Source organism: Mirounga angustirostris, unplaced genomic scaffold (genome assembly GCF_029215605.1).
Source record: "Mirounga angustirostris isolate CCGP_5_RB_7025 unplaced genomic scaffold, mMirAng1.0.hap1 SCAF_4, whole genome shotgun sequence".
NCBI lineage: Eukaryota > Metazoa > Chordata > Mammalia > Carnivora > Phocidae > Mirounga > Mirounga angustirostris.
This window is the reverse complement of record NW_026991712.1, coordinates 98,227,801-98,297,642: the sequence shown is the minus strand read 5'-3', so window position 1 is coordinate 98,297,642 and position 69,842 is coordinate 98,227,801. Positions and strand designations below refer to the sequence as shown.

At 53.1% G+C, this 69,842-nt stretch overlaps 2 protein-coding genes across 2 annotated transcripts; one reads left to right on the top strand and one right to left on the bottom strand.

The window, feature by feature from the left end:
• The first annotated feature begins 11,094 nt into the window (after positions 1 to 11,094).
• On the top strand, positions 11,095 to 23,104 carry LOC123858278 (chymosin-like). Its single transcript, XM_045895373.1, has 9 exons — positions 11,095 to 11,156; positions 13,851 to 14,001; positions 14,860 to 14,977; positions 16,326 to 16,444; positions 18,787 to 18,986; positions 20,480 to 20,593; positions 21,534 to 21,678; positions 22,200 to 22,298; positions 22,967 to 23,104. The coding sequence occupies exons 1-9, from the start codon at positions 11,095 to 11,097 to the stop codon at positions 23,102 to 23,104; spliced, it is 1,146 nt and encodes a 381-aa protein (XP_045751329.1).
• Positions 23,105 to 46,521: 23,417 nt separating this feature from the next.
• On the bottom strand, positions 46,522 to 48,057 carry KCNA10 (potassium voltage-gated channel subfamily A member 10). Its single transcript, XM_045895372.1, has one exon. It carries the CDS (start codon positions 48,055 to 48,057, stop codon positions 46,522 to 46,524), a length of 1,536 nt encoding a protein of 511 aa, XP_045751328.1.
• Positions 48,058 to 69,842: the final 21,785 nt, after the last annotated feature.

The following is a 69,842-nucleotide window of genomic DNA, read 5'->3' as shown; positions in this document are numbered from 1 at the left end:
GCTCTGAATTCTATCCTGGCTCTTCTCAAATTGGGTTCACATTAAACCAGCCAAAGCATGTATGTCCCCTGAGACAGGTGTCACTGTGGCTGGTGACCACCCCCCTCCCCCCCAGGAGCGGGCGATCCTAGGAAATGTCATTTGCCCCATAAACCTGCAGTCCCCAAGCTTCAATGTACATAGAAGCAGCAAAGGAAGATGCCAAAATGCTGAGTCCTGGAGACTCGATTTGAGGGGCCTCTAACAAGCTCTTCTCCAGTGAGGGGCTGCAAGTCCTCCCCGCACCTCCACCTCCAGGGAGCCACTGTCCTACCTGATCACCCGAACCTTTGGAGGAAATCAAATAGGCCTATAATGAAAATTCCAATTGTCTTTCCAAGGTGGGACAGAGAGGTTAGCTTCCATTAAGAAAAGTTCCATCCAGCTAGAGCTGATCTTCATGTTAAAACAAGGACTAGCAAGACAGGAGGTGGGGAGGGGAGTGGGTGTGTGTGTGGCTACGCCTGGGTCTGCATCCATCCACAATTAGGTTTCCAAGGGGGCATAATTGTCCCTGAGGAAACTTCCATCATCGGAGTGGCGAAGCAGGAAGAGGAATACGTAGAGGGGTGACAGCGGAACAGAGAGAGGAGGCTCCTCTAAGGGGCTGTAATTTCCAAGTGCTTGAAGGCCAGCAGCTGGGCCCACACCTGGATGCTGCAAAGCCTGCAGATGAGGAGGCATGCTGGATGGCCCGGGGCCCCAGCCAGGAGGCAAACACATGTCCTGCGTGCGTCCCGCAGGTGCTCTCCAGTCCCCAGCTGGGGGCCAGCTGCAAAAGGGAGCGAGGGGGATCTGACCGACCAAACGGGATGCTCGGTGTTTGGAGGGAGTGTTAGGGAGTCAGGCAACAGAAAAATGGGTCCCAGACCTCTGCTGGGGTCCCCCACTCTGGGGCCTGCTGGGGGCAGCTATCTCGGTAAGTAGCAGTCACACCTGCTCCCAGGTGACAGAAAGGGACCATACACCTCCTCTGCCAGGTGCGCCTACCTGGTCGCCTTAGTCTCCAAGGAGGGACACAGAGAGGAGGCCCCGGTGCATGTCCAGTGAGGTGGGGTTGGAGGGAAGACCTGGGAATGTTCTCAGGAGTACTAAGCACTGGGGACGATGGGATCCCAGCCTGGTGGCCAGGCCGCCTCTGGAGAAAGATGGGAGAGAATGTTCTTGCTCCCTGCTGGAGTTCTGTGTGGACAGGAGGATCTCCCAGGGCCCTAACTGGCAAGGGACAGCTGTGAAATGACTAAGAGGTGTACTATCAGTGGTCTGCTCTTGAGATATCTATTTCCTTCCTCCCCTTAAGCTCCATGGGTGCCTGGGATCATGGGGAAGCCCGCCGATGGCCACCACGCCCCCGGACAGCCTGCACCCTCCCAGAAGCCCTGGGCCGGTGGAGCCCTGTGGAGACCGCCTCATTGCAAAGCTTGTGTGCCAGGAGGGGCTTTGCTCGCTGGCCCCAGGGATGCCCTGAGCCACTGGGGAGCTGGAGACTATCAAAAATGGGGCCCCCAGCATCTCCTGCCCTCCTTCCTGGACACTGCCCTCCCCACTCCTACCTGCCTTCTCCCCTCCATGAGGTGCTCTGTCTCTCCCTGCCCTTCCATCTGGTTGTCCAATCCCACCTGGTGGCACTGGGACCAAAGCTTCAGATTCTCCGCTCAGCTGCCTGAGGGGTCAGGCAACTCCCAGCGTCCGTTAGCACATCTGATGCATGAGGACAGTCATTCCTGCTGCCTCCCAGGGTTGTCATGAGGAGTACCTTCCCTGGTGGTGGCCATCATCTGTTAGGTACCCCCAGAATCCCGTGCCCCATCCCAGAGCCTCTGGATGCGAATTGCTGGAGAGTGGGCCTGGGAAGCTGGAGTTTTTGCAGCTCGAGAAACCCTGGAAAGGGAGTAAGCAAGGAGACCTCTGCGACCTACAACTTGGTTTGAATCCTGACTCTGCCCACCACTTGCTAGCTGGATGACCTCAGGAAAGCAGCTCCTCTAAGCTCCATTCCCTCCTGGGCGAAGCAGCATTCCCACTAGGACTTACTTTACAGGGTTGCTGCAGGGACAGGATGAGGTGGTGCCAGCCTGGGCAAACGCACGGGAAGTGTGAACTCTGGTTACTGCATGAGCTTGTGGACCGAAAGTGCTCTGTTGGCTGCGATGAACTTCTTTTCTGTTTACATAAAGTAAGTGCTGCCCCCCTTTAATAGAAGATGGTGTCTGCACCGATCAATCCCCAGGGGCAAGTATGGAAACCGACCGAGAACTTAGGGTGGAAAAAACAGCTATGCCCAGGCCTGCCTCTGACAGATCATGAAATGGGCTGGTGGGGGGTGTGGGGGGGGAATGAGGCCGGCCCCCGCCAACAGCGAGGAAGCAGCCCAGAGCCCCTCCCTGCCCCTGCCCCTCCAGCGCCCCGCTTCCCACTCCAAGATCTCTGTCTTTAAAAAACAATTTTAGGGACGTCTGGGTGGCTCATTCGCTTAAGCATCTGCCTTCGGCTCAGGTCATGGTCCCAGGGTCCTGGGATCGAGCCCCGCATCAGGCTTCCTGCTCAGCGGGAAGCCTGCTTCTCCCTCTCCCACTCCCCCTGCTTGCGTTCCCTCTCTGTCAAATAAATAAATAAAATCTTAAAAAAAAAAAAGCAATAAACGCCACCACCCCAAACAGACCCACCCAGGACTTCACTGCGCACTGCAGCCATCTTCATTCTGTAAACCACCCCATGGAGCCCGTCTGTTTGGTTCAAGGTGAAGATTTGAACTCAGGCTATTTATAATTCCCGCGATGGAGTGGGTGTCAGTTTCAAAGCAGTCAGGCCAGATGTCGCGGTGGAAGTTGAGAGGGAGACAAGCATTATTATAAATTAATGTTGCCAGTGATTAATATTTGATATTTTTAACACACATTCACCTCAGAGGAAAAAAATCCTCTTTAATTAATGTGGCTGGATGGTGTGCATCTTCCCATCCAGGAGGAGGGGTTGCAGAAAATCTTTGGGTGTAGCTTCAGGCAAAGATCTGACGGAGGAAAATTAGTGAACCCTGAATATAAGTGAACCCTACAAAGATTTGCTTGTCGTCCTGACTCTGTAGGCTGAGACTGTCAGGTTTGGGCATCCTGCACTTCCTTCCCTCTGCCCATCCTCTCCACTGTGTCTCTTGCTCTTCGGCTGGGGAAGATCACTGGTGGGCTTCATTGGAGTCTGCGAAGCCAGAGCTTCTCTTTTGTCTGAGCTCTGCCGATAAACCACGCGACTTCCTACTGGAGCCTGACACTGAAGGGCTTGCCTGCACGCCTGCCTTATTTTGTCTGCATGGTATCAGAATAAGGGTCACCTTTATTTGGAAGTTGGTACATTTTCCCCAGAGGCCGCATTTTCTGCATCTCTTGGAAAATGGAAAGTTCTGGCATCCCTGCATTGGGTTCCCATGGTGGCATGAAGGAACTGGTGGTTGGGGTAGCCAGTCGTTGGCAGGAGTGTAGACATTCCCTGGACCCACCACTCGTGGGGGCCTCCACCACACCTGCCTCTGGGGTTTGCATCAGACCTGCAGATAATGTATTGGGTCTGCACAGCGCTGGCATGCATCATGCTGAAAATTTTTTTTTGGAAGGGAATTAAATGAATTGAAAATTTATATTTTTTGATATTTATTTTATAAATTAGAATCAGAAACACAATCATCAGTATCATGGAGGCTCCTCTTATGTTATATGCCTAACCCACGGTGGAGTGAAAACAAAGACTATTTTGGTAGAGTCTTGGCAGATGATTTTTCTCACACTGCCTACCAGACTCATCTGCGTTACCCGCCCGGCCCGTCGGCCTCTGAGTTGCTCCCCTTGCCAGTGTTGCCGAGCCATAGGTCTCTCCTCTGTTAAATGAGGCCCGAGAAGGGTGGAGTGGAAAGCTCACGGGTCCTGGATTAAAAGCCTGGCACCACCACATTCTGATCTGGGAGCGGGGTAAGTGACTTAACCTCTTTCCGCTTCATTTCCCTCATTTGTAGAATATGGGTAATAATACCTACTCTGAATACTTTTGGGGATGACTGGAGAAGAGCATAATAATAGGAGCTGGTGATGGCTGAGTGCCGGCTGTCTAACATGTACTTTACATGGCCTCACTGATCATCACAAAACCCCTATGAGGTGGAAGAGGTTTACGGATGAGGATCATGAGACTGGCAATCACCTAACGAAGGGCAAAGCTGGGGTGCCTGGCATACAGGGATGCAGGGACTGGGGCCATGTAGTAGATACATGGCCAAGTTCTCCAGTTCTGAAAACCCCATGACTCAGACCCCAGGTCCTTTCTTTTCTACAATGACAAATGTCCTTGGGGAAAGCATACCAGGAAGGGACAGGTTTTCCAGATGTTCAAAGAGAGGATGTGACATGTGAAGTCATCCATCTCTCAGATGGTGAGTTGTAAAGAGATGTGTATTACATTTTCTATTTGGTTCACAAGATGGTATTTCTTTTTGTTTACAAGTAAACTTCAATTTTTTTATGGTCAAATATATGCAACAGAAAAGTTACCCATTTAAGCCATTTTTTTTACTTTTTTTACTTTTATTTTTTTCTATTTTATTATGTTATGTTAATCACCATACATTACATCATTAGTTTTGATGTAGTGTTCCACGATTCATTGTTTGTGTATAACACCCAGTGCTCCATTCAATACATGCCCTTTTTAATACCCATCACCAGGCTAACCCATCCCCCCACCCTCTCCCCTCTAGAACCCTCAGTTTGTTTCTCAGAGTCCATAGTCTCTCATGGTTAGTGTCCCCCTCCAATTCCCCCCGCCTTTAAGCTATTTTTAAGTGTACAGTTCTACGGCATGAAGCCCGTTCACATTGTTATCCAATGGTGTTAACCATCACCACCATCCATCTCCAGAACTCTTTTCATCTTGTGAAACTGAAACTCTACACCCATTAAACAGGAAGTCTCCATTTCCCCCACCCCGCCAGCCCCTGGCAACCACCATTCCACGCTGTGTCTCTTTGAATGTGACTACTCTAAGTACTCCATATAAGGGGAATCATACAGTATTTGTGCTTTTGAGATTGGCTTCTTTCACTTGGTATACTGTTCTTTTTCGTTTTTTATATTTACTTATTTATTTTAGAGAGAGAGAGAGAGTGAGAGAGAGAGAGAGCATGAGCAGGGGGAGAGGCAGAGAGAAAGGGAGAATCTCCAGCACGGAGCTACGGGGATGGGGGGGGGAGGCATTCAGTCCCACGATCCTGAGATTATGACCTGAGCCAAAATCAAGAGTTGGACGCTCAACTGACTGAGGCACCCAGGCGCCCCTCACTTGGTATAATTCTTAAGGTTCATCCATATTGTAGCATGTGTCAGAATTTCTTTCCTTTTTAAGGCTGAATAATATTCTGTTGTATGTGTACATCACAGTTTGTTTATCCAGTCATCCAGCTGTGGATGGAGGCTTGGGTTGCTCCCACCTTTTGGCTAGTATATAATGCTGCCATCAACACGAGTGTACGAATATCTTTTTTGAGATTTTAATTTCAGTGCTTCTGGGTATACATCTAGAAGTAGAATTGCTGGATCATATGGTAATTCTGTTTAATTTTTTTGAGGAACTGCCACACTGTTTTCCATCGTGACTGCAAGGCTTTACATTCTCAGCCATAATATACAACAGTTGCAATTTCTCCACATTGTTGCCAACATTTGTTATTTTCTGTTTGTTTGTTTGTTTGTTTTAATAGCAGCCATCCTAATGAGTGTGAGCTGATACCTCACTGTGGTTTGATCTGCATTTCCCTAGTGATGAGCGATGTTGAGCATCTTTTCATGTGCTTGTTGGCCATTGGTACATCTTCTTGGAAGAAATGTCTATTTAAGTCCTTTGCCCCTTTTGTAATCGAGTTACTTGTTTTTTGTCTGTTGTTCAGTTGTAGGAACTCCTGATATATTCTGGCTATTAACCCCTTATCAGATATTTGATTTGCAAATATTTTCTTCCATCCCGTGAGTTGCATTATCCACTCTGCCGGGAGTGTCCTTTGATGCACAAGTCTTTAGTTTTGGTGTAGTCTAATATATCTATTTTCTTTCTTTTTTTGTCTATGCTTTTGGTGTCATATACAAACAATAATTGCCAAGTCCAATGTCGCAAAGTTTTTGAAGCTGAAATTTTGGACCAGGTCCTCTTCTCCAACTGTTTAATGATTCCTTAAAACTGTATTTATGAAGTAAAACTTTCATGATCTCAAGATGCGTGACACTGTGATTCTGTTTCATTGTCCTGCAATGGCCTCGAGTTCCCCAGGTCCACCTTCAGCGTCCCATTTGGGCACTGCCTTGCTCGGTCATGAGGCGTAGGCACCACGGAGAGGTGCAGGCACCATTGGGAGAGGCCTGATTTCTACCAGAGAACCTTTCTATCCCATCCTTCCTCTCCCTCATTCTATTTTCTTCCTCCTTTCACCTCCCCACCTGAAAAACTGTCCGGAATGGGATTTAGGGCCGGCTGTGCGCCCTCTTCCCCGCAGCCTCAGCTGAAGGGCTTTCCCTGGAGCAGGGCCCTGGGCTGCTCTGATGTGGTTTGGTTTCCATCCTCCTCCTTCTAGAAGTGCTGGACGCCATGTGTCAAACTAGTAAATATGGAGTTTCTTTGGAGAAGTGTTTGAGTTATTTCAATCTTTAAAATCTTTTTATTTATCAATAATTTCCAACGTACAGAAACAATACAAAGAATTCCTGTATACCTTCCCCAGACATCACAAATGCTGACGCCTTACCACGTTTGTTTTATTCTCTTTTCTCTCCCTGTAAATTTTCTGATCTGTGAGAAATTCTGTTAGAACTTACAGACACAATATTCCTTTACTTTGGTGTGTCTCCCAAATCAAGGACATTTTCTTATAGTTATTAAAATAAGAATCAGTACAAATATCAAATCTGGGAAATTGACATCAATACAACACTATTACTTAAAATTTTGACCAAGCCTCCCCCCCAACTATATAGTGATTCCTTAAAACTATATTTATAAAGCAAAACATGGTCTCAAGATGCATGACACAGTGATCTAGACACCGGATCTGGCTAAGTGCCCAGTTGGGACAGCCTTGACTCTTTCCTACTTCTTCCCATCCCGTTCAGGAAGCTGGATGGGCTTCCCCATTGCTGTTTCCCATAACTAATAACACCCTCTCCCGTGTGCAAGGTGGGACTCCCACCCTACCCTTCTCCCAAGAGGACCTGGCAATTCCATGATGCGTTGGACAGATTTTTCCAGGGCTTAGGGTGCTTACTGTAGAACAAATAGGCATTTTTGGAGGCTGGGAGCTATTCTCCTCCCAAAGTTCTGCTGACCATGGATGGTAGACAGGCCAGTGTATCACTCACAGAGATCACTAGTGGGCAGGAAGGGAGAAGGGTGGTGTGCAGGGCAGCCTTCTGATGCATTTTCCAGGTCTCTTCCCTCTCAAGGTCTCTCCCAGTTGAGTCTTTGCTCTTCCTGGGTCCTGCATTAAAGACCCTAGGACCCCTTCATCTTCAGCCTGAGACTCGTCAAGTGTGGACACAGTGTGGCCCTCTTTGCTGACGTGCAGAACTTTGGTGCTGTGAGAGTCACGTGGTCCAACTGAGAGCATGTGCCGTCAAGGACCAAACAGACCCAAGTTTGCATCCTAAATCCATTTGCTGTTAGCTGAGTGACTTGAAAGATCCGTCGAGCTTTCCAAGTTCCTGCTCACTCATCTGTAACATGGAGGTATTTTAAAGGGCTCACGCACAGGGTCTGGCACTAGGTAAGCACACGATACGTGTTATGGTAGTATGGCTGGGCAATATTTGGAGATAATGATTTATGATTTTTTAAAAATCCTCTCATTTTGTCCTTTCTCTTTTCCTCAGGAAAGGAAAAGCAATGCTGCGGGAAGATGTGGGCAGGGCAGAAACCAGAGGTGACTTGCAGGACCTCCAGCTTAAGATGTTGTGCCCTGAAGCCTAAGCCAGAGGGGAACTCAGGGTTCCTCGGAGGGTGTAGAAGGAAGAGGTGGGGGGCGAGGAGACAGGCAGGTCCTGAGTGACAGGGACCTGGAGTCTGCTTCCTGGTGGTGGTCCAGAGGGGTGGCAAGACCAGAGAGGAGGGAATGTGTGGCCCATCTTGGGGAGTGTGACCAAGGCAGCTTGCAGAAGGCTGGGTTGGCCCAGGCGAAGCATGGAGGCAACAGGGGCCCAGGCAGGGGCGAGGAAAGACTACCGAGCACTGCCCCCACCCCCAAACTCAGCATGCTGGAGAGTCATGGGTGCCAAAGCATATCTGTGGGGCACTATGTAAAAATGGCTAAGATTAATTTGCCCCCAGCCTGCAGGGACGATGCAGAAATTCAGTTGATTTCTAGAACAGGAAAAGAACCGATGGTCTGTACATACCTGAGCTTCAGACCAGCTCCAGGAGCTTGTGAATCCCACATTTCGAGGCTGGGCGGGGGGGTGACTTGGAACATTCAAGGTCACACAATGGCAGTCATTTATGACTCAGATTTGTAGAAGTCCTAACACACGGCAGCACTGGACTGTCCTGTCTTTGATCCTCCCATGAGCATCTCAGTGTCAGAAAGGGAAACTGAGGCACCAAGAAGTAAAGGGACTTGCTCAAGGCCACACCACCATGTGGCAGACAGACCCAGGATTGAAACCCAGGACAGTCACACATGCCCTTTCCAGAAACCACGCTCCCCTGTCAGCTGGCTCCTTGCCGTGGAAGATGTTTGTCCCTTTGGCTTTCCCCCTATACTGCTTGTCACAGCAGGGTCACGCATATGGGATCCTATCTGTCCCCACCCGACTGTGGGCTCCCCAGGCATGGAAATGACACCAGCTCCATATCTCTGTGGCCCTTGTGAGCACATTGAAGATCCTGCGTCGAACCGGCTTTGAGGTTGCTCATGTCTGAGTGGAGATCATGGTGGGAGTGGGTAACCCAGGACAGGTCATCCCCAGGCCCTGATTTAGTTTGGCCACTTTTGTGGGTCAGTCCCCAGGCACAAAGAATCTAGACCAAGGGGAGTCGTCCCCACCTGGTGCTGGGTAGCCAGTGATGAAATCTTATCACGGTTTTTCTAAAAGCTTTTGGCAGTTCTCGCCCTGCCCCCGTGGATAAGCAGTTCTGACGTTCTGTGAAGCCTGGGCAGCATTCCTGATAGCGCGCACTTGAATGCTGTTAGAATGATCCCAATCTCGTGAGTAAACCCAGAGCAACCAGTGCTAAGGGATCTTTAGTTTTTGGCTTCGAAGGTCACCTTCCAGCGGGAGGGATGGCTGAGCCTGACTTGCCAGGCTCATTGCTCAGGAGTGTTTGCTGCTGGGTCGGGCTGGGCCCCTGGGCGTGTGGAGCAGAGTGCTCGGTGCGCCGATGTGGTGGTGTTGACCCCGGAGGGGCCCGGCCCCACGTGCTGCACACAGGCCTGCCTGTCCCAAGCAGAACCGCCCCAGACTTGATATTGCAAACTCGTGAGATTCCCATAGCATGCCGGGCCCCGGGGGGCTGTGTGTAGTGGGTCAGACCAGGGCTCTTGTGACAGTTCAAGGTCTTCTTCCTCAGGGGCAAGTCCATCAACCTCTCTGAGTCTCTGTCTCATCATCTGTAGCTCCTCATAAAGACGGGGTCCTGCTGTGCTTTGAGTGCTGGCAAGACCGTTCATTCAACTCATTTGCTTAACCAAACGTTTAGTGAGCATCTACTATTCGGCGTGCTCCAGGCTGGTGTGGGGCAGGAAAGACCACTCAGATGCAGGGCCGCTGGGACGGGGATACGCAGGCCTTCTGAGGAGGGACGAGGATGGCTGGGTGGGGCATTGCCATGGGAGGGATCCCATCTGGCTGTCTTCCTAGCTCCTGCCATAAAACTCTCAGTTCCCCTGTTGGCGGGCCTCGTCAAATACAAGAAGCTTCTGGGTCTGTCCCTCCTGCGTGCCCCTGTGTCCGGGGCCCACCGCATGCCTGCCTCTTTGGCTACCCAGCCTGCCCTCTCTGTTCCACTCCCTTGCTACCCAGACATCTGTCCCGCAGGGCACACTCTCCCACACACCTGTGGCCCCCAAACCCCTGCTGAATCCTGATTTGATCCTGACTTTCCAGTTTATAGCCTCCCCTCACCCTGAGATGCGGTCTTCTCCTTCTGTGGCTGAGACTTCGTTTCCCTTTTTGCCCTAATTCTCTCTCGTGGGGCCGTCTACTCATCACAAAGCCCTGCATGTATCCTTCTGAGAAGCTCGACTTAGGCCTATGTGTGGGACTAGGGTGCCCGCTCTTGGCCTCACCTGTTGCCAAAATCTGACCATGGCGCCATATCCTCCTTCCTCTTTGTGTATGACACACATCTGCCTTCCCTGTTCACCCTCGACAGCCCCCCCAGGAGCTCATGGGATCTGGCATCTACCCCCCGTCTTCCCAACACCCTTCTAACATAGAACCAGGGGACACAGCCCAGACGGTGCAGAAGTCTTGGGCCTGCCATCTCTCTTAGACCGGGGTGACAGATTGAAGGAGCACTCTCTGCCTCAGGAGTAGACGGAGTGTCCCCGGGAACATGGGCCCGGGAGCATTGAGCTGGAGATTCCTGGATAGGGCAGGCTGCGGGCTCCCTGTGAAGTCAGGCCCAGGGAGGAGAGGCAGCTAGGGCAGAAGAGGGGTCTGCTGCTAAGAAACCTCTTTACAGACCACCAGGGGGAACATGAGAAGGGTTTCTGGCGGTGGCCCCGTCTGTGCTAGCTCAAGAAGTCCCATCTGGAAGGGGAAATCAGTCGGGGAGGCCTCTGTGATATTTCCAAGCCTAAAGATCAAGCACGTGTCCCCTTTGGCTTTGAAGTCCCGCGGTGGTGGAGTCTGGGGCCCTTATCGCGGTGGGTGTTGGGTACTCGGGGTACTATCTTAATGTGTTTGTGGAGCAGCCCGAAGTCAGGGGGTCATCTCTGCAGCCCGGGCTTGCAGCCAGAGGGGACCCGGTACTCTCTATAAAGGCTGTGGGAAGGGGGACTGGCTCCAGCAAGTGGCCAGCCTGCGGTCCAGGATGAGGTGTCTCGTGGTGTTACTTGCAGTCCTCGCCCTCTCCCAGGGCAGTGGGATCTCCAGGTGGGTGTCAGGCGCCTGGGGCTGGAGCGGGGAGGGCGTCACAGGCACCTGCTCTGGGTGGGTCTCTCCTGTGGTCTTCCACCCTGCCCCGTGGAATCTTCAGAGGCCCTGCTGCGGGTTCCCAGGATAGTCTTGCCTTTGCATTTGGAACCTTTCCCTCAGGGTATGCCCCACCACTGCAGGGGTGGTGAACAGCAATACAGGGTCAGATGGGCAGCCTGGGAAACCAAGGGCATGGCTGCTGGGGTCAAACTGCCTGTGATTTGATCCCCAGCTCCATCACCAACCTGACTTCCTGTGCCCTATTTCCTCTTCTGTTGTAAAATCAGGATAACAGACAGCATCCATCTTGCAGGGTTGTTATGAGGAATATATGAGTTGGTATTTGGAAAATGCTTTGAATGGTGCCTGGCACGGGATAAGAGCTATTGTATGCATTTCTTTTCTTTTCTTTTTTTTTTTTTTTAAGATTTTATTTATTTATTTGAGAGAGAGAGTGAGAGAGAGAAAGAGCACAAGAGGGGGAAGGGCCAGAGGGAGAAGCAGACTCCCTGCCGAGCAGGGAGCCCGATGCGGGACTCGATCCCGGGACTCCAGGATCATGACCTGAGCCGAAGGCAGTCGCTTAACCAACTGAGCCACCCAGGCGCCCTATTGTATGCATTTCTTAAACAAAATAAAGCTCCCTCTATGGGTGAGATTCCCAAGTTTTCCTCCAGAATTAATAACTGGTATTTCTTTTTTTGATACTTTTGTTTGAAATGATTTTTTTAAAAAGTCATCTCTATACCCAACATGGGGCTCGAACTCATGACCCCAAGATCAAGAGTCACATGCTCTACCGACTGAGCCAGCCAGGTGCCCCATAACTGATATTTCTTGAGCTGCTTGCTGCTAGGTGCCACTAAACCTCTTGGATTAGGTAGGTATTATTATTTGCATTTTACAGATGAGGAAGCTGTTGTTCGGGGAGGGTCCCTGAGCTACCCAAGGCCACATGGTTCATAATGGAAGAGCTAGGACTTGGTCCCAAGTGGACTTACGCTCTTGCCACAACATCACACTATCTCCAGTTCCCAGGCTCGAGCCCCATCAAGCCATGAGCCTGGGGTAACCTGAATCCATCCCTGGGAAACGGGATCCCTGAAAAGGACCCAGGGTACCTTTGACCAGTCAGAGCTCCTTGTGTCTTGAAAGTGAAGTTCTTTCTAACCAGGCATCGGGTGATCTCAGTGCAGGGGGGCAGCCCTGGGGGGATGGAGGTTTCCACGCAGTTGGAGTCTCCTGGTTCTCGGCGTGGGGCAGTGGGCTGTCGGCGCCCCTCTGAGGGAGGCTCTCTGGGGCCTCATACTGGACACAGCAGCTCAGCGGAGAAGAAGCTGCTGCTAGGGGGGTCACCAGGCATTCCACGAGTGGGTCCTGAGGTGAGTGGGAGCAGGAGGCCAGCAGGCAGAACGCTTTGGGGACCTGGAGATGAGGACACAGGAAAGGGCAGCTGAAGGATTGGGCCCGGGAGCCTCCTTCCTTTTCTATCATCAGAGACAAAGGCTGAGAAATGTCTCGAGGACCTTTTATTTCTGTTGGGTCCTGACTGAAGCCACACTTGAGGGCTGGGGAAGGGAGGCACCAGAGGAGAGACCATAATTCACATACAGGGCTGTTCCATATGGGATCTGTTTGGCATGTGAACAACACGAGAAAACCCATTTTCTCTGAGGATCTTAGAACTCCTGCCATTTTATTACTCTCAAAGCACTTTCATAGCTGTGGTCTCTGTGAAGTCAGGCCCAAGGAGGAGCCTGTCCTTAAATCAGCCCCGCAGAGGAGGACCGCATGGCCCTTAGAACTGGAAGGACACCAGGATCATCAGCCTACATTCTTTCAGCCTAGAGGAGGGGAAACTAGGAACCAGAGAGGTGAAGCTACTCTGTTGGTCAAAGGCAGGGCTGGAGAGAGGCTGGAAAGGAAGGAGGTCGCCCATTTTGCAGAGACAGAGCTGAAGCTCAGAGGGCCTTGGGGGGGTGCGGGGGAGGTTACCCCAAGGGCCACAGCCTGCAGAGCAGGGTCTAGAACCTTTCTGCTGTTCTCTCCCTCTCGATGCTCTTCTGTTGATTTGTTTCCATCATCCAACTCCTAAACTCTATCAGAAGCTCCCTGAGGACCACACTCTGTACTGAAACTCTCTGAAGAATTTCCACACACTTCAGGCTACCCAGAGAGCCAAGCACAGGGGTCGCAAGGGAGGGAGCATTTTTACAGGGTTTAGCAGAGTGTGGGGGACATCATTTCCTCTCCAGACAGCCTGCTCCCAGACGGCAGAGGCTGCAGTCCTGAGCCCCGTACAATGTCTGGCACATGGTAGGCAGGCAGCAAGAGTTTGGAGACTGAACGAATGATACTGTGTCTCTCAAACCTCGGAGTTGCGAAACGTATTAGCAGGCTATAAAATACATATAATGAGTCTCCACCAGCATTAAGAAAAAAGAAAGGAATAGAGAACATCAGAGCGCATCATGTTTAGTAAGGGTAAGCACTGAATTGTGAACTGATGTAAAATCTAATTTTTCCTTTGAGTTATGTTTAAAAAAATATGAGGGCAGAGCTTACATAGCCCAGAGTCTGGGCAATTCTCTGAGGTAGGGCAGCCCTGAGGAGATGCCCACCGGCATCACAAATTCTTCCCTGTCTCCTCAGGGTCCCTCTGCACAAAGGCAAGTCGCTGAGAAAGGCCCTGAAGGAGCGTGGGCTCCTGGAGGACTTTCTGAAGACACACCCGTATTCCTTCAGCAAGAAGTACTCCAACTTGGAGAAGGTGGCCAGCGAGCCCTTGACCAACTACCTGGACGTAAGTGGCTCTGCCCCCCTTCCAATAATGCTTCTCACACAGAGTGCGATGGATGCTCCCTCCCGGCCCCTGCCTCTTTCCTCCCTTCTAGGAATCACGGAGCCCCACGGGCTGTGGAGGCTGTCCCCCCACCCCTCAGCTCCGCATGGGGCCAGCAGACCCAGCAAAGGCGAGGCTCTGAAGGTCACTGCCAGGAGGGTCTGAGCTCAGGCCAGCAGACAACATCCCTCGGGGGCACGTAATTTGCTCCCAGGTGCACCCCCATGCCTGTGTCTCCCAGCCCAGAGGACCCATGTCTTAGTCTGGACTCAGCAGGGATGGGGCTCTGGTGCCCATCTATAGCCACCCCTGGTGTCCTCTTCCTTCCTGGAGCCTGTCTCTCCCTCATCTGTCACTCTTGGCAATAAACAGCCTGCCTTGTCTTTCCTGTGCTCTCGTTGCCTTATCTAGGTCATGCTCACCCCTTCCCCGACCTAAGTTCTGACACATGGGGAGGCTGGCCAGGAGGGGTGGCAGGGACAGCTTGGGTCGGGATCTGGGGTCCGTACCTCACTGGTGTCCTATCTCTATGTCCCTGCCCCTGGCAGGCAGGGCCCAGTCTTCCTACTGGGAAGGGCTGATGTTTTGATCTAATGTCTGCTTCTGGGGCTGATTCCAGCGGTGGTTGTAGGGCTTGTGGGAGGGGCAGGCCAGCACAGCTGGGTGAGCAGTGGGGGGGAGCCCAGTGTGGTCACTGGAGATGGAGAACCCTCCCCAGTGATCCTCATTTCCCCCTCTTCCCCTTTTCTCCATGCCAAGCATCGACCCTTATCCCTATGCTGTACTCCCCACCCCTGACCTTGTGCTATCTGTCCCCAGTGTCAGTACTTTGGGAAGATCTACATCGGGACCCCACCCCAGGAATTCACTGTGGTGTTTGACACTGGCTCCTCGGACCTCTGGGTGCCCTCTGTCTACTGCAAGAGTTCTGCTTGCCGTGAGTGATCTCCCTTTCCGGCCTGCCCCTCCAGGCTTAGACCCCAGGGCCACTGTCAGCCCTGCGTAGTGAAAGGAGAAGGCTGGACTCCTTTGGAGTCTACTCTGAAAGTCTGTGAATCTCAGTGACATCAACAGATGATTATGGAGGCCTGGCCACTTTGGAAAAAAAGACGTTAAATGCCGCTAGGCAGAGATGGGGTCAGGCTTCATGTTTTAAACGTCAGAAAGCAATGTCAGATGTTGGTCTCGTGGATTCGGGCTGCATCAGAAGCTATGCTGGAGGCTTTTGGACAAGAGGTTGGGTCAGCTCGGAAACAAGGAGAGGGTTTGCTAGATTCTGGCCACCACTCTTGAGTTGCAGCGTGCTGGGGAGAACGTGGGTACAGGAGAGCTTGCTTCGACATTCCCAGCCTCCTGGTTGTGCCCCATCTCCTTGCTCAGCCCTTCCAACTGCTCACAGATTGAGAAGGTGTGCAAATCACGGGTCTGATGTATAAAGCACCAGTTGGAAATTAGGGAAGCTTGGGCTATTTATTTATTTAAAAAATATTTTATTTATTTATTTGAGAGAGAGCACGAGAGAGAGCAGAGAGCACAAGCTGGGGGAGCGGCAGGCAGAGAGAGAAGCACACTCCCCGCTGAGCAGGGAGCCCGATGTGGGGCTTGATCCCAGGATTTGGGATCATGATCTAAGCCAAAGGCAGATGCTTAACCTACTGAGCCACCCAGCAGCCCTGATATTTACTTATTTATTTAGTCTTCATCAAGAAGCAAGACAAGCTGCTGACCCTCCTGGGTCTTCAGTTCTCCTTTCTATAAAATGGGGCTATGATATGCCAGTGGGGGCTGGGAGAATAAAGTGACAGGATCTATTACTAGTGATGAGTCAACGTTTAATACATGTTAATAATTTAATTTAATACATGTTCATAATTTATTTCTCCAACAATCCTGGGAGCTTGGTGCTTTTGTTATCCCTCTTTACCAGAGAGGGAAGTAAAGTTCAGAGAAGAAAAGAGTCTTGCCTAAGGTTACAAAGCTGGTAAAAGTGACAAGTCTATGGAAACCACAGGGATGGCTTTTTTCTTTCTTATTTCGTTTGGCAGCTACACAGGTAACACTGGGGTTCCGAGAGGTGGGTGGAGCAGCAAAAGATAATTTTTCTTTACCAGACTGTGGGGGATCAAGAGCGAGTGGGCTGCTTGTTTTCTGCAGAATTTCTGAGAACGGTTGGTTAGTATGTAGACCACATTCTTACCAGACCCCGTGAGGGTCTCAGCCCTGGCTGGCGCTGTCAGGGGCGAGAAGATTCTGCAGGCCTCACTAACCCAGGGTCTGTGTTCCAGAAAGCCATCACCGCTTCAACCCGGCCAAGTCCTCCACCTTCCAGAACCTGAACAAGCCTCTGTCCATCCAGTACGGCACGGGCAGCATGCAGGGCTTCCTGGGCCTTGACACCGTCACGGTGAGTGGGGCTTAGGGCCAGTGGGGCTGCCACGCAGACCCCCAGGCTCTGGCGGGCCGCACCTCCAGCCGGCACGGAGAGGCCCTCTGCGTCCTGCCCCTGGGGAGCCTGGTGGTGGGTAGGGGTTCTGGGAGGGATCTTAGGCAGCAGGGCCTGTGGCTGGTCCTTCCCTCCTCTCCTGCCCATGCCAGCCCCCAGAGTCCCCCCTCAGAGGCTTCTCCGTGCCCAGTTTCCACCTTCCCCAACCTTTTTCATCTGTCCTGGCCATAGTTGGTTCCGAATCCCCAGCCTGTGCCAGCACCGAGCTCCCCAGTGTCACCTGTGGGCTCTCACTGTAAACTGAGTTCTTAGGAAGGTACTTTACCCCATTGTGCAGATGAGGAAACTGAAGCGCCCAGGTTGGTCCCTTGCCAGAATCACACAGCTGGTGGCTGGGAGTGGAGTGTCAGACCCACGCCCCGATCCTCTGAGCGGTGCCCTTGGCTTGCGCTTACTCCTTCTCCTGGGAAGGCGAGTCCCCTGCCCAGGCGCCGTGGAGCAGCATCTCCTTTCAGTCAGGGAGCATCTGTGCCCTCTGGACAAGGGTACCCCTGCCTTTTGCCACTTTTTGGCTTCTAAAGTACTCAACACAGTGGTGGGCACATAAGAAGGGCTCAGTACACATTAGCCTCCTGCTTTCCTTCCTCACCCACTATCCAAGACTAAAAATCAAGCGGCATCCCCTGGGGCATCTTCCTGGAGTTCTTCCTGGGTCTGGCTGAAGGCTCGTTTGTTTTGAGCCCGAAGGGACACGGCTCCTCTCTGCTGTCGGCCCTCTCCTCAGCCTCATCCACTGGCAGGGCAGGTGCCCACCCAGCTCAGGCCTCCCTAGGGGTCGGCGCCAGACAGCGGAGACCCCAGAGCCACCGGCTGAGGTGGTCCCAGCAGACAGGGCCTGGGAAGGCGAATCCCCTGCCTGGGGGTCCTACTTCCTCTGAGGCCTGGAGTCATTTGCTTTCTTTTCTGTGGTTCTGAGTTCAGGGGGGGAAACCCCACATCTTCATGAAGGAGTTGGTCCGAGCCTGCTGGCCTCAGCCGTGGTGCGCTAGGCGGCCTTCACCTGCCCACCTTGGGCAGAAGGTGGGAGAGAGAGCTACGGGGGTCAGGCCCTCCTCAGCACGGTCACGTGCAAATGAGGACAAGTTGGGGCACTGGAGGAGGAGAAAGAAGATTGGCGTGGGGGAAGAAGTGTGGGTCAAGGGCTCAGAGGCAAGAGATGAGGTGTGAAAAACAGGGTCAGCACATGAGGGGACTCTAGGACAAAGGGTTCCTCCTGAGTGCCATTGGGGGCCTCTGGAGGGTCATTGCAAGGGGTGACATGACTGGACGTCCATTTTCTTCTTTTTTTTTTTTAAAGATTTTTTTTTTTTATTTATTTATTCGACAGAGAGCACAAGTAGGCAGAGAGGCAGGCAGAGGGAGAGGGAGAAGCAGACTCTCCACTGAGCAGGGAGGCCGACACGGGGCTCGATCCCAGGACCCTGGGATCATGACCTGAGCCGAGGGCAGGCGCTTAACCGACTGAGTCACCCAGGCTGCCCCATGGACGTCCATTTTCAAAGATCACTTTGGCTGTGTGTGTGGAGGATGGTTTGGCTATAAGGGGACTGAGTGGAAGCTGGAGGCCCCTGTGAGCTCAGAAAGGGCTGGTGGGCACAGCAGCCTTCCAGAAAGTGGGCAGATTAACAGGAGATTTGGAGGTAGCGCTTCCTTAGCATAGTGCCATTAATGTCCAACGGCCAAACATTTCCTAAGTGCTCGATACAGGTTCAGCATTCGTATTATATGGGCCTCAGCATTGCCTTGAGATGCAGGTGGTGGCTCAGAGAGGTGCTTGTTCAAGGTCACACCGTCAGCACTCAACAGAGCAAGGACGCACAGCTAGGTCTACTAGATGCAAAGTGGGTGCATGTTCTTTCTGTCCGTTGTGCTGCCCCCAGCTGTTCCCTGGCAGACGCCCCAGGTGCAGTTAATGATGAGGCTGCAGGCTGGCAGGGGGCCTTAGAGCCTCCCTCACCCCACCCCCTTCTTTGGGCTCACCCCCCAACTTCTGCACCGTGAGCACTGCTGTCTGCACCCTTCACCGGGTCCTCGATTCCTCCATCCCTGGCCTCTCCAGGATCATTCCCTCACAACACAGCGCAGAGCTGGGGAATGAGGGCTTTTCCTCTTAAGCTCACACAACTACATTGCCTGGAGGAGGGCGGGTGCGGGGTGGCCTCTAAGGCTGATCCCGATACCGGCCTGCCCTGGGATCTTCCTGCCTCTGGCCCCTGGTGGAGGACACTCGGCTTCTCTTGCAGGTCTCCAATATCGTGGACTCCCAGCAGACTGTGGGCCTGAGCACCCAGGAGCCTGGCAACGTCTTTACCTACTCTGAGTTCGATGGGATCCTGGGGCTGGCCTACCCCTCTCTGGCCTCCGAGTACTCAGTGCCAGTTTTCGACAACATCATGCAGAAGCACCTGGTGGCCCAAGATCTGTTCTCTGTGTATTTGTCCAGGTAGGAGCTGTCCCCAGCCAGAGCCAGACTTTCATGGCCTGGCAAGGTCTGTCGGCTGAGGAATGTCCGCCCCTCTGGGAGCCTGCAACTCCAGGGTGGTGGTCAGAATCCAAGCAAACCCTCTCCTTGTTTCCAGGCTGACTTAACCACTTTTCCAAAAGCCTCTAGTATATATAGCCTCTGCTGCAGCCCGAATCCACGGGACCAACATCTGACATTGCTTTCTGGCATTTAAAACATGAAGCCTGAGCCATCTCAGCCTGGGGGCATTTAACATCTTTTTTTCCCGAAGTGGCCAGGCCTCCATAATCATCTGTTGATGTCACTGAGATTCACAGCCTTTCCAGAGTAGGCTCCAAAGGAGTCCAGCCTTCTCCTGTCACTACGCAGGAAACTGAGGCCTGGGAGGACAGTCACCCTGGGAACTGGTGGCTAAGTCACACGTGGAACCCAGGGCTCCTGACTCCCAGCCCAGTGCTCCCTCCTCTGTCCTCCTGCCCCCATACTGGTGCAGCTCAGCTGGACAGAAGGGCGGGTGGCAGGATGGGGAGAAGGGCACCACACTCAGGAGAAGGAAGGTGCTGGGCCACTGAGGTCAAGGGCACCCAGGCAAGGGGTACACTGGTGCGTTCATGCATTCATTCACTCCATCAATATTTATGGGCTGTTACTATGTGCAGGTGCTCTGCCGGAAGAAGGGGATACATCAGCAAACAAGACAAACTGAGAGTTAACTTTCTAGCAGGTGGAGCAGACAACACGCAATCACACAATTACAGTTGTGAGAAGGGCACTCAGTGCAGGCAGATCTGGATGCAGGGAAACCTTAGCACTGAGGGAAGCCCAGTTGGATGGGGATGCATGTGCAGGGTGGGCAGGGGAAGCTTCTCTGAGGCACGAGGGGGAGCTCTCCAGGTGAGACAGAGGACAGCATGCTTCAGGCAGTGGGGACAGCATGTGCTAGAGCCCGGGGGGTGAGACAGAGCTTGCTGCGGTCTAGGAACTAAAAACCACAGAGTGGGAGCAGGTGACCCATGCTTCTTGGCCGCGAGGAAAGCCCCAGAAGGAACAGAGGGGTGGAAGGGGGCAGTTTTAATCCAAAGTCTGTGGGATCTGGTTGAAGACCTTCTCTCCTACTTAAAGGCAAAGGGCTGGGGACGGGCGGGTGGGCACAGGGCGACAGCTGCGATTGGCCCCAGCCGAGCCTGGTGCTCATGTGAACTGTGTGATGGTTACTTCCTGCCTCCGCCCAGGCTGCAGGTTCTGCCTCAGCCTGGGGGCCGCAGAGCTCAGAGAGAGGACGCTGTTATCAGGGAAAAGCCCCGAAGAGCAGGGAGGCCGGGAGAGCTCACTTGAAGCCTGTGGGGTGGAGGTGGGGGTTGAGGGCAGGGAGGGTGGTGGGGCCCGGTCTCAATGGCATCTGCCCCCCTCCGTGTGGGGCTGCACCCAGCCAGGGTGTCCGAGTGCCACCACTCGCCTTTCCGTGGTTTCAGGAATGGCCAGGGGAGCATGCTCACGCTGGGAGCCATTGACCCGTCCTACTACACAGGCTCCCTGCACTGGGTGCCCGTGACCGTGCAGGAATACTGGCAGTTCACCGTGGACAGGTGAGTGAGCGGGAGCCCTGGGCCCCAGCCACAGGCCCGCCTCCAGGTGTGGGGACGCCAGGGCCTGGGGATCAGCCCGCGAGGCTCCGAGAAGGGCCGCAACACAGGAGCTCCTAAGCCATCACATCAGATTCTGAACTGGACCCTTGCAAGGCCAGTGAGCTTTGTCAGCGAGAATGCTGATGTTCCCCGCTACTTTATTAGTAAGAGCCCTGCCCTTCCTGAGCCCTTACTACCCGCTAGGCATTGGGCTGAGGGATAACAGGACTGTCTCGTTCATTCCTCACTAAAACCCTAGGAGGTGGGTGCTACCCTACTATCCTCATTTTATAATTTACTAACATCAAGTCTGAACCTCACGACCATCCCTGGAGGAAGTCAAGGAAGGGGTTGTTAAGGTACCCGTTTTGTGGATGAGAAGCCCGAGGTCAGGAAGGTTGGTAATTTGCACAAGGCTTGCAGCAAGTGACTGGCAGGGAGGAAGCCTGAAACCAGACCTTTAGGCAACTAGTGTGGTACTCATTCCATCCCTTAATCACATGACTCCGCTGGTTTTTTAAAAGAAGATTTATTTATTTATTTGAGGGTTGGGGAGAGGCAGAGAGTCTTTTTTTTTTTTTTTAAGATTTTATTTATTTATTTGACAGAGAGAGACAAGGAGAGAGAAGGAACACAAGCAGGGGGAGTGGGAGAGGGAGAAGCAGGCTTCCCGCGGAGGAGGGAGCCCGATATGGGGCTCGATCCCAGGACCCTGGGACCATGACCTGAGCCGAAGGCAGACGCTTAATGACTGAGCCACCCCGGTGCCCCAAGAGGCAGAGAGTCTTAAGCTTGGGCTTCCTCCCTGCCTGAGGATCCTGGCAGGGGAGGATGGGAGGGGCCAAGGAGGGCGTGCCGGATGCTGGGCGCACCGCGAGGCTGTCCTTTTTCCACTCTGCAGGGTTACTGTCAATGGCGTGGTGGTGGCCTGTGATGGTGGCTGTCAGGCCATCCTGGACACAGGCACCTCCATGCTGGTCGGGCCCAGCAGTGACATCCTCAACATCCAGACAGCCATTGGAGCGACACAGGACCAATATGGCGAGGTGAGGCCAGGCCCATTTCCCTGGAGGGGCTGGGATGTCTCAGGAGGCCTCCACCGTGGTCTTCCAGCTTGGCCCACCATGGCTGTATGAGCTCTCCCATCTCATGCAGAGGCCGAGGTCTGGCTTCCTGTCCCCCAGGAGGATGGTGCATCCCTGACTCACTGAGCTCGGCTGTACCCCCTTGTTCCTCATCTACCCACGGGTCTCCTTGCTTCCTCCCTGACTCCTAAGGGCTCCCAGGGTCCTGGGGGAGCTCTGGCTGAGCCTGGAGGGGAAACATGGAGGCCAATCCCCCTTTGTCTCAAGCTGGGGTCTGTTCCTGTGTTGGCTGACAGCAGGTCCCACTCAATGTAACTCTTTTGAGGCCTGAGGGCCTCCCTAGAGTCCTCTGAGTGGGCAGACATCCACCCCCCCTCCCCCGCACTTGCTCCAGTGCAGAGGAGGGGGTCCTGCCCTTCTCTGCCTCATGGAGCTTGATCAGATCCATTGCCCATCTAAGATGACTTTCTTCTGGTCTTGAGTTTGACATCAACTGCGGGAGCCTGAGCAGCATGCCTGAGGTGGTCTTTGAGATCCACGGCCAAAAGTACCCACTGCCCTCCTCCGCCTATACCAGCACGGTAGGAGTTCTCAGGAGAGGAAGCCTGGGGTCACCTAGGCCCCCTCCTCTCTCCTGGCAGGTCAGCCAGTTGTAAAGTGGGAGAATGCAGGAGGTGCATTTAGACAAACTGGCCTTTCTGAGTGGGGCCCTGCTGTCCTCAGGCCTTGTCTGTGGCCAATACAGCCTCATCCTGGGAGAAATGGGTCAAACAGAAAGTACAGAGCCTGGCAACCTGAGGGAGGGTGGGGTAGGCAGGACCACAGCCTCTGTGGGAACCTCCATCTACTGCTCTAGCTTCTAAGCCCAGGAGCCTGGAGCATTCATTGTCTAGGACTTTCGTAGGTAGCCTGCCTCGGGCCTCCAGGCCTGGTCTGGCTGGTTAGCAGAGCAGTAGGTGATGAAGAGGATGGGGGGTGCTGGAGAGGACAAGTAAGGGGGAATGGGGTGAGGGGACCCCACCGAGTTCTCCTGCATTAAGTCACTTGATTTTCTGAGTATCAATTTCTTCATCTATTGAGTGGGATGAATCTGATACTTCTCTGCTTCCCTCGGAAGGTGATTTCAAGGATATGAAAAGAAATGCTAGCTGGGAGAGGGACTGTGGGGTTTGGTAGGGGCGGGGTAGGCCACCTACAGACACGGTGACCGGGCTTGGGCCCAGCTTCATCTTAGCCTTGCCTTTCCCAGGATATGGGCTTCTGCACCAGTGGCTTCCAGGGTGAAGGGGATTCCCAGCTGTGGATCCTGGGGGATGTCTTCATCCGCGAGTATTACAGCGTCTTTGACAGGGTCAACAACCGCTTGGGGCTGGCCAAGGCCATCTGATGGCACCGCGGAGCACGGACCACGCACGCATGCCCCAAACACGTGCGTGTGCACATGCACGCACATGTACACATACAGATCAGGTTTTCAGGCACATGGTTCAATAAATACCATATCTCTGCAAAGTGTGGCTTCTGTGGGGCCGGAGCCCTGCGCTGTTATGGGGGTGGGGACGTGGCATCACGTGGTGTCCGGCGGCATTGGAGCTACATGGGTGGGGGAGGGTTGGGGACACTGTTGGTGGGTGGAGACTTTCACAAGGGATTTGGCCACTTCAAGCTTAGGTCAGGTAAAACCAAGACCTGTCTTGCCTTTGTGTTCTCCCACTCGGTCTTTCTGGGGAAAGGGTACAATAGGAGAGACCTTTGCAGGGTGACGCTTCTACCTGGGGATCAAGGGCTTGAGTGTGGGGCTGCGTAGAGAACACTGGCCCAGGGAGAGGCAAGCTCTAGGTCTGTTAAGAAAAGGGCTTCAGGGCATTTTAGAGAACACAGTGGAATAGGCAGAAGGCACCTAGGAAGGTCTGAGGGTCCTGAGGTTGCCATTAATGAGGAAGAACCACAGCTGAAAGTCCCATCCTCAGTCTTGGACTCTGACCCTGACTCACCAGCACATGGAGAGTGGCTCCACAGCTGGGGCAGACCCACCTGCAAGGGCTCTGGGAGGCTGTGAATCAAAGTAAACACCAGTGCTCAGTGAGGACCCTAGTAGTCAGGGGAGACCCTCTAGTGCTCAGTGAAGACCCTCTAGTGCTCAGCAAGGACCCCTAGCTCTCAGAGGGGACCCTAGTGCTCAGGGGGGACCCCTAGCTCTCAGAGAGGACCCCTTGTGCTCAGTAAGGACCCCTAGCTCTCAAAGAGGACCCTAGTGCTCAGTCCAGACCCCCTAGTGCTCAGGAGGGACCCCTAGCTCTCAGAGAGGACCCCTAGTGCTCAGTAAGGACCCCTAGCTCTCAAAGAGGACCCTAGTGCTCAGTCCAGACCCCCTAGTGCTCAGGGGGGACCCCTAGCTCTCAGAGAGGACCCCTAGTGCTAAGTAAGGACCCCTAGCTCTCAAAGAGGACCCTAGTGCTCAGTCCAGACCCCTAGTGCTCAGGAGGGACCCCTAGCTCTCAGAGAGGACCCCTAGTGCTCAGTAAGGACCCCTAGCTCTCAAAGAGGACCCTAGTGCTCAGTCCAGACCCCCTAGTGCTCAGGGGGGACCCCTAGCTCTCAGAGAGGACCCCTAGCGCTCAGTAAGGACCCCTAGTACTTAGTGAGCACCTTTAGTTCTCAGCAAGGACCCCCTAGTCCATAGCTATCAGTGGACAGATCACTCCTGCTCTGAGGTTCCTGCAACTCCTTTCAGGAGGGGAGAGGCCACATGGGAAATGCAGACCAGAGGGTTAGAACAGAGGGATCCAGGTGGGTTTAAGGGGTTTTCCCAGTTACGTTACCCTGAGGCCCCATGGGGGTCAGGCAGACAAGCTTCTTGGGGGGGATTTCAGTGCTCAGAGCCCCCTTGGTGGGCTCCCTGGACAGTTTTCAGCTAAGCTGCACACATTTGCTCCCTTGACCCTCCTTCCTTTTTCTTTGTGCCCCTTCTCTTGGCAGTCTCCCGACAGGCTTCTGTTTTCTAAACCACAGCCAGTCTGGTCCCCAATTTTGTGATTGGGCTTCAAGTCACACCTTTATAGTGGCTGGACTCTCAGAAGGCTCGGAAAGGGGGCTGGGGCCAGGTTCATATCTAGTCTCCGCCCCATCTTATCCTGACCACACTTGCCCTGCAAACAGCAGGGGAGTCATGCATGCAGCAGTCTCAGAGAACCAGATGGAAGCTACAGATTTGGCCATGATACTTGACAAAGGAGACTGTTCTTTAGGAAGAGGAGTGGGGAGCGGGGGGCTTCCAGCGGGAGCTGCTGATGGGGTCCTGTTAAGAGGCTCCCCTGGGGGCATCTCTTGGGGTCTTTTTCAGCTGTATGCAAAGACAGACAAGATGAGAGATGCAGGGCAGTGCCTACCTGGGTCTGTGGCCATCCTCAGTGCCTACCTGGGTCTGTGGCTGAGCACCCAGTGGCCTCTAGCTGGGAAGGAGCAGGGTTGGGCTGTGGGGGGTGGGAGTACGTAGAGGAGGAAGAGCTCAGGCTGCAGTCCCAGGTGAACTGAGGAGCCTGGGGTGGGTTGGGGCAGAGACTACAGGAGAACGTTCCAGGACTTTAAGGATAGAGGGTAGGCCTTGGTGCTTGAGTCTTACAGGGTCAGGGAGGACAGCATGGTGCCAAGGAGTAAGTTCTGGCTTTGGGAGACTTCTCTAAGCCTCACTTTTCTTATCCAAGACGAATACTGCCTGTTTGCCAAGAATGAGACAGAAGTGGGCCACTCTCATTATTTTTAGGCTTCTTGTAGATTAAAAAAAATGCCGAACAAGCTCACAAAAAAAATTGTGTCATATTTCAATGGTTTACACTTAGCAAATTGCATTTTAAACATCCAAACTTCCAGAAGGTCTGTACATGATGACTTTCATAAACGGGAAGCTGGGACCGAATGGCCCTCCACTGCAGCCCCCGGCCCACCTGACCCCAGTGGCAGTCCCTGTCCTGAGCGGGTAGTGACCATACAGTGGAGGCAAGCCCTCCTGGGATGTCTCCTGGCTGCAGAGGATGCCCTGCCTGCAATGTTCTCCACACCCCCCACCCCTTTGACCAGCTTTTGTTTGTCGTTTGAACCTCAGCTGGGCGCAAATCTCTCCAGGATGCTGCCGATCAGGCTGGGTTTGGGGCACTCCCCCAGGCCCCCTCTGCCCAGTGCTCTCCTTAGCATAGTGCTCAGCGTTCTAACATCTGTTCCCTGTCTGTGTCCCTCACTGACTGTGGGCCCCCTGAGGACACACACTGCACCTCTCATTTTGATATCTTGGGCCCCTAATTCACGGAATGCCCTCATCAAGGATTACTGAATGAACGAGGGAATGAACCAATGATTCAATCAGTGAGGTCCTCAAGAGTGGCGCTGCGTGCTGCTGGTCTCCCCCTTGGATCCTTCCAGCCACGCACCCACGCCCCACATTCAGGCCTGCTCTGCATCTTCTCCCCCTGGTGCAAAGCCTAGAACACTCCCCATTCTTTGCTGTCCCTGGGGAATGGCTCAGCCAGTGTGGGAGGATAATGAGGGGGAGAGAAGGCAGCCCAGCAGGTTCCAGGGTTTTAAGGCTCTGGGGGGGGGGCACACTGGACTCTGCACCAGGCCTGGCTCTCTGGGGGGTCTGCCAGGTGAGGAAGGGGCCTTGGAAGGGCTGTCAGCACATCCGCTATTTGCTTGTGAAGAGGGGCAACCCGGAGGCCAGTGGGGAGCTGTGATGCTGGGCGCGGGTTCCTGCAGGACCGGGCTGCTCCTTCCCACTCTCCCACCTGCACTGTCTACCTGTGAGAGCCGGGGCAGGGACGCCGCGGCTGAGGAAGCCGCGGCTGAGGAAGCCTCAGTCGCTGCTCCTGTCCCTGCAGGACCCTGACCGGCTGTGCGCTGCCTCGGCAGCCACACCTAACCCCCTGCAGTGCCGGCCTCCGGGCCTTTGTGCCTGCCGCTCCCTTGTCCCGTTATTCTCTCCATTCTCCCTGACCTGTGAATTGCTCCTCATCCTTCAAGATCAGCTTACGCGTCCCCTGAGGTGACAGCCCGCTTGGCCAGACTTCTCTCCCGGCTTCCTAGTTGCTCCGCAGGGATCTTTACAACCGGCTCCTCCTGTTGTCGCTATTCACTTACACACGGGTCTCTGCCCGGGTCCCTGATGGGCCGCACAAGCATCTCACCTCTCTGGATTCTCAGCACCCCGGCGGAGGGGGCAGTCCTGGCATGCCCTGGAGGCTGAGCAGGCGCCCAAGGGTGGCTTGTGCTTTGTGACGTGAGCAGGCGAGTCTATGACCGGGTAGTGTGCACCGTGAGTGCTGAGAAACACAAGTTCACGAAGACATGAGCGTGCACATGTGCATGCACCCCCCAGATGCACGTGGCAGCCCAGCGCCCCTCCTTGCCCACCCCCCCACACGCAGGCAGAGAGAGGCCTCAGCCGAGCCGGGTTTCCTGTCCCTCTCTCCCCCGCCTCCCCCTTGTCACTCAACTGCCTGCCGGTTCCTCTCATGCTAATGAGAGGAAGCTTTGGCCAGAGAGAAGCTTGGAAAGGAAGTCTTTGAAATGGAAATGTTATGACAAAATGATGGATTGTTTTCTGAGCTGTGCAGTTGGTTTCTTGCTGGCGGCAGCAGAAGGGAGGATATAACTGAACCGGGAGTGGTAGAGGTTGCCCCTTGTCAGGAAGCCCGAGGCAGCAAGCCAGGCAAGCAAGACCCACTCCCAGAGCTGGAGGTGGGCCGTGGGGATGTGGGCTGAGGGACAGTGGCCCAGGGCACGCAGAAGGGCATGGCTGAGGCTGCTCCCCCTGTCCTCTGTCCCCCCCCCACCTCAGGGCATGCAGCAGCTTCCAGCTGAGAACAGCAGGGTCTGACCTTCTGCCAGGCCCTACCTAGCACCCTGCAGGCCTGGCCTCTGGGCCTTTGCATAGGCCATTCCCTTTGCTGGAAGCCCTATCCACTGCCTCCAACCTGGGAACTGCACCTTCTCCTTCAAGACCGGCTTAAATGTCACCACCTCTGAGAAGACCTCTACTGCATGTGATGCCCACCTTACCCAGACCCTCCAAATCTCAGCAAGACCTGCTGACTGACCCCTGGCTGCTCAGTTTACTGGGGGCTACTTAGAATTGTCCCTGTCTTATTTATTAAAAAATAGTTTTCGAATATGTACCGTGTATGAAATATTGTCCTCTGCACCGTGTCCCTCAATAAACACGACAGATAGAAGCCTCCACTCTCACGGTGCTCTGCGGGGACACGGATGATGGAGATAGTACATGTGTTCACTGCGTAGGGTGTGGGATGGTTTTGGCTACCATGGGAGAAAGTAGAGAGGGTTCATGAATGCCTGAGAAGAGCATAGGCTTTAAAATGAGGTGGGCAGGACAGGCTCCACGAGAAGGTGACATTTGAACAAAGACATGCAAGAGAGGGTAAGGCATGCGGGTATGAAAGAGGGATAAGCATTACAGATAGAAGGAACAGCGTGTGAAGACTGATCAACACCTAACAAACAGAAGTTACGGATAAATACGGATACATTATTATTTGCTTACACCTCTTACCTTTCTGAGATAACCCTTTGAGGGCAGGGGTCACATCTCGATCCTTCTGAATCCTTCATAGCACTTAGTGTTTGACACAGCGTAATTGTTCAGTGGATATGTGTTGAATGAATAAACAAACTCCATTCTAAACTACACAGGGTGAGGGCTGCCCAGAGTCAGCTCTTGTCCTGGAGCGCCCTCTAGTGAGCTAATTTCAAATGCCAGCTTTGTACATCTTCAGAGTTTTGCAACATTCTTTCCATCCTAGGCCAGGGTCGGGGTGAAGGTGGGGCCCCGCAATGGCCAACCAAATCACAGAATTTACTACTAAGTCCAGGGCACAATGTCAGCTTCTGCAGGAGGCACAGACACAGGGGGCATGGTCCCTGCCCTCAAACCCCTCGCTGGCTAGCCTTCCCCTTCTCTGTTTTCAGGTATCCTCCCGCTCCGATCTTTCTGGATCATCTGTAATCCCAGGATTACATTTTGAGCTAGAGCTGGCCAGGCGAGGATGTGGCTGCTGTGTGTGCAGAGGGGCTTGGGGACGGCATTGGCCCTTCCAGGGGGTTAGGACTGGCCTTCACCCAGAGGAGTTATGGCTCTGGGGAGCCTGGGCAGCAGGCAGGGTCCGCTGAGCTAGACACTCCCTTGATCCTCAGGGCTGGGGCTAGGGCTAGATGAGATGCAGCCCAAAGTTGTCTCCCCGCTCTGGCTGGTCCTTTTGGAGGACTGCTCATGGCCCTGGACACCTCCTCTGGGCTGGTGGCCTTGGTCTCCTCTGCACGACTCTGAAGTTCCATCTATAGGTGTTGAGCTCCCCACACCTTTTGTTCTTGCCCTGTCCTCTGGCCCCAGCCATGAAACCTGAGAGCCCCTTTCTTTCCCAGGGCTCTGTTTAGCATTGAGACCAGAATAACTGTGTCCTTAGAACTTTTATTTTTAGGACGTCTGAGAGGGAAAAAGGAGCCTCCAGAGAGGCTGCTCTTGTGTTGGGGAGGGTCCTGGGCAGGGACCAGCCATACCTTCCATACTTTCTGCAGCTTTGAACTGTTGCCTGGGAATTTCTGTAAGCCTGGCCCTCCCGGGGGAGTGCCAAATCTCAGCCACAGTTCCTGCGTCAGCTCCCCCCCGGGGTGGGGGGGACATTTCTCATCCAAGAGCATCATTCATTAACAATGAAGTGCCCCCGGGACTCCCTGAGTCGCCTTGGGGGCCAGTCTCTCGGCCTCAGCTCCTGAGACAGTGAGGCAGGCGGCCCCACGCTGAAGCGATGTGGGGGCCAGAGCTCTGGTACCTGGGCTATGGCCCTGCTGGGTTTGGATCATGTGCAAAGAGTAGAGAATCCCCAGGCACTTTTCTGAGTCTGCACATGCCCAGGGCGTGGCCACAGGCCACTCCGGGAGACATAAGCCAGTTGGAACCCGAGAAACCATTGCCTTTGGCCTGAGAGTCAGTCAGATGGATCAATGAGCAGGCTGGGGCAGGCACCCTGTAGATGTTCTACTCACTTGGTGGCAGTTGGACTAGAGGTTTGGACTGGATCCCAGGGACTGATGTAGGCCCATGCTGCCCATGGGGGGCTCCCTGGCAAAGATCACCAGGCACTTGAGCCTGTGTCTCCCCGACCCCTTGTGCTCTCTGACCACCTTGTGACCTGGTGTGGTGTCCTAAAACAGATCACCAGCAACGGGGCAGCTTAAACAATAGACATTTGTTTCTCAGGTTCTGGAGGCTGGAAGTCCAGAGATCAAGGTGCTGGTAGGGTTGGTTTCTCCTGAGGCCTCGATCTGTGGCTTCAGGGGGCTGCCTTCTGTACACACACCCCCCTCACGTCTCTTCCTCTTCTCATAAGGATACCAGTTGTCTTGGATCAGGGCCCCACCCTTATGACCTCACTTAACCTTAGCTATCTCTTTAAAGGCGCATCTCCAAATGTAGTCCCACTGGGGACTGGGCTTCAGCATATCGAGTTTGGAGGGACAGTTCCATCTCTTACAAGTGGCATCCTGGAAGGGTGTCCTCCCCTCCCCCACTGTGCCTGTCACCTCCATGCTGCCCTGCTGCTCATCAGTCCTGCTCCATTCGGCCCCCAAAGCAGCCCCTCCCCCAGGGCTGCAGCTGCCCTGACTTCTCCAAACCCCCCAGCTCGTTCTGAGGGGTACGGGTTCCAGGGGGGGTTCAGCATGACTCCCCAAGCTAGGGCAGAGGAACGCTGGAGAGTCACTTGTCTCACCGGAAGAACCTGAGCAGAGCGATGCAAGAGGGTGACATGGGGGACTCTGTTCTTTCCCATACAGCTGGGGGGCCAGGCCTGAGGTCTGGGACTGATCCCCTGGACATGGGCCTGGGCCTTGTCAAAGTGCCTTCTCCCTTTCTCTCCCATTGGAGATTTACAAAATGTCTAACACTAAGATCTTTGTGTCCCACTGGTGAGTGAAACATGACCTTTGTCCTCAGAGGGTTTTGCAGGGGTGAGAGCTAATTGGGAGCTTCATCGTGGTGAGATTCATGGAGAGGGACCATATTATACGTTTTAAATATTTTGTCCTGTTGTTCTCTCCATTGATTGCAGTGTCCTAAAAAAGGCTGGTAATTCTGAAATCAGACTCCATCTGCCAGATTGTTTCTTACGCCAATGAGTGTCCCAGTTTCTAGGCTAGAAGGTATGGCCCCCGTTCAGTCTGTGCTTCTGAGCCCCTGATGTGGGGCAGGGATCTGAGTGGAGGAAAGGGGGGCAGGCCTGGCACCTGGAAACTGTCCCCACTCGGGGGGGCCCCCAGGCGTGTGCTGTTGGCTCATGGAAGCCTGTCCCTTTCTCAGGCAGCCCTCGGACCTGCGCCCCCTGCTCTGCTGCTCCAGACCAGCCATCTGGACTTCGACATCTTTTGGACAACCTCCAGAGGGCCCCCAGATGCGATGTGACCTTTATAATCGCGACAGGGTCTGTTGGAGGGTCTGCGAGCTGAAGCCAGAGGGCGGCCGAGAGCTGTGACCTACGGGGAGAGTGAGGAAGGGGAGTTGCTACAGGCTGCGGGGTGGGCGACAGAGGCTCACCAGGCACTTGAGCCTGTGCCCAAAGCTGGGCCCGGCAGAGCGGAGAGGGGCAGCCTCCCCACGACTTTCCCTTGAGAATTTGGCAACTTTGGCTATCTCCTTAGGTCTGTGGGTGGGCAGCCCCCTGTGTGTAGGGTCCTGGAGCTGAAGACTCTTGCAGCAGGCTTCACTATAGGGGATGTCAGGGAGGGGGGACCCCAAAAGCTTTCCTTGATGAAATAAGACCTGATTCTCCAGGGTGGGCATTTCCAGAGACTCTCTCACTGGACAGCAGAGGCTGGACCTCCCAGGCGAGTCACCTCTTCTTCGGGAGGTTGGGGGGTGTCTCTGGTAATCACTGATGCCATCGCCACCTGACCCCCTGAAGGGGCTGCTCCCTTGAACTCTCTGGCCCCAGTGTGGGTGCACGACTGTAGCACACGGGCTCTAGGTGACTCAGAGGGGAGTAAACCAGAGCAACACGTCCCTAGACGGCTGGGGTTCAGAGCTGTGCCGTGAACCCACTCTGTCTCCTGACTGATTTCTTTTTAACGGATATGATTGCCGTGGCATTGAATTAGCACAAACTTAGTGGCTTGAAATAGCGCAAATGTAGTTCTGGAGGTTGGAAGTCAGTGAGCTAAAATTGAGGTGTCAATAGGACTGCCTTCTTTTGGGGAATTCTAGGAGGCAATGTTGTTGCCTCTTCCAGCGTCCATGGGCTGCCAGCATTCCTTGGCTGGCGGCCTCATCACTCTGACCTCTGCTTCCATTGGCACATCTCCTGACCCTCTGGAACCCCACATCTTCTGCCTCCCTCTTGTAAGGGCCCTTGTGATTACATTGGGCCCATCCACATAATCCAGGATAATCTCACCACCTTGAGATCCTTAGTCACATCTGCAAAGCCCTTTTTGCCATGTTAAGGTAACATATTCAAAGGTTTCAGGGATTAGGATGTGGGCTTTTTTGGGGGGCCATTATTCTGCCTCCCACGTCATCCTATTGCCCTCACTCTGAAGTGCATATCGAGTTCCGCTCGATGAGGTCCAGATCCAAGAGAGGGAGGTTCTAGTAGATGTGGGGGCTCCCCCTCTACCTGCCCAAGACCGTCCTCCTTGGATAACTGATCAAGAGTCCACTTCCTTCAGAGCACATCTTGCCCTTATCCTCTGGGGGTGACTTTTCTCTATGGTTTTTGTAGGACAAGCTCATTGGAATACCATCTAGTACTCCTGACATTGGCACCCCAAACCACAGGAGAATGATCTTCTTATGAAAACTCAGAGAGCCGAGGGCTAAGATGTCATAGCCAGATACTTGTCTGCCCAAATCCCAAATCCCGCCCAGCCTACCAAGCCTCGCTGTCTTCTTTACTGAGAATTGTTTCTATGAAGGGAGGGAGAATATTTTGGGGAAAGGGCACCAGTGTGGAGGAAGGGAAGGAAGGAGCCATCTCCAAAACTTGGAATTGCTGAGACCCAGAGGTCCCTTTGAGGTCCCAGGGTTGTTGCTTGGGCCCCTCTGGGGGCTGGACTTGATTTCAAGTGGCCAGGGAGCATGTGGTCACTGAAGTCAAGAGTCTAGGGAAGATGGTACTGCCTTGACACTAAGTTTTAGGGAAATAAATAGAAGGGCCTTGTACTCATGGTAGGCTAAAATTGTATAGAACTTCTTTCACTTAGAGGTGGGACTGTCTTGATATAGAAGCAAGTTTTTAAAAGTTGAGATAAATTGGAGGCTGTCAGACAGGGTTCAGCTCCGACCCTGCCATTCATTAGGCTCTGTGATCTTGACTTTTGCAGGCCTCAGTTTCTTCAGCTGTAAAATGGGAATATAAGAATTTATCTGCTGAGGACAGAAATAAGGAAAGTGAGGGAATGAATGTGAGAGTGTTTTGTACAAAGGGGTATGCTACGCGGGGATGCTACTGTTATTAGGGGAATGTGAGCAGGCTAGGGAGCATTCAACAGCAGGAGTCCAGGGACCAGGAATACAGTTGCCCCTTGAGACAGCCGTACCTGTGGCAGAAAACCCGGTGGTCACACTGGTCCAGGAATTGAACCATCGTGGGAGACCTTATATTTTCATGTGGTGAAAAGACTCACAGCCTTCCCCACCATGTGCTTTTCTCATTCTGACCATCCCCTCCTCTGGACCAGCTCCACTTTGGCAAATACTGTCTTATGAAATGCTTTTCCCTGTGTGGTTGACGGCCTCCCAAAATGGCTCCCAGTAACCCCTGCCTCCATGGATTCAATCGCTTGTGTAAGCCCTCCCCTGGAGTGTGGGCTGGAGTTCGTGTTGCAAACAGAAAACCCAAAGCGATGGACTATCCCTTCCAAGGTTGTTTTGCAAAGACAAGCAACACTCGCACTTGCTCACTCGGAGGAAGCAAGCTGACCTGCCTATGAAGAGATTCAGATGATAAGGAACTGATGGTGGCTTCCAGCCAACAGCCAGAGGGGAACTGCCCCCCTCAGTCCAATGGCTCCTGCTGATGGTCACTTGAGGGAGCTGAGAGTGGACCCACTCCCTTTTGAGCCTTAAGGTCACTGCAGCTCCAGCTGACACCTTGTTCAGCTGCATGACAAACTGGGAGCCAGTGGATCCGACCAAGCTGAGCCTGGACTCCTGACCCACAGAAACCCTGAGACAATACATGCATGTTTTGAATTGCTAAATGGGGGGGGGGGCAATTTGTTACACAGCCATAGATAGCTAATGCACACTATAAAGTGGTATTCAACACTAAGGACTTGCAGTATCATTATACTTTTTTTTTTAAAGATTTTATTTATTTATTTGACAGAGAGAGACAGAGAGAGAGGGAACACAAGCAGGGGGAGTGGGAGAGGGAGAAGCAGGCTTCCCACTGAGCAGGGAGCCCAATGTGGGGCTCGATCCCAGGACCCTGGGATCAGGACCCGAGCCGAAGGCAGACGCTTAACCAACTGAGCCATCCAGGCACCCCTATCATTACACTTTTAATTTAGTGAATACACCTGAACACTTACTCTGTGCCAGGCACATGGTATCAGGGTTCTGAGACTCTGGAGATGAGCCAGACAAGACCCCGCCCTCCAGGGGCTCCCAGTGGAAGGGGACAGGTACACATGGGATAGGCAAGGTGAGATCAGAGCAAGCTTCATGGAGGAATGAGCATTTGGAATGTCTTGAGGGATGGGTAGGATTTCAAACGGCAGAAATAAGGTGCCTGGGTGGCTCAGTCGACTGAACGTCTGACTCTGGTTTTTGCTCAGGTCATGATCCTAGGGTCATGAGATGGAGCCCCACATCGAGCGCCGCGCTCAGCATGGAATCTGTTTGGGATTCTCCCTCCCCTGCTCCCTCTGCCCCTCCCCCTGCTCTCTCTCTCTGTCTCTAAATTAAATGACCAAAATCTTAAAAACAAGAAATAAGGTAAAGAGTATCTCTCACGGGGGAAGGGACAGAGGTGGTTCAAAGTGTTTTCAAGCATGTGACACTGAGCTGACCACAGAGGAGAAAAAACTGGGCAGATTTAGCTCCTCTTTTTTGGATGGGGTTAGCACTAGGCAAAATTGGAGGGAGGATGCCTCTTCCCACAGCTTTCTAGCAATGACAAGAGCACAAAATGGTCAGGCTAGCAGGGGAGTTGTCCTGTATGGAGGGAGGTGTGGAGGAAGAAGGAGGGGACCCGATGGCTCTGGCTGCCTCCTGGGTTCAGTCATCCTGGCTCTCCTGAGACAGCCCTGTGTGAGGAGAGGTGGTTTGGGGGCACAGGAGAAGCATTGATACCTACTGCTGAGCCCCTGGCTTCCAGTCCTGCTTGGCCACTTGCTTGCTGGAGCATCTTGGACAAGTGATGACGGCACTGCCTCATATATAACGTGGGCTCATGACACGTCCTACCTCATAGCGGGTCATGAACCTTAAGCTGACTCATTTACACCAAACGCCTTGGAATAGGGCATGGCATGCACTGAATGTAATTTACACTGTTATTTTTCAAGGGACATGATCTGCTCTTTGCAACATCCCTCTTTCTTTCTCTTACTCTTTTCCTTCTTTCATCTGTGGAGCATCTGCTGTGCACCAGACGCCATGTGGGGATGGTAACGTTAAAAGGGCACAGCCGTGGCTCTGGAAGGGTTTGCAACTCACTGGTGAGTTTTCATTCTAGATCTTACCCACCTTTCACATGTCCGTTGAGCATGAACCTGTCACCATCCACCTGCACCCTACTTTGCACAGGACCTTTTACTGTTTGCTAAGCAATATCCTGTATTATCTATTGAATTCCTCCAATCCCTTGGCTGGTGGATGACTGCCCCGCTGGGTCTTGCAGCCAGTGCAGGGCGTGGGTCTCCCCACTCTCCAGGGCAAACAGAACACAACCCAGCCAAAGGAATCCAGTGATGCCTAAAAGGGAAGCATCTGCTCTTGCAGAGTGTGCTTGCAGAGTTTTGTTTCCTGGGGGAGTGGGGCAGACATGGAGGGGGCGGTCGGCAAGCTTGGGGCCCCTGTGCTCCCAGCAGAGGAAGGGCAGCAGGTGGGTGTCATCTTGCTGGAAACCGCCTTTGGTGCTGGGCTGCCTGTTCTGCCTCCCTGCTCTGTCCCACGGCCCTTCTTACGCCCCACAGGACCAAATGCTTCTCCGTGTCCCTGGGAAAGGACTTCAGGGACGGGTGTGTGTGAGCGAGGCCAGTGGTGTAGAGTGTGCGGAGTTAATTCTTGACTTCAGGGCTCCTTTACTGGGACTGCAAGGCAGGAACCAGTCTGTTAAGAAACTCCAAAACATGACTCAAGCATCTGAATAAAAACAGCTTCATTTTACAAGTCTTGAGTGGGAGCTGTTTCCAGAACCCACGCGGGCTCTCCGCTGAGATGGTGGCACACCAACCAGCCTGGCGAGCTGGGGAAGGGGGGTGGGGCCCGCCCTCTGGGGACTTGCCTTGTACCCCCAGCCTCCCCCCACATGCTGGCTGCCTCCCCTCCTCCCCTTCGCACCCACTCCTTGCCTGTCACGTCTTCCCCTCTCCTGTTCACACTCTCTGGCCTGAGGAGGCAGCAGCAGGGAGGGAGGGGACCCCTTCTCTTCCCTTCCCCTCTCTAATCCTTGACCCAGCCATGAGGGGCAACTCTGCAGCATGGCAGGCAGGGGGCTCCACGGAGGCCTAGCCACTGAGCCAGGGACATGGTGTTGTGGGTGACCACGTATCCTCTGGCATCCGTGCTGGTGGCTGTCTCTTTTCCTAGCTGTGTGACTTTGGCCATGAGACTTAACCTCTCTGACTGTTTTCTTCATTTGCAAAGGGGAGATGATAATTTTTATGGATTGAATTTCCCTCCCACCCCACCCCCAAAAAGATATGTTGGGGTCCTAACAATATCTCAGAATGCGATCTTATTTGGAGATAGGGTCCTTACAGAGGTAATCAAGTTAAAATGAAGTCATTAGGGGGCTCCTGGATGGCTCAGTCATTAAGCGGCCGCCTTCAACTCAGGTCATGATCCCCGGGTCCTGGGATCGAGTCCTGCATTGGGCTCCTTGTCAGTGGGGAGCCTGCTTCTCCTTCTCCCTCTGCTCCTCCCCCTGCTTGTGCACGCTCTCTCTCTCTCAAATAAATAAATAAATAAATAAATAAATAAATAAATAAAATCTTTAAAAATAAAATAAAATGAAGTCATTAGGGTGAGCCTAATCCAATATGACTGGTGTCCTTATAAAAAGGAGGGAATGTGGGCAAAGAAACAGACTTGAAAGGGAGATGATGTGAAGAAATTAGAGGGAAGAAAGGCATCTGTACACCAAGGAACCAACCTGCCGACACCATGACTTTGGAATCCTAGCCTCCAGAACTATGAAACAATCCATTTCTGTTGTTTGAGCCACACGGCCCGTGGTCCTTCGCTATGGCAGCCTAGCATAGTAATGCAATAAAACTCACCAGAAGATGCAGAGTAAACATCTGACCCCCAGGAAAGGCCAATTCCCCATGGTGTCTAAGGGAGAGGCCCCATTTTCTCTCAGAGCAGATGCTCAGTTACTGATAAGCTGTGTTGGCCAGAATTGCTCACGGGAGACAGCTGTGGTATCGGGGAGAGCCTGCAGGCTCGGGGTTCTGCTCCACCGATGCCTAGATGGTGAGACTCGGCAAGTCACTGACTTTGTCAGAATTTCTGTTTTATCACCTCCAGAATGGGACAAATGCCAAAACCCTCCTGAATACCTCACAGGGTTCTCGTGAAGTTCAAAGGAGATAAAAACACACCCGGAATGATTTATAAATAAACCCCACGGCATTGGTTACTGCTGTCGTTAATCCTGGGATTGGAGGGGATTCTGAGAACGCAGAGAAGTATCCAGGGAAGCATAGAGGTAGACATTCCTACTTTGCGGGAAAATGTGAGACTCTCTTAGGGGCCCACAGTGATTCCTGGTACTTACTGTCCCATCCTGAATTCAGGTATGCTGCAACCAAGTGGCAACAAGGGCCTTGCTTACATTTTGAACAATTATTGGAGATCCCACATGAGGGGAGACATCTATTTATTTAGTGCCTCTTCTATGAAAGGGAATTTATAGATGATGTCTTATTTGATTCTCTTGACATCTCTAATAGTCACAAAGAGCCCCAATTTACAGTTGAAAGGATTGGGTCTCAGAGAGTTTGAATACGTTGGTCACAGTCACACAGCAAAACTGGGATCTGAACCCAAGGCTGTAGAACCAGGGCTCCTTCCACATACGGACTCTCCAAATTCAACACGGTGATATCTGCTTTGTGCTTCCTTAGCAAGTAAAGTGATCCACACCTAATTTCCTTTAAAAAAAAAAACAAAACACCCACCTATTATTAAAACCGTTGAACTTGAGCATTTCACTTACAGATGAGGCTTCAGAGAAAATCCTAACAAGCCTCAAGACATCTGAATACCTCTTTCCTCTCCAAGTAACTATTTTTAATCTTTAGTCTTTCCCCTCTTTTTCCCTCCTTTATCCAGCTTCAAAGGGAAGGCTGCAGCCCATTGCTCTTCCTACTCACTTACTGAAGCTTTTTAAAAAAGCCGCTTCTGTTTCCAACATGCTGGACTTCAGCACCCCTCACCTCCCCCCCCTCCAGCCCCGTAGCTCCCAGGCCACAAACCTTCTCTTCCCGTCTGTGCCCCTCTGTTGTCCCAAAGAAGAGAGAGAGAGCCACAGGCCCTGCCTCCTTCTCTATCCCTTGCAGTGAGGTCCCCACTGTCTCCAAGATGAGGCAGATGATGCTGTCCTGGGAAATGTAAACCCTGTTTTCCCTTTCCCCACCCAAAGGGAAGCATCGTCTTATTTTGTTCTTCAGGACCAGAAGGGACCATCTTTCTCCCTCTGCTCCCTCTGCAAGAGCTCCCTCCCAGACCAGAATTTGTGTCCAGCACTGGTAGGACCCCCGCTCCCTGCCCCAGGGCTTTAGATTCTTTCCCAGTTGAATGTGGTAACACGCTTCCCAATGGGGCTGAACATGGTGGTGAAACTGAGCTTTAATTACTCCCTCAGTTCTGTGGGCTTTGTCCCAGGACTGGCTAGAACATGGGGCTGCTTTCCCTCCAGTGTGAATGAGCCAGGGAGCAGGAGGGGCGGCTTGCTCCCCATTCATAGGGAGAGCTCTAATTCACAGAGAGGCCATTTCTCTTCCCCAAGGGCAGACACTGATCTTGGCCAGTTCTGTAACCCCAGAGCCATTTTGGGCATCTGGCCCACAGCTGGAACTTGGAGAATGTTTGAGGAAAGAATGAGCATGCTGTCTATACCCCCAAGAACGTGAATCGGGGACAAGGTGACTACTCCTTACCTTCTGCTGCTTGGGATCTCGGAAAAAATTGAGAATTCAGGCCTGCATGGAAAATTCTGTGCCAGGAAGTTACTTCAACCCAAAGTCTCCAGGTAACTGGGTCATAAGTATTATCATTTTGGGGCATGTGGGGGAAGTCGGGAGCCTCTAACTCGGCCCTCCTATGGCCTCGGCTCTGCCTTGGATTGTTCCCTTGTTTCTCTACCTCCTTCCTTTCCTTCACTTGTTGAGCATCTATTATGCACCAGACGCTGGGCTGGGCTTATCACATGGAAAAGGTACAGCCATGGCCCTTGCACGGTTTCCAAGCTCTGAGGGACTTTTTATCCTTGGTTCCATCTACCTCTATCTGACCTTCAACATGTTTTACCTTTGCTAAGGAACTTAATGTATTATCTTACGTGAGTCTCACAATAACCTTGGGAGCTTGGTGTTATTTATTATTTGTGTTGTTTTTTTTCCTGCTCTATTTATATTTATTATTTCTGTTAGCAGTAGAACAAGAGGGTGGTGGTGGGAAGGAGGGGGCTCAGCCACGGCCCCTCAGGCTCAGAAGAGCAGGAGATCCAGCCCAAATTCCTAACGAGGGTCGCTGCCATTCCCTTGGCGTGCATCTGACTGGCACCTCAGCCGTGGGAGTAAAATAGCATTCATTATCCGGTGACATTTCACGGGCAGCTTTTTGCCTCTGCTCCCCCTGAGAGGCACTAACAAAAGCTTGTCTGATCTTCCCTTTACCCATCCCCCCAGGTCCCTGCCACCCCCCCGCCCCACCCCGCCCCATGCCTTTTCATCCGCACCTTTGAGGGCAAACGTTCTCCTGTCTCTAGGATTTGGCTGGGTAGACACTGTGGTCTCTGGGGGGAGACCAGGGTGGCTTTATTCCTCTCACTTCAAAGAGCCTTTGGAGGCTCCACTCCACAGGGGGAATGCATTTTATTTTTTAGGAGGCTGGAATCAGCTGTTGAGAGGGGCAAGGGGCATCTTGGATGTCCCCTTCCCTCCTGTCCTCCCCCCAGTCCCCCCAGTCCCCTCAGTCCCCCGGGACCTAAGAGAAAGGGAGGAGGGGGAAGGTGGGCCTTGTCACTGGTGGGCGGGCTGCTGCTGTGAGATGATCTGAGCAGGACTTCCAGGGAGAGGGGCCTGCTGAGGGCCTGGGCAGGGGGAGCATGAGGAGAGCAGTTCAAACTGCCCCAGGAGGCTGGACTGCCAGGATGCTTGAGAAGGGTGGCCTTCTGGAGGTCAGGTGTTGCCCTGGAAAGCTGCAAAGCGGTCTACAACCTTCACAGCCAGGTCTTCAGAGAGAGGGACATCCTGAGTCCCCTTGGCCTCCTTTAATCCCATCCACCAGACAGAGCAGCCCCCCCGGGGTGGGGGGAGGAAGGGAGCTTTCTCGCTACTGGCTGGGAGCATGCTCCAGGCCAGGCTTCCCCTGTGCCCCTTTCCAGCTGCCCCCCAGGCCCCAGAGCCGCCCCCAAATGCTTCAAGGGTCACCTGCAGTCACTCCTCATTAAGGAGTAAGGGGAGGGTAGGGGTGAGGAGAGGGAGAGGGTAGGGGTGAAGGAGAACAAAATCTTACCAGGCCGAGAGAGTGGCTTAGTTTGATCTCTTTAGGGTAATTGGGAGGGAGAGATTGAAGGGATCATTTGTTTGTTTGTTTGTTTGTTTTTAAAGATTTTATTTATTTATTTGACAGAGAGAGACACAGCGAGAGAGGGAACACAAGCAGGGGGAGTGGGAGAGGGAGAAGCAGGCTCCCCGCAGAGCAGGGAGCCCGATGCGTGACTCGATCCCAGGACCCTGGGATCATGACCTGAGCTGAAGGCAGTCGCTTAACCAACTGAGCCACCCAGGCGCCCTGAAGGGATCATTTGTTAATTCAACAAATATTTACTGAACACCTGCTATGTGCTATGATAGGCCCTGGGAATATAGTAGTGGGACCAGACAGACCCAAATCTCTACCTTTTGGATCTGACATTTTTGTGAGGAATTATCAATAATAATTAGATGCAAAGGTGATTATATGTATATATGTATATTTGTTTATTTTTGGTTGGACGATGATAAGGCCGTGACCTGGGGGCTGCCACGCTCCCTGTCCCACAGAGAGCATCTGCCTCGAGAGCCGTGACAGCCATCCAGCAGAGGGAAGCAGAGAAAGGCAATGGACAGGAGGGACTCGAGCTCCGAAGGGGGCAGTTTTTGAGACCCCAGATTCAGCTACAGTCTGTTCTCATCCTGAATTTCTCCATCACGGGAGCTGATAAAGTTTTCTCTCTTGTTTCGTTTGAGTTAGATTTCTGGCACCTGCCACGGAAAGTAGCCGGCTGGAACGCATTCCTGCACGAGCGTGTGCACCCTCGGGAGTGCGGAGCAGGTGGTGGGGGAGGGACTGCATCCCCAGCAGAGTGGGGGCTGGGCAGGGCCACCAGGGCTGAGAGAGCGGGCAGGGAGCCTCATGGGTGAGCAGCGTCTGGGGTGGCCGCCGCTCTGGGCCGCATTGCACGGGCAGGTTCACGCCCAGGGTCTGTCCCAGGGGTCCTCCTTAGAGAGTGGCTGAGCTCCTCTGTGTGGCCTCTGCTTGGGTGGCACGGCCCAGGTGAGACCAGTGCAGCGAGTGGTGGCTCCAGCCTCAGCCTCTCTGATGTCCCAGAGCTGCAGGGAATGCTGCCGGCCCGGGTGATGGAGTTACCGCCTCTGGTTTGCATGGGGGTGAAGCGAATTGGGTCTTTGGTCGAGAAAGTGAGGGATGGGACAACTGGAGTGCCATCCATGTCTGGTCACCCTGATTTTGTGCTCCTTGCACTGATACCTATGAAATGATACCGACCTCATAGTGGCTGTTTCAGATGAAATGACATGAGTGCAAAGCCGCCTGAACAGGTAGTTGGTTATTGAACATGATCTTATCCGGTTCATACCCCTTTTCCTTTCCCACATCAGTTAATTCTATTTTTATACTGTCTTTGAAATCTGTGGCCTTCCGCTTAGGGTCACAATCTGATGCAGATTGCCAAGGTGAGTTCTGTCCTTATTCCAGGCAGTGTTAATTGATTGGTCCAAAATGACAGCTTTTATTTATTATTTTTTTAAAGATTTTATTTATTTATTTGACAGAGAGATAGAGAACACAAGTAGGCAGAGTGGCAGGCAGAGGGAGAGGGAGAAGCAAGTTCCCTGCCGAGCAGGGAGCCCGATGCAGGGCTCGATCCCAGGACCCTGGGATCATGACCTGAGCCAAAGGCAGACGCTTAACCCATTGAACTACCCAGGCGCCCCGAAAATGACAGCTTTTAAAGAGCAATCATTCCTTTACTAGTGTGATGCTTTCCCCCATAATCACCTATAGTCACACCCCATCCCCGCTTCCTCCCCACAGCCTGGGGAAGTGGGTGCCATTCTGCCTATTTTTCAGATTTGGAAGTAAGCTCAAAGAGGGTGAGTACGCGTATGACAGGCAAAGAAGCAGGGAGTCACAGGGGCCGTCTCTAACAGAGGGCAGGTCCTGAGCAGCCACTTTGGTGGCCTGCAGAGGTCCTGAGGCATCCCGTTGGCCAGGTTGGGTGAAGGTGGGTGGCTAGGAGGACTCAGGGCCTGCTCCCTGCCGTCGGGCGGGGAGAATCCTGCCACCTTTGCTGTGAGGTCAGAGGTTGTTTTTATTTTATTTATTTTATTTTATTTTATTTTATTTTATTTTATTTTATTTTATTTTAATCTTCATCTTCCACATAAGGAAACTGAGACCCCCATCGAGGCCCACTGAGGCCCGAGTCCTACCATTAGTACAAATTGAGCCAGGTCCTTTGATTCCAAGTCTAGAGAGCTTTCCACTCAAAACAATGAAGTTTATGAGAGCCTTTCTGGTTTATAAAGCATTTTTTAAAGAGAATGAATGAATGCAACAATGACTCCTGACTTGCACTGCTCTTTGCAAAGACAGCCGGCATGATGTGGAAAAGAAAATGGAAGATTTGGAAGCCTTCCACAAGCTGTAGCCCCTCTGAAGATGTTTTTTGTTTGTTTGTTTGTTTCTCTTACATTATTTGCATATTTTTACTGTGAACATTAAAAGAGACCTTTCCCTTCTTTCTATGTCTTTACTCAGCGGCTATAAAATGTGGGCCACACAGTCGGCACTCAGTAAATAGGAACTCACTGAAGGAAGCCTCAGACCTTGCTCTCTTCCTCCCCAGACCTGTCTGGGTCTGGCTGCTGACAAGTCCTTCCCTCCTTGATGGTAGTGAGAGCGCCTTTCACACTTGACCCCCTGGGCAGTGCTGTCCTGTCTGCCCTGACTCTCTTCTTTCCCTTTGTCAGTGAGTCACCTTGGGTGCTCTTCTATAGAAGCAGATCTCATTGCTCCTAACCCTCCAGGGGTAACCACACTGGCTAAAGAAACGGAGTGGCTCCCTTCTGTCCTGCTAGTCTACACCCTTTCTGGCTGGGCCCCAGGAAAAGAAAGGCTGGGGCTGCAGACTCTGGGACTCTATCTTGGCCTCTGGGGTCACTGGCCCAATCTGCCCTGGGGTTTTTCATCCCACCGTTGGCAGCATGGGAAGGTGTGAGGCCAGCACGTGGCTCTGAATATAGAGTCAGAGAGAAAAAGAAAGCAGGGCCTCGGGAGAAACAGCCTCCCTGCTCCCAGAAATGTGCCAAGACCGTCTGTATGACCACAGCCCCAAATATCTCTGCTCACAGGAAGCTGTTCTGGTTAACAGGCAGCATGGTAGGAGACATTTTGGCATCAAAGAGACCTAAATTTAAATCCCTCCCTACTGCTTCCTGGCCGTGTGCCCATGAACCTCTCTGAACCGGTTTCCACATGTGACAAAATGGGGGGAATAATGTTTACCTCGGGTGGCTGATGTGAAGGGCAAATGGTCTCACCCATCTGTGGGGAGAGGTTTTGGTGTAAAAAATTGTGATCATGTGGCTTCCAGAAGGCAGAATGTGGGCATGTGGACTCTTGTCAAAACCACCCCAAGGATGCTTGGGATCCTGGAGAAGAAATTTTTTTTTTTTAAAGATTTTATTTATTTATTTGACAGAGAGAGAGATAGCGAGAGCAGGAACACAAGCAGAGGGAGTGGGAGAGGGAGAAGCAGGCTTCCTGCAGAGCAGGGAGCCCGATGTGGGGCTCGATCCCAGGACCCTGGGATCATGACCTGAGCTGAAGGCAGACGCTTAACAACTGAGCCACCCAGGTGCCCCTGGAGAAGAAATTTTTGCAAGGACTCAGTGTCTATGAGAATTTGTATCACCCCAAATCAGAGTGCCATCACCTTTCTGGCACCTAAGCTTGTGTGATCCTGTAAAAGAAATGCCACACCAGCCAGTGGGAGCAATCTGCTCACCAGGCCACCATCCTGCAACTGGAACCCAGCATAGGGCTTCAGCATGATCCCACATGTGTGCATCTAGGAGTGCCTTGGGACATCTGGTCAACCCCATGTGCTTGGGTGTGAGGGATGGGTAGGGAATTGGAAAGTGGCCTGAAGGAGAGCAACTAGAAAGGAACTTAGAAAATTGTGAGGAAGGCACTCCAAGGCCTAGAACCCTGAGGCTCAGGCCTGGAACAGGAGTCCTGCTTGCCCAGGTCTTAAGGCAGTGATGTCTTATGTAAAGCCCCGGCTCTATGTGACTCTGTGCTAAGTGAGAGCTTGAGGCTAAAGTACAAGAAGGAGATTGGGGTTTTTAGAGCAGGAAGGGACCTTAAGGATAACTAAGTCCAGCTTCTTAGGGCATGCACTCAGGACAACAAGAAGGAAGAGAAGCAGCTTTCTCTCACACGGGGGCATTCGTTAGGCTGTCATGGAGTGGAAGATGTGTGGCGGGGTCTGTGGCTGTAGCTCTGTGTCTTGCAGGGTTGTGTGGAGCTGGGTGTGTTCCAGGATTAGGTGTTGTGGATTGTGTGGTTTGGGCTGTGTGAAGTGGAGCTGGGCAGTGACCTGCGGCCCAGAGGCCCAGAGTTCTTACACTGACTCACCTTTGAGGTATGGCCAGACTTGGGTACCGGGTCAGAGGAAGGCGCAGGCCTCCTTCCTTGAGGGGATGAATGGGGGTGGGCTGGGGGGAACAGAGTAAAAACTTCTTTCTCTGCCTTTTGGGGAATTCCAACTCCACTCCCTCATCCTGGGAGTGTAGTGGGCTGCGCAGGACCCACTCCCAAGAGGGCAGTTTCTCAGGTGAGCCTGCCACAACCACCCTCCTTGGGTGGGCCTAGAATCTGGGCACATGTCTTAGGGCCCTGCTGCTCCCTGCCAAGCTGCCCGTACAGGCTACTAGTCAATTCCTCATGACTCAGTGGGAGCTGAACCTCGAGGCAGGTGGATAGGTCTATTTTCCTGAGGCAGTGCTCTGAGGCCGTGGTGCACACACTTCCCACACTCAGGATCACCAGCCTGTGCATAAACTCAGAGATGGGCCTGGTAAAAAGCACCTGAGAGTGTTTCTGCTTGCCCACTGCCCAAGGAAAGGACTGAGGAGCAAGGGGCCAGGCAGGCTCTGTCTTCCCAGGATGCATGGAGATGCTGGAGTCCCCAGGAAAGAGTGTTCCTGCCCAGAGGTTTGCTGCCTGGATCCTCTGAAAGACAGAGCCCTTGCATCCTTCTCCCTCTAATTCCAGAGCATCCACAAGCAGAAAGAGCACTAGACCAGTAGGTAGGTGTGGGTTCCAGCATCGACTGTGTCACTGTTTCTGGGTAAGTCGCTGTCCTTGGGTTTGTTCATCTACAATGTAAGAATAATAACCAAATCTGTTCTACTGGTTATTTTGAGATGTGGTGAGATACTGTTGGTGAAAGTGCTTTGGAAAATTTATGCAACGTGACACAAGTGTAAGATATTATTATTAAACAACCTGCAGCTCCTACTCATTGCTCACAGCATTCCCCAGCCTTTTAATATGCCTCCTCTTGGGAAGACCAAAGCCAGTGCTTCTTCATCTTTAATGTGGAAATGAATCACTTAGGATCTTGTTAAAATGAGAATTCTGGTTCAGTAGGTCTGTGGTGGGCTCAGATTCTGCATTTCCTTGCTCCCAGGTAATGCCAGTACTGCTGATCTTGGGGACCACAGGCAAGGACCAGAAGGACTCCTCACAGGAAAGGAGAATGAACTCTTGATCTGATCATTGGTTGAGAAAAAACAGCTTAGAAAAAGCAGCAGAAGTATGGGTTTATTCAAACAGCTTGCAGTCCAAGATGGCCTGCTATTCACAAAGGATAAACTCCACTCTGGAAAAACAGAGAGCAAGAGCCAGGGAGCGGAGGGCGAGAGAGAAGCTGTGGGCGTGGGGACAGAGACAGAGAGAGAGAAGGGGAGAGACAGAGAGACACATAGAGAAAAACGGAGAGAGACAAAGAAACACAGACAGGGAGACTCAGGGAGCAAGTAGCCCTGGACAGGTCACTTCCTGGACCTCTCTGTGGAGCAGGCACCGTTGGTCTTACTAAGAGAGTCTGTGCTGCCCATTTTTGAGCCAACACTGTTAAGGATTTTGTGAATTTCACCTGGGAGGTTTTGCTTCTCCTCATTCTCGGTTTCCCGATGGTAGAAGTAGTTAAAGTTGGAGACGATGACAGGCACAGGGAGGGCAATGGTAAGGACCCCTGCAATGGCGCACAGAGTGCCCACAATCTTCCCCCCGGGGGTGGTTGGGCACATGTCACCATAGCCCACAGTTGTCATGGTGACTACTGCCCACCAGAAGCCATCAGGAATGCTAGAGAAATGGGACTCTGGCTCATCCACCTCGGCAAAGTAGATGGCACTAGAAAAGAGGATTACCCCAATGAAGAGGAAGAAGATAAGCAGCCCCAGCTCCCGCATGGAAGCCTTCAGCGTCTGGCCCAGGATCTGCAGCCCCTTGGAGTGCCGGGAGAGCTTGAAGATGCGGAAGACCCGCACCAGCCGGATGACCCTCAGGATGGCTAGGGACATGTTCTGTTGGGTGCTGGGCTCTGTCTCCTGGACCAGCTCCGTGATGAGGGTTGCAAAGTAGGGGATGATGGAGATGATATCGATGATGTTCATGACGTTCCTGAAGAAGTCGGTCTTGCTGGGACAGACCACAAACCGGAGCACCAGTTCGAAGGTGAACCACATGATGCAGGTGGACTCGGCCATGAAGAAAGGGTCAGTGAACATGGTGTGGGAGAGGACTGACTTACTTGTGTTGAGGCTGGGGTCTCTCACCACCTTTAGCTCCCTCTCCTCCCGGAACTCCGGTAGTGTTTCCAGGCAGAAGATGGTGATGGAGATGACCACAACCAGCACAGAGACCACGGCCACGCCCCGGGCAGCACTGGAGCTCTCTGGGTACTCGAAGAGCAGCCAGAACTGCCGGTGGAAGTCATTGGTGGGGAGCAGCGTTTCAGGGTCTTTGATGAAGCCTTCATCCTCCCAGAACTGGTCCATGGCCTCGATCCCCAGTTCATAGAAGGAGATTTCATCAGCAAAGACATCGATGGGGACACTGGCAGGGCGCCGGATTTTCCCACCTGATTGGTAATAATACAGGATTCCATCAAAACTGGGCCGGTTCCTGTCAAAAAAATACTCATTTCTCATGGAATCGAAGAACTGCATCCTTTTCTCCCGGTCTCCCAGGAGGGTCTCAGGGAACTGATTGAGGGTTCTGAGCTGGGTCTCAAATCTCAGCCCAGCAATGTTGATGATCACCCGCTGGTTTCCTTCATTCAGGACCACTGGTTCAGACCCAGGGGAATCGACATAGTCTCCTGGGAGCTTGGAGAAGGCCGTCTCATGGTTGGTGCTGTCACCGATGAGGATCTTCCAGTTGGAGAAGGGGCTGCTCCCAGGCCGGCCTTTTGGGTTGGTTGGGTCAAAGTCTGTGGCATAGCCTGGCTCTTCCTGGGTTTCATCTGAGTTATCGAAATTGACCAGAGCAACCTCCATTTCTTTCCAGCCACACACATCCATCCTAAGGGAGTCAGGAAAGCAGCATGAAGACCCTCAGTCTTCCTGGCCTGCAGCGAACTGTGGAGAGGAGGAAGGTCATCATGCAGGAGCCAGGATGGGCTACAGTGGGCTCTGGATCATTGAGGTGAGATATACCAACGGGTTAAAAAATGACTTACTTTTAGCTGGGGAAGGAACCTCGTGGCTGCTTGGGCACCATTCTTCCCTCGAAAGCCACCTGCACCCCCTTAGCTTGCCTCCACTAATCACTAGGGGAGATCGCAAAGAAGGAGCCTGGCTGAGAGGACAACTCTTCCTCCAGCAAAACAGGGTCTCCCTGCACAACAGCAGAGAGAGGCCATAATGAAAGAGGAAGTTAATATTTCTTAATAACAAAGTAGGTAGTTTGGGATGCCTGGGCGGCCCAGTGGGTTAGGCGTCTGCTTTTGGCTTGGGTCATGATCCCAGGGTCCTGGGATTGAGTCCTACATCAGGCTCCTTGCTCAGAGGGGAGCCTGCTTCTCCTTCTGCCTGCAGCTCCCCCTGCTTGTGCTTGCTCTCTCTCTCTGACAAATAAATAAATAAATCTTAAAAAAAAAAAGCAGGTAATTTTTTATTTGAATGAAGTCCCTCTGTTCTCCCCACACTTTCCCATGTCCCCTCAGCCAGCTTCTTTCTCTTAGGGTGCAAACACTTCTCATCACCTCCGCCATTGCTCTTGGGCCAAGTGGTGAGGCAGGGTGTAGGCAAGAACCCAGCTGATTCTGCTGGGAGGGAGAGCAAGAGGACGGAGGTGGGCGGCCAACCGACAGACCCTCTGTGGTAGTGCGCGCCAGCCATCTGGTCCTGGGCCCTCCTCTGCAAGTAACTGCCAGGGTTGTTTGGAGGCGACATCAAATGGGATAGCGTATGTAAAATGCTGTATCTGTTGGAAAGATCATTAAATCATAGCTATTGTTTTTGCCAAATTCTTCATGTAATAGGGATTTTAGAAGACAACAGCCATTGGTATTTTTTTTTGGCATATGTCTAAGATGTTTGTGGGGAATGACTTCTTATTTATTTATTTATAAATTTTTAAAAAAGATTTACTTATTTGAGAGAAAGAGAGAGAGAGAGGTGGGGGAGGGGCAGAGGGAGAGAGAGAATCTCAAGCAGACTCCCTGCTAAGGGTGGAGCCCAATGTGGGGCTCAATCCCATGACCCCGAGATCATGACCTGAGCCAAAATCAAGAGTCAGACACTTGGGGTGCCTGGGTGGCTCAGTTGGTTAAGCGACTGCCTTCAGCTCAGGTCATGATCCTGGAGTCCCAGGATCGAGTCCCACATCGGGCTCCCTGCTCGGCAGGGAGTCTGCTTCTCCCTCTGACCCTCCTCCTTCTCATGCTCTCTCTCATTCTCTCTCTCTCAAATAAATAAATAAAATCTTTAAAAAAAAAAAAAGAGTCAGACACTTAACCAAATGAGCCACTCAGGTGCCCCAAGAATGATTCCATTTTTAAAAGTCATTTTAGGCAGGTAAGAAGTAGGTAAAGTGTGTGTGAATTAGGGGCGGGGTTAAGGAGAGTGCACCCAGTGGACTTGGATATCCACAAACACAGATTGATTTTCCTTCCCCAGGGCCACTCAAGCTTCAGTTTCTTTTTTCTTTTTTTTTTTTTTATAATTTTTTTTTAAGATTTTTTTAAATTTATTTGAGAGAGAGGATGAGAGAGCGAGCGAGCATAAGAGGGGGGAGCGGGAGAGGGAGAAGCAGACTCCCCGCTGAGCAGGGAGCCCAACGCGGGACTCGATCCGGGGACTCCAGGATCATGACCTGAGCCTAAGGCAGTCGCTTAACCAACTGAGCCACCCAGGCGCCCCAAGCTTCAGTTTCAACCTAAGAACACTGAGGCCAGGAAGGCTGGGGGTGTGGGTGGGACAGAGGTAAAATCTGGTGATCATGACCTTGGAGTCTCACATATAAGGATACCTTGCGGTGTACGGTGTTGTAGTCTTTTTGAAGTGATTCCACATTTGTGTGTCTCATTGAATGATAATCATCCTGTGAGGTTGGAAAATGTTATTTCCGTTTTACAGAGAGGGAAGCCAAGTCACAGGGGCCAAGTGGCCTTCCCAAGGTCCCACTAGTGGTACAGAGGTTGAGCTGAGCCTGCTTCCCGGACCAGGGCCTTTCCTGCTAGACCGTGGGACCCCTGAGTGGAAGCTGAGGCCTTGTGGGGAGCTGTGGGCCGAGCCACGGAAGTGGGGGTGCTTGGTCAGTCCCATGTGCTCTTTCCTCAGTTCAGGAGCGGAGTTCAGGTCTGGGTGGTCGGGGCTGGTTGAGCCCTTGCCCTACCTCTTAGGAGTGTGTGGTCTTTGCAAGCCACCTGATTGCACTAAGCTGCCACTTCCTTGGCTGTGGAGCGGGGGAGGATGTGCCCCCCATGGGCCATGTCAGATGCTGGCCCTCAGTGACAGGTGCTGGCCCCTGGTGAGCAGTAGGCTAGTTGAAGGCAGGATGGAGAAGTGGTTAGGACCTCTGAGATGGGAACCAGTAGATGTGAGTTGGAGTCCTGGCTCGGCAAACGATAAGCCCTGGAGAAACGTTAGCTCTTCCTTCACAGTGACCCATGTGATGAATTAGGGGGCTTGTCCTGGGGCACTTGGCTGCCACATAGATATGGGACCTGGACTCCCGCTCTGTACCCATCTTGTGACATCAGAGCTGTATTTTCCCCTTTGAGGTCCTGGCCCTGGGTGTGCTCCTGCTTATCTCCTTCTTGGGGTGAACTGCATCCCATTTTCTCCAGGCTGAGAAAAAGGGGTGCCATCCAGGACCTCTGGGGCAAGGGCTTGGGAACCACTTCTGAGACTAGAGTGGGCCCTTATTAGGAGGCTTCTCTGGATCCAGAAGCAGAAGGCATGTGGGGACTGGGGAGAGCTTCCTTGGCCAAATAACCAACTTCCTCTCCTGGAAGCCAGGCCATTTCCCTTCTCCCTCCTCCTGATCTCCTCTTTGTCACGTCCATCCCCAGCTCATAGTGGCAGACAGGAAGGTGGCAGAAAAGGGTCACGTGGTGTGGGAAGTGGTGGGACAATGACAAGTTCAAATAACGTGTTCTGTGGTCTATAGAAGCATGCTCCATGGGCCCCATTTAAATGTTGATAATTATAGACATAGGGAAAGGAGGACTGGTCTTGGGGACAAGAGTCCTTGTTTGAAGCTCTGCCCCAACACTTAGGAGCTGTTTATTTTTGAGCAAATCGTTGGGTTTTTATGAGCCTCCATTTTCTGATCTGTAAAATGGGAAAAATAATGGTGATTCCTACCTCAAAGATTATACTGAGTAAATAAGATAATAACAGTGAGAGCACTTTGTAAATTGTAAATTACTACAGAAATGTCAGTGATTACCCTCCCTGCTACCCCTCCCCTCCGCTCCGCACAGAAAGGCAATGTAACGTACTTGTGGGCAGAATGCATGTTTTTGTGGCCTCCCACTTCCCCAGGAGGAATTCTCAGCTCACTGTCCTCCTGATCAGCTCTTCCCCGGCCCTGCCACTACATCTTTGTCACTGTTTTGCTCCTGCCTGATACACCTCCCCTTCTCTCTGTCTCTTCTACTTCTCCCTGTTCATCAGGGGACTACTCAGGTCCCGTCCTGTCTGAGGAGCCTGCTCTGGCCAGTCCAGCTTGGAGAGCCCCCCACCTCCCCTGAGCCCCTGGCCTCCCTGCCTGGATCACTCACATTTGCACTCAGTTTGGAATGCCACCTTCTGCAGGATCAGCCTTACCTCTTAAGCAATCTCGTAAGCTTTCACAGTACAGGATAGTATCTTATAGCTTTTCCTTCTGCTCTAGATGGTCCTGGAGGACAGAACTCACCTCTAATGATCTCTGCCTGCATCACCCCCCTGTCCAGCTCAAAGTGGCAGATAGGAGGATGGTTAATGAGCATCAGGGTGGTGTAGGAGGTGGTGGGGCAGTGCCAAGTTCAAACAGAGTTTTCTATGGATGTGCAGTGAATATTTGTTAAGCAGGTGAATGAATGAATGAATGAATGAACGAATGAATGAAGTGCAATCTCATGAGGGTAGGGACTGTGCCTGCTTTGTGCACCATTATGATTCTAACTCCTGGCTCCAGGGCTTAGCCCACCCAGGCGCCCAATTACTCTCTGGTGAATGAATGAGTGAGTGATGAGTGAACGAAGTGTTGCAGAGAGCATATTAGGCTCAGAGCCACGACACCTGCAATGCTTCTGCTGTTCTATGATTGCTGACTACTTGTGTTTCCTCATCAAGGCTCCATTTTTTCCATCAGTAATAGGAAAATGTGCTGAGTCAAAGAAGCCCGATAAAAAAGGGTACATATAGAATAATTCCATTTATACAAAATTCTAGAAGCTGCTAGCTAACCTAGAGTGTCAGAAAGCAGATCAGCATTTGCCTGGGGCTGGGGGCAGGGAGGGGAAAGGAGGGATGGCCAAAGGGGCAAGGAAACTCTTTTAGGGGTGATGGTGATGTTTATCTTGGTTGTGGTGTTGGTTTCACAGGTGTATACGTATGTCTAAACCCATCAAGCTGCACAGTTTTAATCTAGTGTGCATCCATTCATCTCAATATGTATGTTAAAAAAAGGCAAATAAGCAAAAACAAAAACAAAAAATTTCAAACCGAAAACCCCACGAAATAAAAACGCACGGTCTGCCAGGGATTGTTCTAGGTTTTGATAAGGACCAAAGGAGGTAGAGCGATGCTTTGTAAAAGTGCATGGATCGTGCGGAAGGGGGGGATTCCTCTTCCGTAGCGCTGACCACAGTGCCGGACCATGCCCGCTCATGCTGCAACAGCCCCCGCCCCCAAATTGTTTAGAAAGAGTGAATGTACCCGAGAGCCAGGGCAGAGTGTGGCCCCCAGGGGCCAGCTGGGAGGCTGCACCCTGCAGAGCCGACAGTGGGGAGGCCGCCCTCTCTCAGAAGTGTGGGCAACTTCCAGGCAGCCCCTGGCCACAGCAGGCCGGCTCCCTTCAGCTCTGGGCTGGCCATTCTGCCCATTTGGTGCTAGGAGAGAAGCGGAGGGTTGTGCTGGGAAATATCCGCTTCTTGGCTGAGGTGTCTCTCTGCTTTCAGTAGGCCGTGTGATGACCATTTCATGGGACCCAATATGGGAGCTGGTTCTGCCCCCGGGGCCTCCCTCCTCCACCCCACACAGGGCCCCTGGGAGGAGACGGACCTTCTGAGTGGGTGAGGGGGAGCTGCGGGGCAGGGGGCTCTGTGGGCCCGCTCTCATCATGCCAGGCAGGGTCCTGGGGCCTGCTCTGTCTGCAGACTGCGGGGTTCTTGGCGGCTTTCCCCGAGTCTCACATGTTTTCATCTGCCCGGCATTCGAAGGCTTCGATAGAATGACCAGAACTCAGGGGTGAGCTCTCACCCATAGCTGAAGTGATTGTTGCACTCAAGAGTCTTCTACGATGTCTACTTCTGCTCATCATCTCTGTGCTTGCCTGGCATGGTGCCAAGACGGCGCGTCAGGTTAGAGCAGCCCCTCCCGCCCCCGCCCCTCCCTGCGGGCCACTCTGCACAGCTCCTGCCATCTGCATGCCTCACTCCTGTCTTCACCTGATGGGGAAGCTCTCCTTAAGGAGGCCAGGTGATGGTACTCTGGCCCTCCGGAGAAGTCCCTAGACAAGGTTTTGGCACACCATTATTTGATCCACGAGCTTTGTCATCTTTGGGTCCCTCGGCACCTTTGTACGTGGGGGCAGCCTGGCCCAGTGCATCTTACACCTTCCTTCCGACTTTTGCTCAGTCCCCTTCCCCCAGAGCCAGGCAGGCCTGGGTCTGAATCTCAGCTCTGCACTCACCAGGCAGGTGGCCTTGGGCAAATCACCGTCTCTGTGAACTCTGCTTTCTTCCCCTCTAAATGGGTCTGAACTTACCCTGCCGCACACTCCTGTCCCCCACCCACCCCGAAGCCTTCCCTGGTCCCCTGGTATAGACCACAGTGACCCCAGCGGCTTCCCTGTGCTCCTCGCACCTGCTTGTACCCGGTCTGCGGCTGGGGTTTGTGGTGCTGATGGGCTCCTCCCTGACCAGGCTGGACGCCTTCTGCAGGCGGGGCCTCCTGGGAGCTCAATCCTGTGCCTCTCCCAGAGCAGATGTCTGTGGGGGAGCCGGGCTGTGCCTGGGCTCCTCAAGGTCACAGAAAGATGAGAGCAGTCCGTGTCCTGAGCTGCCCCCATGGCCTTTCCCCATCAGTCCCCCGGGTCGCTTAGCAACCCCAACACGCCCTACACATTCAGGTGAGGCTGCCGTCTCTCTGAGTCAGAGAATGGCTGAAAGAAGTCGTCACATAAAGAGAACTGTGCATGCTGCGAGGCAGGGTCCAGAGAGCCCCAGGGACAGGGAAGGCAGGGCTGCGCAGAGTGGGGCTCAGATGTCACGGGGGGGGGGCAGCAGGTGGGGAACGCGGAGGCAGGCAGGCGGGCCTGGCACAAGGGCTCCCACTGTCTGCTGCCGAGTGCATGAGGGGACAGGGAGGAAGGGGGGGTGGGGGAGGCCAACCTCAGTTCTACTCTTGGCTGGTCAGAAGAGGGCGGTGTCGCCCTGCTGGAAGCAGTGCCTGGTCCCTCTGTGTAAATCTCCACAGCACCCCCTCCTTCCATCTCTGGTGCTGCCTCCCTTCCCCTCTTCACCAACCAGACCTGGGTCTTGCTGATTCTCCCTCCAGGCTGGCTCTCTCCCCACCCTCTTCCTGGTCTCTGCCCTGCCCCCAGTCTGTGCCCCATGACATCCACTTATCCTGAACCATGGGCCTAGCCTCAGTCCGGTTCCCCCCACCACCCGTGAGAAGTTTGATTGTGTTCCTCCCCCGGCTCCCCCACAGACATCTGCTCTGGGAGAGGCACAGGACTGAGCCCCCAGGAGGCCCCGCCTGCAGAAGGCGTCCAGCCTGGTCAGGGAGGAGCCCATCAGTGGTAAGGATGTTGTTGCCCTACCCTTCAAAAGCCTCAGTTTCTCCAACTGGAAATAGTAAGATGGAGTCTCAGGCAGGACATGCTGGCTCAGCTGCCACCTGAGGCCTCCTATTCCTGTGGGGAGGTATCCCAGTACCCAGCCCTCCCAGCCTTCCTGAGTAGAAGGTAGGGGGTAGACATGGCAGCCTTGGAGGCATCAGACGGGTAGAGCTTGAAGCCAGGAGCAGTGTCCTGCCAGGACACCTGAACTGGGGAAAGGGAAGGCAGTCAGCAGGCTAGGGGTTGGAGTCCATAGGGAGTCAGCCCCCCAGTGAGCTGGAGGCAGGCTCTCCATCCTAGTGAAGAGCCCGGGCCCTGAGACAGACGGGAGAGCTCTCAATCCTGGCTCGGTCACTTCCTTTCTGTGTGACTGGGACAAGTGGCCTTACGTGTACCTGCCTCATAAGTTCGTGGTGAGGAAGTGCCGCCATATTGGAAGCATGCAGCATGTATTAGGTGCTTGGCGGGTGCTGGTGGCTAGTATCACCGGGGTCAGGGATGGGGGTTGGTGGCCGTTTTTCCTTTCCCTCTTCTGGCACTGGTACAATCTGTATGTCATACTTCTACTGGGGCAGTGACCCAGCCTGTTGGGGCAAGCGTGCTGGTCAGGAAGGGGGAGGCTGCACATGACTCATATGGCCCGAACTCTCAGCCTCCTTGCTTGGGGTGGAGCTTCTTCCTCCTGTCCACTCCAGTCACCTCTCCTAGCCAAGTGTTTCCACACGGGATTTCAGCCTCACAGTGGCCCCGAGGCAGGGAGGGCTTTTTTAACAAATGGGGGACCCGAGGTCTAGAAAGTGTGTGACTGGCCAAAGGTCCTCTGGCCACAAACTTATGAAGCTGTGACTCAAACTCAAGTTTTCTAGGTCCAAAACCAACATGCATCCCTCTCTCCGATAGCCCCACATTAGCACACCTGCTGCCATGTGTGGCCTATGCTCATTCAGCCAGGAACACACACACACACACACACACACTCGGATACACACAGGGCCACACCTGCATAGCTACTCACAGCCGGTCACAGACACATACTTGCTACCCATAAAATTACCCAGGCACCCAAACACATGGATAGACATGGGCTCATGCGCAAATATGCAGACACACATGAGCGGGCCTCCGTGCACAAACTTGCAGCCCTAGAAACCACCTACATCCACAGATGTTTCTGTTCCACGTGTGCCCTGACACTCCCTCTCCCATATAGTCTGTCTGTCTCTGGGAACAGGAGGAGGTTCTGTTACTTGGAGCAATTGAAGGAAGACAAGGAGGGCTGGAGGGGGCTCTGGAAGCCGGTCACATGGCGCTCTTCCTTGTGAGAGTGGGGTGAGCACAGCGTGGGCAGTCTGTCTCTCTCCCTGCGGGGACTGCTCATACACAGAGCTGTCTTCCTAACGAGGCAGAATGATATGGGCAGGAGCTCTTTCATTGAAAACCTGAGCAGCAACAATGCTGAAAGGAATGATGACAGGAAAATTCATTCCAGCAGGAATATAAGGGCTTACAATTTAACTGTTATTAACCGTGGAGACTGGAACAGCCCCCCGCCCCGACATGGGGGGACATACTTTTACTCTGGAGCTCAGCTGGGAGGCAAGACTCCTGGACCTCTTGATTTTCTGCCCCATCGAGGCCCCAGGTTGCCTTCCTGTTTGCCCTGGAGTGAAGGATGCATCTGTCTCTGATGGTAACAAGTGCAGTTCCCAGGAACCAGGAAGAGATGGCACAGAAGTCTTGGGCCTGGGAGCCTTTCTGAATGTTCTGCCTATGCATGGTGCTGCTGGGGGCTGCTTTTGCCGATTCCCGCACTTTCTGTGATGTTGCTTCTGTTGGAGTCTGCCACTGAAATACCCTTTGGGCTTGGGAAGTGGAAAGCGCATTGTGGCTTTGGGCTGGCTCTGTCCAGAGCTCCGGGGGTAGGCAGGTCCTGGGGGAGGTGAGCAGCCTGGAAGTAAGACTGTAGAGAGCCGAGACTGAGGCCAGACACTCTCCACGCACTCACACCCTGCCCTGTCCTCAGATAGGTCCCTGTTCCTCCCCTCACTCTATTGTTTGTCGAGGGGCTTGGAAGGAGGCGCCACAGAGCATCCCTCTGGGCCAGTTCAACTGCGGGGTGTGAGTGGGGAGGGCCCGGTAAGTGTAACATGCTGGTACAACTTCTTCTGCTCTCCCCCCAGAAGGCGGGCTTTGTTTTTAGGCATTCCCAGGAGTATAGGAATGGATGGTTTTAGATAGAATTGCAAATAGGGAGCATTTCTATTTATCTCTCTACCTCCAGCATCCTTGCCCTCAGCCACCAATTGCCATTTGTTCAGCTGGAAGGAGCAGGATATGTGGGGTCAGTAGACCTGGTTCAAGTTTGCCTTTATCTCTCACCAGCTATGTACCTTTAAGAGAGTCATGTTAGCTTCCTAAGTTTTAGTTCCATTATCCATTAAAGTGGACAATAGACCCTCTGCCCCGCCTGCCCACCCCTATGCCCTTTGTGGCAGGGACTTGTGTCGAATGAATGTGCGTGTAGCACGTGGGAGATAACTAGGCATCAGAGTGCTCGTGAGAACCCAAGCGATGGAGACTCCCAGGCCTGGGCCAGAGCTATGCAACTGATGGAGAGCCTTTAGGATGACCTCGCCCCCCAGATCTTGTGCGGCTCCTCACCGTCGTACAGCTCCACCACTCCTGAAGTATGTTTTCATTTGACCCTCACAACAGACCTAGGAGATGGGCAGAACTCTATTAGTGTCTCCTTTTTACAGATGGGGAAACTGAGGCCTAGAGAGGTAAGGGTAGTGAGTGGCAGTGCAGGAATTCAAGCCTCCTTTGTCTGGCTCGAGGCCTATGCCACTAGGCAGCCTCACTCATGGCGAGGGCCGCACTCCCTAAGCTTCCCGGATTGTCTCAATAGCATGCCACAACTCATCATTGATGAGTGCACCCGAACCTACCTGGTCCCCTCCCCGCACCCTCACCTCATCTTCCCGAGAGGCCGTGTACCATGTAACCATGAACAGCTGTGGTTACAAGCACAGCAGGCCTGGATCTGTAACTGACCAACTAGCCATTAAACTAGTCATTTGCTCTCTGGGCCTCAGTTTCTTCATCTGTAAAATGGGGAGGCTACCTAGATCATAGGGCTGTCAAGATGATTACTGGAGTGAGTGGCTGTCAAACACTTAGAACAGCACCGAACACCTGGTGGGTGCCACATAGAGGCTGGTTTTGTGGTGTTTAGGAGCCTGGGCCTGGCTGGCCTGGGATTAGCTGCCTTGCTGTGGCCTGGTTTTGAGGGCATAACCGGGGCCTTCCTTTGATTGTCTGAGCTCACACTGCCTTCTCCTTCCCTGGGTGTGTGCCCTGGTCTGGTTCCCTGTTCAAGTAGAGGTCCCCTTCTCCCCAGTCTTCACACCCCAATAGTTTCCAAATCCTGGGGATCTGCAGCCACGGGGCCCCACCTTCCTCCTCCCATGCTTCCCTCCTCCCGTGATGCCAGCCCGCTCAGGTGACACCTCTTGCCTGGATGGCGGCTTCCCCTGCTCTTCCTGTCCACCCCTACCCCATGTGGTTACCTGGGTGCTCCTCTTCACAGCCAGGTGGGTCCAGTCACCTCTGTATCAGGGCGCCAGGGGATCCCCATCTCTAAAGCTCCCCACTCCGCCCTGCCGGGCATGCATCCCACCCGTGCCTCTTTCTCTCCCATGCAATGGTGGGACCCTGGGTTCATCTAGGCTCCACAGCCAATTCAGGGGTCTGGGGATACATGTGGAACCCTTCGGGGAACAGGAGGGGAGGAGCAGTGTAGCCCCATTCCATCTGACTGCCAGCCGCCTCACCTTCTCCCTTGCCTTCCTTTCCCTGCCCAGAGCGCCCGGAGCAGGTCTTGTGGCTGAGTGTTGACACTGAACAGCAAAATGCCAAATGTCGGCCTCTTCCTTTTGCAAATATCCCCACCCTTGTGTTAATTTCTTGGGATCACCCCCCCCCCCCAAGTACCACTCCCTAGCCACGTTCTAGGATGTATTAAGCTGTATGTCTTTGGGCAAGTTGTTTAGCCTCTCTGTGCCTCAATTCCCTGATTTGTAAAGCAGGGATAATAATAGTGCTTACAGAGAGATTTGGGGGAAGAAGTCATGTCCTTGTATCATTCCAGTACCTAGTATGTTGCCTTGCACATAGAATAAACTCTGTAAATATTTGTTGAATAATTCATTGATTGGTACACAAGGCATTTTCCTTTCCCTCACATCCTAAAGCTGTGAGTGTTGTAAATATCTTAGCACAAGTGACTACACAAAGCACTTATGGTGGAATGGCAGGCATCTGCCTCTGTGGGCTGGGGTGGGCCAGGCAAGCTGCCTATGTGCCTGACAAAATACCACAGAGGCCATTGTCTATTCTCCTGGCCAAATTGGGGGCATTGAGCAGTGGGGCTCTGGGGCTTCCTTAAGCCTCAGGAAGGCTCTGGAATTTCTGGAGCAGAAATGGACATAGTGGGTGGAAATCTGGGGACAGCTAGGCCTTCTTCTGGTACAGAGAGAAGGCCTAAGCTTAAGTGAGGGATTGAAATTGGTGTTCTTGGAAGGCTCCAAGCAAATTGAGCTAGGAATGCAGACCATAAGAATAATGTGTCTCCCTAAGAGCATGCTGGGAAACAAGCCAACTTGGGGAGCTCATGCTGGTTGCCATGAATGCAATTGAATTTCCCCAGAATGCTTCTGGAACTCTAGGAGAAAGATGTTTGGGGCCCTTTGATAATGGATGGTAGTTAAGATCCAGTTGCAGAGACCGAAGTGTGGGCAAGAGGGGGAAATATGGCCAAGAACTCACCAGCAGGAGCAACGGAGAAGATGCTTCTTGGTCGGGCTGTGGGAGACTTATGCACTCAGGCTAGGTCAGCTCTCCATGGCTGAGGGCATCTGCTGGTCTCAGGGCAGACAGGAGGACTGGCAGGAAGGAGCCTGCCTGATTGATGCCCGGGAGGCAGAAATCCTATCCTTCTGTGAAACAGGATCGCCCTTGCAGTGTCTGTGTCTGGAGGAAGCTTGAGTGAAAGGATCTGGCCAGGGTCAGTGGGCAGGGGGAAGGTGCAGGGCACCAGCAGCATCCTGGGCAAAGTGAACTTGGAAGTGGTGACCCTCCGCCCCCATGGCTGACAGTGCACAGATCAGATACTGACCCGGAGGCTGAATTAGTTGCTGGCGGGGGACATTTCTGAAAAGCCCCTGATGACATGTAGGCACAGAGGGTGACAGCGGTGGGCTTGTATCTCCCCATTGCTACCCCCAGCTTGTAGGATACCTTGCCCATAAATGGCTGATCAAGGCAGGCATGGTTTTGCTGGGCTCCTCAGTGACCCCTGGCATCGAGGTTCTTAGGACAGGTTCTTACGTGAGGTTTCCCCCCCATAGACCTGTGAGAAGGGCCAGGGTAGGGGAATAGCTGGGGATCTGGGGACTGCAAGAGCCTTGACCCTACTAACTGGGGAAGGGTGCTCTCTCTGACTCCACCAAATCCTTTCACTGGGAGAGCTCTAGCCTGGAGAAGAGAGGACCCCTCACCCCAATAGGGCCATGGCAGGGGAGAGGGAACCAGTCAGCTCCATGCCCTCGCCATCCCAGGGGGCTTCATTTGGGTAGCAGCAAGAAGGCGAGGCACAGAGGTGGAATGAGGCTGAGTTGGTGTTAAAAGACTTGGTGTTGGGTTTTACATTTACTAGCCGCTCACCTGGAGCACATCCCTTCATCCCTCTGGGGGAACACCACACAATGGCTTTGCACACGGGTCCAAACCCAGGCTCAGCCATGAGCTGTGTGACCTTGGGCAAATGACCTAACCTCCTGAGCCTCCATTTCCTCATCTATAGACAGGGATGAGAATAATAGTACATCCTTCACAGTGTTGCTGTAAGATTTAACTGTATTAATACATGCGAAGCACATAGATCAACCAATGCCTGGCATGGTGAAATTGCCTACGGAAACAGTGGCTTTTGCTTTCAGGGATCCGTGGATGCACACAGTGCCTTTACTCCCAGAGAGGCTCTGCTCGTGGGTATTTTGGGACATCTTGGCATCATAGAACTTCTGCTGTTCTTCATGGGGGGGCTGGCTCATTTTCCTATGTACAGAGCAGCCTAGTGCTTTGTGGGTCTCCGTCTTGGAGGGGAGTGGGTGCCCCACAGAGCCTGGTGACCTACCAGTTCCTTGAGTCAGGATCTGAGTTCTGGCTCAGCAAGTGTTTGTGGTCCACCAGGAATGCTCTGGCCCCACCACGGCTCAGCTCCCTGGGACAGGCAGCAGGGCCCACACAAAGGCTGTTCTCATCAATAGCTAATGAGCCCATCAATAAAGGATGCCCTGTCTGTTCCCTGTTGGCAATGTCCTCCCGGCCCCCTCAGCCTTTCCCTTCCTTGTTGCTTCCCCTTTGGTTATCCTTGTCGGGTGAGGAGTGGGTAAGAGACTAGGATCCCAGAGGGCAAGGGACCCAGGAGGCCTGGCATTTATCCTGCCACCCAGACAGCAGGCTGTGCCCAGGACTGCTCCCGGTCACCTCCTTCTCTCGCAGACCAGTACTGGAGGTCTGAGCAGCCCCTCAGGAGCAAGCCCGCTGGAGGCCTGGGAGCAGGCGACAGAGGGAGGAGCGGAGTGCGCTGAGATCAGCTCTGCTCACGGTTCTGCTTAGGTAGTTAATATGGATCAGAGTCATCATCCTAAAGCTGTGAGTGTTGTAAATATCTTAGCACAAGTGACTAAGCCAGGACCAGGAGGAGACGGTTCTCCCGGGCCAGATGAGTCACTTATTCAGTTTAAGGACACCAGCCTTTGTTGTGCCCTCATGTGTCCCGGGGCCAAGCTAGGGACCAGGACAGAGAGCGGGGTCCAGTGGTACTGCTGAGGCTATGCCCATGACATAACCTTGCAATGTGCCATCTCCTCCCTGTTTTCTAAGAATAGCTTTATTTAGGGGCGCCTGGGTGGCTGGGTCAGTTGAGTGTCCGATTCTTGGTTCGGCTCAGGTTGTGATCTCATGGGTCGTGGGATCGAGCCCTGTGCCGGGCTCCCTGGTCAGCGTGGAGTCTGCTTGAACATTCTCTCCCTCTGCCTCTCCCCCAAATCACGCTCACACGTGGGCGCTCTCTCGCTCTCGCAAATAAATACATCTTTAAAAAATAAAAAAAAAGCTTTATTTAGATAATTGGCATACAGCAAACTGCACATATTACAAGTGTACCATCCGATACTTCCTGACATAAGTATATACCCATGAAACCATCACAAACATTCAAGTTAGTGAACATCTCTCTCATCCCAAAAGTTTCTTTCATTTCTTTTGTAATTTCTCCTTCCTTCCTCTCATCCCCGTTCACGGGGAACTACAGATCTGTTTTCTGTCACTGTAGATTAGTTGGCACTTTCTAGTGTTATATAAATAGAATCACACAAATGGAATCATACAGTATGTACTCTTTTCCTGTCGGGCTCTTTTCACTGGGCAGAATCATTTTAAGATGCATCCGTGTTGTTGCATGTATCAATAGCTCATTGCCTTTGTATTGCTGTGTAGTATTCCATGCTGCAACTATCATACAAATTGTTCATCCCTTCATTTGTTGTTGGACGTTTGAGTTGTTTCCAGTTTGGGGCTATTACAAATAAAGCTGTTATGAACATTCACGCCCTAGTCTTTGTATGAACTTATGCTTTTGTTTCTTCTGTAGGGGTGGAATGGTCCCCAGATTGGCTGAATCTTTCGGAATCTCTCCAGGATGCTCCTGGCTTCTGGGAAAGGGTATTTTTGTTTTCTCAAAGAGAAAGCAGGTGGACAAGGACAGGTACCCTGAGGACAAACAGAAGAGGTTGCGGGGGAGGGGAGATGCTTTGTAAGTGACCACAGCTAAACACTGTTTTCCTTGAGCCAGGAGGAGATGGTTTTTTACAATGTCACTACCAGGGCTGAGCAGCTAGTCATCAGCTTTGACCTCTGGGCTGCTGTCCTGGGGCACAGCTGTGGCCAAAGAGGCCTGGTCCAGCATCCTGGGCACCAAAGGGGTATGTGGGCCTGGGAGAGATGCTAACACGGGGCTCTGGATGCCGGGGCAGTTGGGTGGGTGGTGGGCACTGGTGTCGGCACTGGGCCATGCCTAAGTGCAGAGAGCAAACTCTCCCTGCCTCTTGGAGCCAGACCTCCTGCCACACTTGGCACACAGTGCCATTTGGTGCCAAGTATCCCCTTCCTTTTTACCAGCCAGCCCTGAGTCTGCTCAGGAACTGCTGGCCTGGGATACTGGGGTGCTCCCTTCCATCTGGGTAGTGGGGCTCAGCCTGGCTGGGGCTCGGCCCTCCTTACCCTGGGGGGTCTGAGAAGTGGCGTCCAGAAACCAGAGTTAGTCTCAGAGGCATGGAGATGGAGGCCCCCTGGCTTCTCAGCACCTCCAGTGACTTACCAATTGGTTACATAGTCCATTTAGCCAACAACCAGTTATTGGGCACAGGAACTGTGCTGGGTGCTTGGGTTACCGAGGGGACAAACGTGAACACCTTTCAAGGTGCTCATGTCCAGAGGGCAGCCCCACAAGATGCCAGAGGCAAGTTCACCACCAGTAAATGAGTGCCACTTTGCAGACAAGCTCTGGGGCCATGGGGGACCTACCTAGCTTGAAGGTCCGATTCCTCTGGGCTGAGACCTGAAGCATGAGGGGGGTAATCTGCAGAGCAGAGGAGTGGAAGGGGTCCTGAGAGGGAGGGGTGTCTGCACATGGTAGGGCCCAGCTCTGTGTGAGTCCAGGATGGTCTCTCCCACCCCTGCAGCCCCACATCCTGCTGTCTGCCAGGCGATGTGTGCCTAGGGTGCTCTTCAGAGAAGACTGCGCCCCCTCACCCCACCCTGCTGCTCGGCAGCCCGTAGGCAAGATGGGGTGATGGGCGTCATGGCTAAAGAATAGCTGGGCGAGAAGCAGGGCTTTCTAAGGGTAGAAAAAACAAGACTCTCCTGATGGCTATAAAACCATAAAAAAATTCGCCTTTCTCATTTCTTTTCTCTTCCTGACATTGCTTGTCTTCTCTACTCTCATTGGCACAGCAACCTGTCATTCTTATCATTCTTGCCAAAAGAGTCCACTGAGAAGTTCAAATATATTTGAGCTGCATGTGCAAAAGTCACGGTGGACACAAGGTGCAGGAAACAGAGCTTGGAACTGGTTACAAGAACTCACAGAACAACAAGAATATTCACAGCAGCTACCATCTATGGAGCATCTGCTCTGTGCCAGGTACAGGGCCTTAGCTATCGTATCTCATTCCATCCCCCCAGCAATAGCAGTCGGTACTATTAGTATCTCAAGTTTGGGGAAACTGAGTCATGGGGAGGTTTGCTCGCTAAGGTCATGTAGTTCCTGAGATGGTGGAGCTGAAATGTGAACCCAGGCGTGTAGGCTTGACCTGTGTGTTAAAAGTGGGTGCACCGTGTGGGGCGGCCGGTGGGCATGGGCTCTATGTGGGACTCCCCGTGCCCGAGGAAGTCAGTGAGGGCTCGCTGGGGAGGCAGCGAAGGGGAGAAAGCACGCAGAGAGGACCTTTCAGTGTGGTAGTGTGAAGGTCCAGGAGAGCGATCATCTGAACACTGGAGTGTGAGGAAGACAGGGGGCCACACAGGCCGCAGAGTGATGGTGTGCACCGCTCACCAACTGGGGCACCTACTGGTGGTTTCCTCCTGCGGAACCTGAGGCTGGGTGACAGGGAGGAGGAAGGAGCTGAGGCCCCAGACCCAAGGCATTGACAATTCATAGTGGGATTTCCCCCACCCCTCCTCCTCATCATATTACTCCAACCCTTTCTTTCTTCAAAGGAAATTCTGCATGAAGGTTCAATATGTAAAACAGATAGAGGGAAGCTATTCTCCTTGAGGTGGGGGTGGAGGGGATTCTGAGCCCTACCTGCTGGGCCCTTAGTTCCCTGTTCCTTGGGGCCTCTTCAGATCCTCAAAACACAGTCTGACACCCACTGGCTCAGGTGAGTACTTTCCAGTACTGCCCAGTTGAGGTCTGACCTGCCTGGTCGCCCTGGTCACCCCTCCTGGATATGTCCTTTGGCCCCCTTCTCCCCCGCGTGCAGGCAAGTGACACAGTCCAATTTGGTCCTTGCCCAAGAACCTGATCTCCTTGCTCTCCACTCTGACCTCTGGCTCTATTACCAGCAGCAGCCGGGAGCAGGGCCTGAGGCCTGGCGCTTCCATCTGACCAACTGGACACTGAACCATGAAAAACGAACTCCCCTATCAGGTCCCGGGGCCTCTCAGACTTCGGCCTGGGCTCACCCTTCTGACCTAAACTCCTGCACTCCAGTTTCTGGGACAAAGGATGAGCAGAGCTGTGCTCACCTCGGGGGAGTCCCCATAACCCCAACTGTCTACAGTGGGACTGGACTTGGTGGGGAGAGGTGGCCTGGAGGCAGGGGCAGTGTGAGTCAAGGGTGGAAGTGAATAGGAGCTGCTTTCTGCAGGTCAGGGAACAAACTACCATCCAGTCTGAACAGCTCAGGCTCACATTTCTGTAGTGCGGACCTGCCCCGTCTCTCAGCACCTGAAGACATTCACGGTGTAAGCTGGTTCTCCTCACATGAGCATGTGATTGCTGCACACGTAAGGCATGCCGGGTACCGTGCTCAATGGTGGAGACAGAGATGTAGTGGGCGTGGGGGGCAAAAAGCAAAAAGGTGTAGGTCCATGGACATCTCAAGAACCACCTTACAGAATGCCCCATAGGACGGGATGAGTATTGCATGCACAGCCCCCAGCTCTGAGCCTGTGGCCCGAGAAAATAATGGAAGCATTTGCAACCAGATCACAGAGGAGGGAACACTTAGGTTAGGGTGGAGGAGGGAGATTAGCAAAGGGAGGAGGAGGGGAAGATCTTGTCTCTTAGGAGTAGCTTGAACTGAGTCTTGTAGGATAAATGGGATGTCTCAAAGCAGAGAAGAGGTTTGGTTCATGGAGCAGAAGGGATATGGAAAAGGGGGCATTCCAGGCGTGAGTAAAAATAGCCTGTGTAAGGGAAGGCACAGGTGTGTGTGAAAGCCTCGTTTACCTGGCAAACTCCAAACTCAGGAATGTCCTGCCTGCAGGATGTCAGGGCCCCTTCAATGCTACAGTGTATAGTGGGGAGCTGCTTTGGACTCAGGCCAGGCTCAAATTCTAGGGGTGTGGCCTCGGGGCATGTGATCTTTCTGAGTCTCAGTTCCCCACCTGCAGAGGGAGTTGGCTGTTTACCTTCCTAGCCTGTTGAGATGCAGGGGCCACATGAAATAATGCAGCCACAGGACAGGGCCCACGGGACTTTGCTCCTATCTCTTCGATGAGGTGCAGAACATGAGACTCAGAATTCTGGAATTAGGAAGTTTCAGGAGTGGTCTGCTCCAGGCTTTTGTCAATGCAGGGAGCCCCTCCACTGCTGTAGAGGGACGTCCGGACTCTGCATGGCACTTCTGGCCTCATGCAAGGGTCACTGGCCCACCACAACCCTGACTATAACTATCTATTGGCTCACTCTGACCCTGTTCCAGGGGAGGGGTAAAAAGGGGAAGAGAGTGATTAGGAATAGTGACCCCTGGCTCATAGATGTAGAGACTCGGAAAGGGACTTGGAAATCACTGATCCTAACCTGAATTATACAGAGGCTGAGGGGCTGTGATTGGCCCAAGGTCCCCCAGGGACTTACTCATAGGTCTCCTGACTTTCCCTTTGGCTGAGCTGGCTCCACTCAGTGACATCTCAGTGACCTGACCAATCCCTCCAGGTTCTGCCCCCTGCCTCCCCCTGGCAACCCCCCTCCTGGGGGATCTAGGGCTGGGTGCTTGGAGGGTCCTGCACTGCATGTCATTCAAATTTTTGTGACTGTCTGGAACCCTGGAAGCATGGGATGGCCCAGGCAGGACTGAGAGCTGTGCCTGGAGCCTTGTCCCAGCATGCTCAGAGACACTTGGGCAGAAGGGGCAGACTGGGGCAGGCTGGTGGGACTAAACCCAGCGACTGGGGTGGGGTAGTCTGGCAGTAGTTTCAGGAAGGATGTCATGTTGAAGAAGCCAAAGCTGCAGCCGAGGAGTTGGTGTTGGAGGCTGGGCAGAGGCGGCAAGGCCTCACCGCAGAGCAGGGCCCAGAGACCCCCGTGGGGTCTTGACATAGGTGCAGCTGCTAGGCAAGGGTCGGCATGGAGGCATCTCTTGTTCCCGATCCGGAGGGCCAAGGATTGGCAAGAGCAAGGCAGAACCCCATCCTGGAGGAAGGGGCCACTGGCCAGTTTCCTGGTGGAGGCAGCTAGTAGATCTGGTGGCCTAGCTGTGGGGAGGGAGGTTATAAACGCTGGGCGCCATGCAGATCACCAGAGGCTGGCACAGGAAGGGCGAGCCTCCAGACCAGGGCTCACGGTGGCATCAGATTAGACGAGTGGCTGGATGACTCGGCTGCTCAACCTGCTGGGGGACCTTGGGCGATTCCTTTACCCTCCGTGGGCCTCAGTTTTCCATCTGCAAACCGAGGGTGATCATAAGGTAAAATTATGCCTTCTTCCCAGGTTCTTTGAGGGTTAAAATAAAAGCGACGTGACATTGTACTGAAGTGAGGAGCAGAGCTGCCTCTGTCTCATCGTGAGGTCCTTGCATCCCCGAGGCCCCAGTGCAGCGACCTGGCCTCTGGCTTCCTCTGGGTCCCCCAGCACTCAGGCCGGGGCTTTGGCCCCCGTGCAGCCTCAGTGAGAGGATAGGCTGCAGCCAAGGCCAGCCTGCGGGGCCCTGGCAGCAGGCGAGGTTGCAAGGAAGGAACAGCCGGGTGATGGATGAAGCTGCCAGCCTTCTGAGCAATTTGCATAAAAACAAAGACAGCTCCAGAGGCATGAAATATTGATGCCCTGAGACTTTCCAGAGTGGCGTTTTGGTCTGGCTCAGCGAGGGCCTGGCTCCTGGTCCCCCTGGTAATGGCGCCTCCTGCCTTTTGAGGTTGATTCCAAGGGGCTGCAGGAAGGGAGAGTGGGCCAGTGGAGAGGGCCACCTGCAAGTCCTTGTGGACCTACAGGAGTCTCGGGTTTCAGGTGATACTGACTTTAATCAAACTGGGTTGGAAAAAAACACATTGGATCAGGTTCTGAGTGGCTCAGTTTCTTGTGTGATGAAGGCAGATGGGAGCTCAGTCCCCTCAGCAGGCCTCGCTTCCCTCCTTGACCCTCACGAAGCAACCCACTGACCAACTGGCAACCTTTCAAGAGTGACAGGGTGGGGAGGGAGGAGGCCCAGCTCTGAGGAAGCACTAAGATGGGGAGGTGTGACTGTGGGGGCTACATGTTCATCAGTGTCCTGGGGGGGCACTACTAAAAAAATGCCCACGGAGTCTTGTAAGACAGCCCTCAGTGCCATCCTTCACAGATCCCTCTTCTAACACTGAAGCCGTGAGCAAGGTTGGTGGCCAAGTGCAGCCGCCTCACCCTCAAATCTCAGGTGGAGAGGGGAAGGTGCTTTACACAGACACAACATTTTGGGTCTCTGTCCCCAGGGCAGGGCCAAGACTCTGTTTATCTCTAATTTGGCTTCCCCCAGGAGGTGGGGGTGGTAATACAAAATCTGAGCTCTCTTTTCAGCTCTGTCCCCGCAGGCGCTGCCTTCTGGCCCAGACTCCCTCCATCTCCATCTGCCAAAGGAGTGCGAACATTCAGCTCCAGCCAGATTCCTACCGCCAGAGCAGGCCCGTCCTAATAGGTCTGTCCGTGTGAGCGCCTCCAGGCCGTGGGCCAAGGCTTAGTCATCTCTGCATCCTCAGCTCCTGGCACACAGAAGGCACCTGAAAAATGTTTGATGAAATTAACAGTCTTGGAGCGCAGGGCGGGGCAGGGCCCAGGGCTGACCAATAGGATGAAGGGAGCCTCCGCATCCTTTTGGCTAGGGGTCCCACCTTTCATCAGAGCTACAGTTGGCCAGCATTTAGGGCTGGGATGTGTGTGTGTGTGCTTAAAATTTTATTTAAAAAGCAATACATACTCACAAAAGAAAAATTGAAGAGCATAACGAAGACAATTACCATGTTCTCAATTAGTTCAGTCATTTCTTAACATTCTTCTTCTAAATATGGTTGACTTGGCTGGGGTGAAAAGTACCCCCCTCCCCCATTCTGTGAGCCGGTGATGCCAACCCTGCACCCACCTGCCCACCCCTTGGCTCAGGAAACAACTCCCTTGGCTTGGTATTTCCCACTCCATTCGTTTAAAATTAGAATGGTTTGGCCATTCTGGGTGGGTCCAGCCCCCTGTGAGTGGGCTGAAGAGCCCAGATCCATTTGGGTCACTCCAGCACAGGCAGCACCCCATCTGATCAGGGCCAGGATGCTGACTGATTCCTCACTCAAATTGGAGTGTGGAGGAGGGGAGTGGGGGAGGGGGAGCCCGCTAAATAGAAGGTGGTCCTGCTGGGTAGGAAAGACTGTTAACCTAGGGCCTTCTCTGAGACCAGAGGTTTAGCATCCACCTTCTGAGTGCTTACTGTGTGTTCCACGCTGTTCTAAGCACTTTGCAAATGTTAAGTTATTTAATCCCTCATAAACACTCTTCACTTACGTTTTTATTTACTTGACAAATTGTTATTGAGCATCGCTATTGACGTAAAGTTAGAGACTTGGGGTCATTCTTGACTCCCTCCCAGGCCCCATTCTCTATATCTTTCGTCTCTGCCCCACCTCCCCTTCTTCTGCTGGCCACGGGTGCTTCGAAGGGACTTTTGTACAGGTGCCTTTTCCTGCAGTCTTTTCTCCACACAGCAACCTGAGTGATTGTTCC

What these genes read in the sequence shown, in the direction of transcription:
- KCNA10 (XM_045895372.1), bottom strand. Translation starts at nt 48,057, where the DNA reads ATGGATGTGTGTGGCTGGAAAGAAATGGAGGTTGCTCTGGTCAATTTC.
- LOC123858278 (XM_045895373.1), top strand. Translation starts at nt 11,095, where the DNA reads ATGAGGTGTCTCGTGGTGTTACTTGCAGTCCTCGCCCTCTCCCAGGGC. An exon ending in TGGGCCTTGACACCGTCACG is followed by an intron (nt 16,445 to 18,786) that starts GTGAGTGGGGCT and finishes CTTCTCTTGCAG; the next exon opens with GTCTCCAATATCGTGGACTC. An exon ending in TGGCAGTTCACCGTGGACAG is followed by an intron (nt 20,594 to 21,533) that starts GTGAGTGAGCGG and finishes TCCACTCTGCAG; the next exon opens with GGTTACTGTCAATGGCGTGG.